Source organism: Miscanthus floridulus, chromosome 7 (genome assembly GCF_019320115.1).
Source record: "Miscanthus floridulus cultivar M001 chromosome 7, ASM1932011v1, whole genome shotgun sequence".
Taxonomy (NCBI): Eukaryota; Viridiplantae; Streptophyta; class Magnoliopsida; order Poales; family Poaceae; genus Miscanthus; species Miscanthus floridulus.
Window position 1 is genome coordinate 121,311,316 of NC_089586.1, and position 60,948 is coordinate 121,372,263.

General features: G+C 48.0%; 2 protein-coding genes and 1 pseudogene across 3 annotated transcripts; 1 reads left to right on the forward strand and 2 right to left on the reverse strand.

The window, feature by feature from the left end:
- Positions 1-28,316: 28,316 nt before the first annotated feature.
- On the forward strand, positions 28,317-29,764 carry LOC136464524 (uncharacterized). The gene has a single exon (XM_066463473.1). The coding sequence runs from the start codon at positions 28,393-28,395 to the stop codon at positions 29,398-29,400; it is 1,008 nt and encodes a 335-aa protein (XP_066319570.1). The 5' UTR covers positions 28,317-28,392; the 3' UTR covers positions 29,401-29,764.
- Positions 29,765-33,981: 4,217 nt separating this feature from the next.
- On the reverse strand, positions 33,982-38,609 carry LOC136464525 (inactive TPR repeat-containing thioredoxin TTL3-like). Of its 2 annotated transcripts, none has more exons than XM_066463474.1 (6): positions 37,527-38,609; positions 35,653-35,848; positions 35,367-35,545; positions 34,943-35,276; positions 34,656-34,811; positions 33,982-34,281 (listed from the first exon to the last, which is right to left on the reverse strand). In XM_066463474.1, the coding sequence occupies exons 1-5, from the start codon at positions 38,444-38,446 to the stop codon at positions 34,662-34,664; spliced, it is 1,779 nt and encodes a 592-aa protein (XP_066319571.1). In that variant the 5' UTR covers positions 38,447-38,609; the 3' UTR covers positions 33,982-34,281; positions 34,656-34,661. The 2 variants fall into 2 exon arrangements, with proteins under 2 accessions (XP_066319571.1, XP_066319572.1); XM_066463475.1 differs by having other exon boundaries at positions 34,651-34,811.
- An 18,377-nt stretch (positions 38,610-56,986) lies between these two features.
- On the reverse strand, positions 56,987-60,566 carry LOC136466155 (uncharacterized; annotated as a pseudogene).
- Between the last annotated feature and the right edge of the window lie 382 nt (positions 60,567-60,948).

Here is a 60,948-nt window from a genome sequence, read left to right on the forward strand (position 1 = left end):
GTCTCCTAGTGGGAAATCTGTCACCACGGTAATCTTGTGGCTTTCAAAATAGTGATGAAGCTTGCGTGAAGTGATTAGTAGGGCGTAGAGTAGTTTTTGCACATGCGGGTACTAGATTTTTTTATTCTGATAGTACTTCGCTGATGTAGTATACTAGGCGTTGTACTTTATACACGCGCCCTTCTTCTTCCCTTTCCACTACTATCACCGTGCTGACTACAGTTGTCGGGTACCATGAAACGGGGTACCCCGAGCGTGCACCAAAAGAAGCACTAAAATCCCATCAACGGCAAAGTTAGAGGGTAAGCCATGAGCTCATAACCAGCCCCGTCTGAGCCCACCCAGCTCTCCGCATCGCCTCAGGCCTCTCACGGGAGGTCTCGGCATCCTGACACAATTTCTGCCTCGTGCGAGGCCTCTCACGGAAGGCCTCGGCAAGGAGCCCAATCTTTGTCTCGCGTGAGGCCTCATTCTCCATATCGCTCGATAAATTCACTAGTTGGTTGAGGACCTCCTGGTCCGAAACACCGACAGTTGGCGCGCTAGGTAGGGGAATCTGCGTGTCAACTTCATCATCCCAACAGGTTCTGGATGGCAGACCCAATACGACCACTGCGTCTCGGCATGGTAGTGTGGTTTGGGAGCCTAAAGTTCATGTCTCTAGGGCACGAGTACGACATGATACTTCTCACACCCCGAGCCCCGCCTACCGATGATGATGTCATGCATCAGTAGCCCAGGCGTAGGCGACGCCCGAGCGGCCATTCTCACCGCGCTCGCCAGGCACGACGTGAGCAAGATCATCCCGATGCCACGTAAACCTAGGGTGACTCGCCGCTCTCCGCCGGCACCCCATGACCAGCTATTGGCCCAGGGTCCTTGGTTGGGGATCTGTCTAGCCTAAGCATGGACAAGGGAAAAACACTGGTGGCACCTGACAATGCCCCGACATCAAGCTCTGCTCCACCAATCCTTGAGGAGCTAACTCCGGTAGAACAAAGCCCGGCGACGGCACTATCTCCATACCCCTTCGGGTTGAGAAATGCCACTGCATCTTATGCTTACGCCTATGCTTTCGCTCACGCGGATCTCTCGGAGCGCCGCCAGTGCTTCGCTCTCAACTTTGATACCACCGCGTCGACCCACACCCACGCCGACTCCTCAGAGGGGGACAAGGCATGGGCTAGAGCAGATTTCTCTGACCTCCACGACCACGAGACCATGCGCCGCTTCTTGACCGCTAGCGACTATTGCTTTGGCTACTCTGATTTCGACGGTGAAAGTACTTACGATCCCACTCGTGAGTGCTTCCACGTTGGGCTTGGGATGCCAAGCACGGGCGACGAGGATGAGGGGGCAGATAACCGCACTCCGCTTCATTAGGGAACGGGCGATGCTATGCCTTCACGTATTGTCCCACCGGCGGCATGGAACGAGAACCTTGCCCTCAGACAATTCCGGCGCCCAAACCTAGAACAACTCTGCGAGCTTCAAGCTAAGGTCGAGCAAGATCGACTCCTTCTGCAATAGCTCCGAAGCACTCTCGAGCAGGAGTAGCAAGGCCGTGGTGACGGCAGAGGAGCCCGGTGACGGGCTCGTGACGTGCACCATCGCATCAACGACGACGAGGGGGACAATCGTCCCCCAATCTTCAATTGCGCTAGCCAGAATGTCACGACTACGGCAATGCTAGTGCACACAATGCCCGAGCCCTCCACCATGGAAGGACGACGGGTTCACAGCGAGCTCCAGGATCTCCTCGAGACCACCGCGGTGTAGCAGGCCGAGAGTTCCGCCTCCCGACAGCACGATGCCATCTCGGACCTCCCCTCAGCACCGCATCGGTAGGATAGGGAGGCCTTAGTTCATCCCGAACCCGTTCGGGTGCCAGCAATCGGTAGGGTCCCCCTAGTCCATGACCACCTCGATAATCGATGCGAGGCGCAGGGTGACCATGAGGTGGTCGGCCGATGACGACACCACGATAGTGAGGGGCTCACCCGAGGCTACCATCCACATCGGGGCAGCCGCTACGACAGCGGAGAGGACCGCAGTCCTTCTCCTGAACCACCTGGCCCTTGAGTCTTCAATAGAGCCATCTGCAATGCTTAGTTTCCAGCCTGGTTTTGCCAGCCAACCAACCTCACCAAGTATAGCGGTGAGACCAACCTCGAGCTCTGGCTCACCAATTACCACCTGGCTTGTCAGCTAGGCGGTGCCGACGATGACCGGCTCATCATTCGCAACCTTCCATTGCTCTTATCAGACTCAGTGCGAGCCTGGCTCGAGCACCTTCCTCCCTCTCAGATCCATGATTGGCATGACTTGGTTCGGATCTTCATCAGGAATTTCCAGGGCACATACGTGTGCCCTAGAAACTCCTGGGACCTTAAGAGTTGTCGCCAAAAACCAGATGAGTCTCTCTGAGACTGCATCCGATGCTTCTCAAAACAATGCACCGAGTTGCTCAGTGTCGGCAACTCAGAGATTGTCCAGGCTTTTCTCTCTAGCACCACCTGCTAAGACTTGGTCTGAGAATTAGGTCGGAACATGCCGTGTTTGGCCGCCGCGCTCCTCGACATCGCCACCAACTTCACCTTAGGCGAGGAGGCTGTAGGGGCCATCTTCCCCACGGATGATGCCAAGGGGAAGTGTAGGGATGAGAGCCCCAAGGCCTTAGTTCCCCGCCTCCCCAAAAGGAAGAAGAAGGATCGCTAGGGGAAGCGGGCTGTCCTCGAGACCGATATGGTTGCAGTCGCAGAACGCAAGAATCTCTGAGGCCCCAGGGGCCCCAGACCCTTCGACGGCATGCTTAAGAAACCCTGCCCTTACCACCAAGGCCTAGTCAAGCACGCCCTCAAGGATTGCTCCATGCTATGGTGTTACTATGCCAGGCTCGGGCCCCCCGATGACTATGCCAAGCAGAAGGGTGCCGGCGACCGGGATGATGACAAGGACGACAGGTTCCCCGAGGTACACAACGCCTTCATGATCTTCAGTGGACCCTCGGCGTGCCTTATGGCACGGCAGCGAAAGAGGGAACGCCGAGAGGTCTTCTCGGTCAAGGTGGCCACTCCCCAGTACCTCGACTGGTCTTAGGAGGCAATCACCTTTGATCGAGACTACCACCCCAACCATGTTCTGAATCCCAGGCAGTACCCACTTGTTGTTGCCCTGATCATCGGCAACACCTAACTCTCCAAGGTGTTGATGGATGGAGGCAGCGGCCTCAATATCCTATACGCCAACACCCTGGAGCTCTTGGAGATCGATCGATCGAGGCTCCGAGGCGACGCTGCACCCTTCCACGGCATCGTGCCAGGGAAACGCACGCGACCCCTCAGGTGCATTGACCTTCCCGTCTGCTTCGGCACCCCCTCCAACTACCGCAAGGAAGTCCTTACCTTCGAGGTGGTCGAGTTTGGAGGAACCTACCACGCCATCCTGGGGCGGCCGTGCCATGCCAAGTTCATGGCAGTTCCCAACTATACCTACCTCAAGCTCAAGATGCCAGGCCCCAGCGGTATTATCACGATTGAGTCCACGTACGAACATACATACGACTGTGACATCGAGTGCATCGAGTACACTGAGGCTCTCGCTAAGGCCGAGACCCCCATCACCAACCTCAACCAATTCAGTGGAGAGGCGCCTGACTCCAAGCGTCGCACAGGGACATTTGAGCTCGCGGAGACCATCAAGCTCGTCCCAATCGACCTTGCCTGCCCCGATGACTGGGCGTTGAGGATCAGCGCCACCCTCAACATCAAATAGGAAGCCATGCTCATCGACTTCCTCCGTGCGAATGCCAACATATTCGCATGGAGTCCCTCGGACATGCCGAGCATACCGAGGGAGATCGCCGAGCACACCTTGGACATCCGGGCCAGCTCTAGATCAGTGAAGCAACGCCTACGCCGCTTCAACGATGAAAAACGTAGGGCCATCGGTGAGGAGGTGCAGAAACTCTTGGTGGCCGGGTTCATCAAGGAAGTGTCCCACCCAGAGTGGTTGGCTAACCCTGTGTTAGTTAGGAAGAAAAATGGGAAATGGAGGATGTGTGTAGATTACACCGGTTTGAACAAAGCCTGTCCAAAAGTCCCCTTCCCATTACCCCGAATCGATTAGATCGTTGACTCCACTGCTAGGTGCGAGACCTTGTCTTTCCTTGATGTGTATTCTAGTTACCATCAAATCAAGATGAAAGAGTCTGACCAACTCACGACTTCTTTCATCACCCCATTCGGCATGTACTGCTACGTGACTATGCCTTTCGGCCTTAGAAACGTAGGGGCCACATACCAGCGGTGCATGACCCAGGTCTTTGGCGACCACATTGGGCGGACCGTCGAGGCCTATGTGGACAACATCATGGTCAAGACCAAAAAGGTCGAGGATCTCGTCGATGACTTAAGGATAGCCTTCAAATGCCTTAGAGAGAAGGGCATCAAGCTCAATCCCGAGAAGTGTGTGTTCGGGGTCCCCCAAGGCATGCTCTTGGGATTCATAGTCTCGAAGCACGGCATCAAAGCTAACCTAGAGAAGGTCTTGGCCATAACCAGCATAGGACCAATCAGAGACCTCAAGGGAGTACAGAGGGTCATGGGATGCCTTGCGGCCCTGAGCCGCTTCATCTCATGCCTCGGCAAAAAAGGCTTGCCTCTATACCGACTCTTGAGAAAATTTGAGCATTTTTCTTGGACCCCCAAGGCCGAAGAAGCCCTCGACAGACTCAAAGCGCTGCTCACAAATCCTCCCATCCTAGTACCCCTAGACAGGGATGAGGCCTTCTTACTCTACGTCACCGCAATGACCCAAGTGGTTAGCGCTGCCATAGTAGTAGAAAGGCAGGAAGAGCGGCATGCTCTACCCACCTAACGACCTATTTACTTCGTCAGTGAAGTGCTCTCCGAGACCAAAACGCATTACCCCCCACATCCAGAAACTGGTCTACGCCATAGTCCTGGCCCGGTGCAAGCTGCGTCACTACTTTGAGTCTCACCTAGTGACCGTGGTATTGTCTTTCCCCTTGGGAGAGATAGTCCATAACCGAGAGGCCTTAGGCAGGATAGCCAAGTGGGCCATCGAGCTTATGGGGGAAACTTTGACTTTTGCGCCTCGGAAAGCGATTAAGTCTCAGGTTTTGGCTAATTTTGTGGCTGAGTGGACCGACACCCAATTACCACCTGCCCAAGTCCAGACAGAATGCTAGACCATGTACTTCAATGGGTCTCTGATGAAGACCAGGGCAGGCGTGGGACTCCTCTTCGTCTTGCCCCTCGGAGTACACATGCGCTATATGGTGCGGCTCCACTTCATTGCCTCCAACAACGTGGCCGAGTACAAGGCCCTCATCAACAGCTTGCAAGTCGCCATTGAACTTGGGGTATGATGTCTCGACGTCCGGGGCGACTCGCAGCTCGCTGTCGATCAAGTCATGAAGGAGTCTAATTGCCTCGACCCCAAAATGGAGGCTTACTACAAGTTGGTACGCCACCTAGAAGACAAGTTCGATGGTCTTGAACTAAACCACATCGTGTGGAAGTACAATGAGGCCACCAACGAACTGGCAAAGATGGCCTTGGCATGAGCTCCAGTCCCCCCGAATGTATTTGCCAGGGACCCTTCACAAACCTTCCATTGACTACACCTTAGTAACGGAGGAGGGCCCACCTGTGGAAACCACGGTGGGGCTCGATGCCCCCTCTACTACCGAGACCCCCTCAATCGAGCCTGAGGTCATGGAAGTCAACACCGAGCCTCCGCAGACTGACCAGGACGCGGATTGGTGAATCCCATTCCTTGATTGGCTTGATCGGGGGGAGCTTCCTAGTGACAGGACCAAAGCCCAACGGCTTGCATGCTGAGCCAAGACTTACGTCCTCTGCAATGATGAATTGTACAGGCGAAGTCTCTCCAGTGTCCTCCAATGATGCATCACTATCGAGGTGGGCCGAGCCCTACTTTGGGACTTGCACGTAGGAGCCTGCGTGCATCATGCGGCACCTCAGATGCTCGTAGGAAATGCTTTCCGCCAAGGGTTCTACTAGCCGACGGCGGTCACCGATGCCACCAAGTTAGTACACTCCTATGAAGGATGCCAGTACTACACTCGGTAGACGCATCTCCCAACCTTGGCCCTCCAAACCATCCCCATCACATGGCCATTTGCCGTGTGGGGGCTCGACATGGTCGGGCCTCTGCAAAAGGCCCCTAGAGGCTACACCCATCTACTAGTATCAATCGATAAGTTCTCCAAATGGATCGAGGCTCGTTCGATCAATCGAATTAAATCTAAGCAGACAGTGCTGTTCTTCACTGACATTATCCATAGGTTTGGGGTTCCTAACACCATCATCACTGACAATGGGACATAGTTCACCGGCAAAAAGTTCCTGACGTTTTGTGACGACCACCACTTCTGTGTGGCCTAGTCGGCCGTAGGACACCCAAGGACCAATGGCCAAGTAGAACATGCCAACAGCATGATCCTACAAGGCCTCAAGCCAAGAATTTACAACCGGTTGAAAAAGTTTGGCAAGAAATGGCTCGCCGAACTTCCATCGGTCATCTAGAGCCTAAGGAACACTCCAAGCCAAGCCATGGGGTTCACACCTTTCTTCCTGGTCTATGGGGCCAAGGCCATCCTCCCCACTGACCTGGAATATGGTTCCCCAAGGCTACAAGCCTATAACGAACAAAGTAACCGCACCACCCGAGAGGACGCCCTCGATCAACTGGAGGAAGCCCAAGACATCGTTCTACTACACTCGGCTAAATACCAGCAGACCCTACGGCGCTATCAGGCCCAGCGCGTCTGAGGCCAAGACTTCAAGGTAGGCGACCTGGTGTTGAGGCTAGCACAGAGCAACAAGGGCCGCCACAAGCTGACCCCACCATGGGAAGGACCATACATCATCGCCCAAGTACTGAAGCCCGGGACCTACAAGCTGGCCAACGAGAAGGGTGAAATCTTCACCAACGCTTGGAACATAGAACAGCTACGTCGCTTTTATCTTTAAATTTCCAAGTATTGTATATATTGTTTCTCGGAATACAATTAAAAAGCATTCTTTAGTTGGTCTAATTTTTCGAGAACCCCCCCCCCCCCCCCCCGAGCCCATCGTGGGTCTCGGCAATATAATAACACGGTAAGAGAGACTTGGCTCTACCTCGGTAGAACCAAGCCTCCCTCGGGGGATAGATGGGGGACTCCCCCTAAGTCCCATGCACCATTCTTCAATCGTTTTTTGAAAAAACTCCTACGCCAAGTCTCTAGCACGCTCTGACGAATCGGTTGTAAAAACCCCTCGGACCAAAGTCTGTTTCCTAAGCAAGAGGCCGGTAGAGTCACGAGACGGCCTATGCCTCTGGGCTACGGCACTCCCTCACTACCTCTCACCCAAGGGACGGCTTAGGCTCCAAGGAGGCATTTTGCAAAAGAAATCTGATTAGAAGCAACAGAGGGCAGAGGCTCGGAAACACGAGAAAAACAACTAACAAACACAAATACTTCAAAAAGAAAGGCCTCAACGGCCACAAGCGTTACGATACAAAGATAATTCCTACTCTATTTTTACATGGCCCCTTGGGCCCAGGTCAAGGCTCAGGGCCTCCAGCATCAGCAGATGGTAGGAGAGGGACCACCTCCTCTTCGCAGAGCATCGCCAGCACCATGCTAGGGCCTTCCGCTACCTCCATTAGCTTCGTGATCGCCGTGTCGGCCTCCTCATCATCATCAGGCAGGACATAGCCATCACTGATGGCCAGGAGGTCGACGCCAACGTAGTGAGAGGAGATGACAGCCAACGCACGCTTGACACCCGTGTGTAGTGCTCCTTAGAGCCGCTCGAGCAACTGGCTACTCGGTGCGATCAAACGGCTCCCAAGGGAGCTGCCTAACTAAACCCCTTCGACCTCCAAAGCCTCGTAGGCAGAAAGGGCGGCACGTTTCACTGCCTCGTGCTCCCTGATCTCGGTCTCGAGCATCGTCTGCACCGTGCTGGAAGCCTCGGCTACCCGAGTAACCTCCACCTCTAACTCTACACCACAGAAAACAGAATGAGGTTGAGCGAGGGAAAAAAACAACCTAAATTAGGGGCGGAAGCCCATGGAACTCACCCCTGGCCTTCTGCTCCTAGCATCGGGTCTCGACCTGACAGGCCTTGGCTTTCTCCTTCTAGCGTAGGGCCTCAGCCTGGGAAGCCTCGGCCTTCTCCTTCAAGCGCTAGTACTCGACCCGAGAAGCCTTGGCCACCCTAGAAGCTTCACTCCCCAGCTCTGCATCACACAAGGAAGTTAAGGAGCAAACACAAAGAAAAGAAAACAAAACGAGGGGACTAAACCTCACCCTCGGCTGTCCCCCTCCAAACCACAGCCTTAGTTTGCGAGGCCTCAGCTGTAGCAAGGGCCTCATCCAAGGCACCTTTCATCAGCTAGTGCGCATTCTATTCCACCCCTAGCTGCCCTGCAAGAGCGGTGGCCGAGGCTGTAGCTTCAACGGCTCGAGCCCTGAAGGCATCCCGATCACTGGCCGTGCGGGCGAGCTCCTCCTCCAACTCCTTGACCCACACCGCCAGAGGGGCAAGTTACTCCTAGGCCATGGCCATCTCGACCTTCACGTCAGCACAACGAAGGCAGAGGTCCTCCATCTCCGCGCTCCGCGCCGCTAGAAGCTCGTTGGCACCCGCAAGCAGGCCCTTTTGCCGCTGGAGCTGGTCCCAGGCGTCCCTCTCCCACTAGAGAAAGACCGACTTCCCAAGGGACCAGTTCTTGAGCTCTTGGGGAAGCAGAATAGGGGTCATTGATTGCAACAAAACTCAGAAAAAGACAACGTCGCGCGAGAAAAGAAAACGCGAACCTGGGCGACTCCGGGCAATTCGTCGGCCACCACGGACAGCGCCGTCCATAGTGACTGCTCCGCCAGCTGGCGGTATTGCTTAAAGGTGCCCTAGCACCCACCCTCGGCTGCGTCCTTGAGGGTGAACAGAGGCTCCCCTTTAGGGTCGTCCCGGCTCTGCCACAGCACCCGCGGGTGATCCCACCCGCGAGGCTTGGGTCACACCCGCACGAGGGCCGAGCTTCCCTCGCCTAAGATCGGAGCCAGCTGTTCCATGGTGCCAGTCTCCTCGTCGTCGACCACCTCCCATGCCCAGGAAGTATTATCAGAGGAGATCAGATAGACCTCCGCCTCTCGGGCGCTCTCTCGTAACAACAGTGGGCCCTGAACTAGGGGCGCCACCAAGGCCTCCGCCGCCTTCATCTCTACCTCCTAGGCACACGGCCTCGCTACCATCACATTGGCCTTAGTAATCTCGAGGGCTCCGGCCTCCGTAATTATGGCCTCAACGGTCTCGGGGGCTCCGGCCTCCGCTATCGTGGCCTCGGTGGTCGTAGAAACACCGACCGCCACCTCTATGGTCTCAGCGGTCTTGGGCGCCTCAGCCTCGGAGACCCCGAGGGCCTCAGCAGCCAAGGGCACCCTGGCCCCATCTGACTCGTGAGCCTCGCCCTCACGAGGCAGAAGCACTCCCTCCCCTGTCTGTGTCGGGGTCGCCTCGGTAGCCCCTCCTTGGGTGGCCGGCTCCTTCGGGTCAGCCCTCGCCGACGCCGCACCGTGTTGTATAGCGGCTTGTGCCTCTGCCACCCAGTGGGCGGAGGAGCCGAGGATCGCCTTGAGTGCCTTAAGGGGCGCCAAGGGAAGCTCATCCGCAGGCCACTTCCGACTAAGGAAAAATCACCTACAGGGTCAGCACGAGACCAAAGAGCGAACGGAAGGCACTGCGACCCCACCAAAAATACACCTACCTCAAACGGGGCAGCAACCGCTTCACCACGGTGACCCTTGTCCACAAAGGCGGTGGCGGCGGTAGAGGCATCACCTCCATGTCCATCGGCGTCGGCCGGTCCTCAAAGGACCCCGGCGCCCCATCGGTCCTCTGTGGGGGCGGTGGCGTTGCCTCCACCGCCACCTATTCTGCCGTAGCCGCCGAGCCCACCGGGCTGACGACGTGTTTGCCCAATGCCCATGCCTCGGGCGTGTCAGCCTCGGCCCTAGAGCGAGCAATTGCCGATCCCAGGTGAGCTCCTCCTCCTCCTCTCGGGAGCACCGGGATGCTTGCCAACGCCCTGGGCACCACCTCCACTACATCAGGGAGATGGTCCAAGGGACCTTGCCCCACCTCACCCTCGTCATCTCTGTCCGAGGCCTCCATCGACACCGACGGTGATGGGGATTCCTCCAACGGGAGACCATCCTTCCTTTGTTGACGGCGGTGCTTATCCAGCTCCTCGCGTGCGAGGATTTTCTTGGTGCGCTTCACCGCCTTGGCGTCTTTCCATTTCTTTTGCGTGTCGGCGTGCACCCGGTTGATTGCCCACCACCTCACGTCCTCAGGAACGGGTGGCAGAGAGGCATGCACGTCCCTCATCCCCTACAAGAACAACAAACATGCATAAGGGAACAAGGGGTAAGGGGAAATTGAGGAGGCTCGGGGGCTATAGCGGCACATGACTTACCAGCGAGAGGAACCCCCGCGACGGTCGCATTGTGATGGGGGTCAAGTTGCTGCCCCTCAGCTTTGCCTCTACCATCTCCCCCACCTGATGAACAATTTCCTCATCGGAAAGGGTGGAGGAGGACATCCGGATGCCCTCAATGGGCTCACCCGGCTTCATCTCGAATAGTCGCCACCGCTGAGCCATCAGTGGCAGCACCCTCTAGCGGTGGAAGGCAGCCATGACCATGGCCGTGGTAAGGCCACAGTCCTGTAGCCTCTCTAGCCCCTCCAGAAGTGGCTTCAGCTTGGGCTGGTCGTCCCTTAGGATGTCGTACTTCCACCTCTTCAGGCAACTCCCCACAATCCGTCCAGTGTAGGGGGGAAGTCCTCCGTCATCATTATGAAGGTAGAACTAGCTCGTGTACCATCGGCAGTTGGATGACGTGAGATGGGCCAAGATGTAGAGGTGCTGGCAGTCCTAGCGCACTTGGAGAGTGCAGTCGCCAGCCCTCGTCGCTTTCCTCGTGCCCGACATGCCCGTCGACTTAGTGGTGTGCCCCACCCAGAAGAGATGGAGCCACAACTCCCAATGGGGAGCAATCCCCAAGTACCCCTCATAGACGGCAACAAAGATGGCCACCTATGCAATGGAGTTTGGGTTGAAGTTGTGGAGCTCCATGCCATAATAGTGCGGGAGCGCCCGCATGAACCGATCCGCCGGGACACCGAGGCCGCGCTCATGAAAAGAGATGAAGCTCATGACGTAACCATCATGGGGCCTCGGCTCTGGCTCGCCCAACGGAGTGATCCACTCTGGCCTATTGCAGTCCATCACCGGATGAAGGAGTCCACCATCGACGAGCGACTAAAGCATCTCCTCGGTGATGTTCGACGGATTCCAGGGGTCTGCTTCGATAACAATGATGTCGCCGGCCATGGATGCGAAGGAGGGATCGAATGCAGCGGTGAGCTCTCTCTCTCTCTCTCTCTCACTCTTTCGCTCTTTCTCGCTTTCTCCCTAGCTCGCTCTTCTCCCTTCTTCTTCCTGGCACCCACTACTTTAGCGATGGCTCGAGGGAGGCAGAGCTAACACAGGCAAGGTAAGGTGAGGAGGAGCGAGACTCTTTGAGTATTTATGCAGGGTGAAGGCGAAATGGCCGGGTGATGAAATTGGGGAAGTTTCCCCTCAATCCAGTGTGGTTAACCATGATCTGATTTTACCGCCCACGCGCCCACTTCTTTCTCATTAATTGCAGGAACAGTTACGTCCTATCCACCACATCACGCTCGGCCACTATGGCAGCAGGCGTCATTTCACCTCCCTAGGAAACCACCTCAAAAGGTGCACCACCTATTGCCGAGCCAACGGGGAAGATATTCCCCCTGGCCTATTCCTTTCAGATGAAGGAACCAGGCTCTGAGCCTATTACGGTCCAGGGGTTCGAAGGATGGGCCCCAAGAGGTTTCGATAACCGCCCTAGGACAACAGAGTCAGGGACGACCGTGGGCGAGCCTATATGGGGCTGAGGCCCAAGCAAGCGAAACACTTGGGACGCCCTAAGTCGTGTCTGAGACCAGTAGGAAGGTCTCTAAATGGGATCCCACCATAGGGAGGCACCAAGCCACCGAGGCCCATTGAATGGCCTTGGCACCCACTAGAGAAACCCTCTAGTACTCTTGGAGTGTGTATCTGGACCGCTAGCCATCCCCTAGTGAACGGGGCACGGGCCTCCACTCGGACTTACCCAATAACAGCTCACCAGAAGTGCCAATGCTCATGCCCACCAAGGGTAGCCTAGCACATTCCACCCCTCCTTCCGAGCAAAAAGGAAGCGTGAGGGTCATACAAAAAAGTCAGGGGAACCCCCGATGGACCTCTTGCCCCATGCAGAGGCTAGGGGGCTCTTCCTGCAATCTTGCTGAGACCTAGCAACCCTGGTTCGCACTCGAGAGGGCTCGGCAAAACAACCCCTCCTTCTGAGTGAAAAGGAAGCATGAGGGTCATACAAAAAGCCAGGGGAGCTCCTGATGGCCCTCTACTCTGTGCGAAGGCTAGGAAGCCCTTCCTGCAACCTCGCCGAGACCTCATGACCAAGGCTCACGCCCAAAGGGGCCTCGGCAAACAAACCCTCAAGCGCAAGGGGCGTATAAAAAGCCAGGGGAGCTCCCGATGGCCCTCTCACCCCGTGCAGAGGCTAGGAGGCTCTTCCTGCAACCTTGTCGAGACCCAGCAGCTCTGGCTCGCACCTGAATGGGCTCGGCAAACAAACCCTCTGTCCGAACAAAAAGGATATGTGAGGGTCGAATAAAAAAGCCAGGGGACCTCACCTTCTTGCTCTAGGCGGAGGCTCGGGGGCTCCTCCTGCACCCTAGACAAAGACAAATGATCTAAGTCCACGCTAGAAGTTTCGTTACAAATACAATAAAGGGCACCAAGCCGGTTATGGTTTAGGGGTTCGAAGGCTGGGCCCCCAGAGGTTTCGACAGCCACCCCAGGGCAATAGAGTCAGGGATGACTTTGGGTCAAGCCTATGAATGGCCGAGACCCATGCGAGCAATCGCTCGGGGCATCCTAAGTCGTGTCCAAGACCGACAGGGAAGTCTCCGAATGGGATCCCACCATAGGGAGGCACCGAGCCACCAAGGCCCAGCGAACGGCCTCGGCACCCACTAGAGAAACTCTCTGGTACTCTTGGAGTGTGTCTCTGGACCACTAGCCGTCCCCTAGTGAATGGGGCATGGGCCTCCACTCAGACTCACCCGATAATAGCTCACCAGAAGTGCCAACACTCGTGCCCATCGAGGGTAGCCTGGCACATTCCACCCCTCCTTCTGAGCGAAAAGGAAGCGTGAGGGTCATACCAAAAGCCAAGGGAACCCCTAACGGACCTCTCGCTCTATGCAGAGGCTAGAGGGCTCTTCCTGCAACCTTGCCGAGACCCCCGTGACCCGAACTCACACTTGTGGGCTCGGCAAATACGATAAAAACTCCTCACTCAAACATGAAAATGAAAAAAGCCCCTAGAGGAGTAACTCCACTCCTCCAGGGCCTTAGGGGCTACACTTAGTGGGTGCACTCGCGTGCACCCACCGAAACCTCAAGAAACAAAATGCAATCCCTATGGGAGCGACTGCAAACCAAGTCTCGATAAACCCTCAAGGAGAATGCACTCACCCTCCCTAAGGCTCGGGGGCTACTGTCGGGTACCATGAAACGGGGTACACTGAGCGTGCACTAAAAGAAGCACTAAAATCCCATCAACGACAAAGTTAGAGGGTAAGCCATGAGCTCATAACCAGCCCCGTCCGAGCCCACCCAGCTCTCCACATCGCCTTAGACCTCTCACAGGAGGACTTGGGCTATTTCTAGGGGGACAGGCACTCATGAAGAACAATGCCCTGTAACACACACATTTCCCTGCTGCCTGAGAGCAATGTCTCAAGCAGCCCACATCACACCTCGCCGAGACCTGGGATCGGCTCCCTCACTCACCTAGCTTGTAACCCCCTACTACAAGCATTTCGATGCAAGGAATACAAGATCGATCTCCCAAACTGGACATAGGGCTCAAATTGCCTGAACTAGTATAAACCTTGTATCTCTTCGCATCACCATCTAGAATCGGAAACACGAAGGATAAATTCACTAGTTGGTTGAGGACCTCCTGGTCCGAAACACCGACAACAGTAGAAGTTGCTACAATGTATAGCATCATGTCTTCGTCTTTCTTTGGAGGTGTGAGGACTGGTGAGGAGGTGAGGTATGCCTTAAGTTTCTTGAAAGCTTCATTGGCTTCTTCCGTTCACTCGAACTTGTCTATCTTCTTTAGTAGTTTAAAGAAAGGCAACCCTTTTTCGTTGAGCCTTGATATGAAATGGTTGAGTGCCGCCATGTAGCCTGTTAGTTTTTGTACATCTTTGACGCTTCGAGGAGGGCCCATCTCTGTTATGGCTCGAATTTGCTTGGCGCTTGCTTCTATTCCGCGATGACTGACCAAGAATCCGAGTAGTTGTCCTGAAGGAACTCCGAATACACACTTGTTTGGGTTCAATTTCCACCTCCACCTTTTTAGATTCTCAAAGGTTTATTTTAAGTCTTCAATCAGTGTATCCGGGTTCTTTGTTTTTACAACCACATCATCCACATATGCTTCTATGTTTTCGCCGATCTGATCACCAAGGCATGTTTGGATGGCTCTTTGGTAAGTGGCTCCAACATTCTTAAGTCCAAATGACATGGTCCTGTAGCAGTAGGCGTCAAACGAAGTGATGAAAGATGTCTTGCTTTGGTCATGTTCTTTTAATGTGATCTAGTGATATCCGGAATAGCAATCAAGAAAGGATAATAGGGTAGATCCTGCTGTTGAATCAACTATCTGATCAATGCGTGGTAGCCCAAATGGATCCTTTGGGCAGTGTTTGTTGAGATCTGTGTAGTCAACACACATGCGCCACTCGTTCATGTTCTTTTTCTGTACCAGAACAAGATTTGCTAGCCAATCTAGATGATAAATTTCCCTGATAAATCCAGCTGCCATTAGTTTTGTAATTTCCTTTTTAATTGCTGCCTTCTTGTCGAGAGAGAATCATCATAGTCGCTGCTTCATAGGCTTGGAGCCTTCATTGACATCAATTCCATGCTCAGCCAACTCTCTTGGGACCCCTGGCATGTCGGCTGGCTTCCAAGCGAAGATATCCCTATTGTCCTGAAGAAAGTTGGTGAGCGCGAGTTTCTATTTTGCTGATAGGTGGGCACTGATGGTTGCCATTTTTGAGGGATCACCGGTGCCTAAGTCGATCTGCTTGATGTCAGCTTCTTTTGGTGGTGCTAGGATGCTTGGTTTTTTAGCCGGTATCTCTAGTTCTTCTTAGCTTATTTCTGTGGCAATAGTAGCTCTTTCTTTTCTTCCATTGTTTGCCTATGCTTTTGCTACAATTTGGATTGCTTGAACATCACAGTCAAACGCGCGCTTTAAATCACTTCGAAGAGAAAGAACGTCGTTAGGCCCTGGCATCTTAAGCAATAGGTACGGATAATGCGGTATTGTCATGAATTTTGCTAGTGTCGGGCACCCGAGGATTGCGCGATATGATGAATCAAAGTCTGCGACTTCAAACTTGATGAATTCTGTGCGGTAGTTCGAAGAAGTCCCAAAAGTAACCGGTAGAGTGATTTGTCCAAGTGGCATCGCTGCCTTGCCGGGTACTATGCTAGAAAAAGGTGTGCTTGTTGGTGTGATCATCCCGATGAGTTGTAGTCCCATCTTTCTTAGGGTTTCTAAAAAATAATGTTGAGTCTGGCTCCTCCGTCGATTAGTACTTTCGTAACAGTCATACCGGCAATGGTTGGATCTAGAACCAGTGGGTAATGGCCTGCGTTTCCTACGCTGGTCCATTGGTCTTCTCTTAAAAATTGGATTGGATACTCTGACCAATTGAGATATCTTGGTGTAGCAGGTTCTGCTGCCATGATGGTTCGTAATGCTAGTTTTTCTTGATGTTTGCTTCTAGAGTCTGGAACCCCAGCAAAGATTACTGCCACTGTCCCTCTGGATTTTTGGAATCCCTTGTCTTCATGGTTGTCTCCTTTTTTCTGATTGTCTTCCTTATTGTTTCCCTTGCTATCTTTTCTAGCGTATCTTTCGTTGAAGGTGTAGCAATTTCCGATGGTGTGTTTTTCGTTGGGGTGCAAGGGGCAACGTATGTTCTCAATGTCATCATATCTTCTAGGCTTGGTAAATTTCTTTGATTTGTTAGCCATTGCTACTGTGTTATCTGGACCTCGCTTTCTCTCCTGATGTCTGTTGCTTCGAGGATTTTGCCTATCCGGGTTGTCTCTGTTGTTTCTATCCGGGAATCTTTATCTCGTTTTTTCCTCTACGGTAATCATCTTTTCCACTGTCCATCTAAATTCTTCATTATTTCTTGGGTTTTCTTTGCTGAAATCTTGAAATTGCCACCTGGCTATGATTCCACGTGAGAAAGCTTCGATTACTTCTCTTTGGGTGATGTCATGTACTTGAGCTCGTAGTTCACCAAATCATCGATAGTAATTTCTTAGACTTTCCCCTCCCTTCTGCTTGAGTCCTTTTAATTCTGCGTGGGTGATTGGATGTGTAATAATTCCCACGAAATTTTCACAAAAAGCTCTTTGCAAGTCTTCCCAATTTCTGATTGATCCTAGATTCAATTTGTTAAACTATTGAAGTGGCATGGTTTCCAGGGCCATGGGAAAGAATAAGGTTTTGATGTCGTCGTCCCCACCGGCCAATTCAATCGATTGCGAGTAAATCCTGAGCCACTGTTTTGGTTTGGTCTTGCCATCATACTTGGAGTGGTTGGACGGCTTGAACTTGTGAGGTAGTCGTATTGAAGCAAGTCTGTTTGCAAAATAGGAGAATCTATCATGTGTTCTGGCTTTTGTATACTCTGATTCTACGCCCCCTTCTTGCCAACTGTCGTCTTAGTGAGAGTAGTTCTATGTGGTTGTCCGAGTAGGCATTTTGCTTCTGGCCTTTCTTGGTTGTTTGACTCAGTTGTTTTGACTATAATTTCTTTGGCTCTATCCGTTGTGACTTCCACTTGGTCCAAGTCTTTTGAAAGTGGACTTCCTTTGATTTTGATCTTCCTGTTCATGAGATGTTGCTCTTCCGTTGCGCGTCCTAAGGATGGTTGATTGGAGGAAGTCCCGGAGCTGTTCTTGTTTTTCATTGGGATGTGAAGTTGCTCTGAGTTCTTCTAACGCTTCTCGGATCTTATCGTAGGGTGTATTCGCTGCTCATCCTTCTTCGACTTCTCACTCTGATTTTCTTCTATTGTACTCAGCTAGATCTAATTCATATTTGATCCAAGTGTCCTTTCGCTACTTAGCACGGCGTTGACATCCTTGTTTCAATTTATTCTTTCTTTCTCTCGCTTGCCTTTGACTTTCAGTCTCACCATCGTGCCCCTAGATAAATGGTGATATGTTGGATTCGGATTCATCTGAAGACCTTATGTCAGGTGCTTCTGGGGGGATCAATGGTGATCGAGGACGGTGAATCATCAATACTTCTCTAGCGTGAGTTGTTCTGTCATCGTTGTTGATTTCCATACAGCTAGAGTTGTTGATAACTTCAGTAGAGGTTTCAAGGTCATAGATCAAATCTCCTTGGTAGGGTAGAATTGTTGTTGTCATATCGTCGACTAGTTGGGTGTCGTCATCCTTAGGAACGGTACCTAGCCAGTGAACGATGTAGTCTTGAGATGTTATAGTTAAAACAAGACCTTCCAGGGCTCCTTTCAGTGGCATTCTAAGCACAGGATAGGTGGATCCTTCATGCCATGTTTGATAAGGTGTTGCCATATTGTGGAGTCTAAACGGAAGAGGACCCGACTTCTTTGAAGTACTTTCAGTGAACTCCGAGTAGTATTCTTGATATGTTGATGTCATGTTCTAGAGCTTTATCAGAAAAGAACTCGGTTTTTCGAAAGAACTCGGATAAGACTTCATCTCGAAAGTGGAACTTGAGTTTGGATCAGATGCGTGAAGTCATGGAATCCGAGTTGGATTGAAAATCGTGAGTTGCACGAATCTTCCAACAAGCTGATCTGTTGTTGTCGTCAAACTAAAAGAGTCCTGATGATGATCTGAATCTTTGAGGAGATGGCCTTAGAGCTTGCCATCATCGCCTACCTTGCAGATCCATGAACCGAAGATGAAGGTCAATCCCTTCGAGAATATCATGTTGTCGAGGTCCATCAAGCTCTCGGATGCAAAGTCGTCGAAAGCCCCTACCTGGCGCGCCAGCTGTCGATGTCTGACCACTGATAGCCTACTACGGGGGTACCCAGGGCAGTATGTTCGGGCTTCAGCGTATGCAGAACTCGATGGTTAACGCAAGAGACAGTCGATTTATCCTGGTTCGGGCCCTTGATCATAGATCGAGTAATAGCCCTACGTCTAGTCGGCGTTAGCCTTTTGTGTTGAATTATTTGTCAAGTATTGTGTTGTACAATTATTCTCTTGAACTCCCCACTCCAAGGAGCCCTGCCCTCCTTTATATAGTCAGGAGGCTAGAGTCCTAGTCGGTTTACAATGAGAGTTCCTAGTAGGACTACAGAGTAATACTGCTACTAAGATTACAGGAGAAGAATCCTAATTAGACTAGGTCTTCTCCCTTCCTTGCAGGGTATCCCATGGGTCCCGCATCGACAAGAGCATTTAACTACTCTAATGCTTAGTCTATTCTAAAGCTACAAAAATTATAATGAGCACATAATAATACAATGAAGCTACCATAAAATTTTCAGGACTAAAGCTATCACCAATTTACCACAAAAATTCCCACAATATTTAACCTAATAATATTAAGCACTCTCAAATGATTTAATAGCCCCTGGTATCAACATATATATATGAACTAAATACACTAATAGATAGAGCACAATTTTAGGAACCTAATAAAATTTGTTTCATAAATTTTGGACACCTACATGATTTTATATGATTTACCAAAGATTAGCTCAAAATATAAATTAGAAAGCTATTTCTAATTCCTTATGAAAAAGAAAAATGAATTCTCCTGCGTGGCCCACACGACATAGAGCGCACGCGAGTGCGCGGCGGCCCGCAGTGCGGCCCACGCAAAGACGGCCCACGGCGGGGGAATCTCCCACACTGGCGATTTTGCAAAATAGACCTCACACTTCTCATGAATTACAACTAAGTACTAACACTATTTTTTCCTCTCTCAGAACTTCTCACTTAACCCTCTAGCTTTTCTAGAATTACCATGCGCGCACCTCCAGCAACTCAGTGCACGGTGGCGCAGCAAGCGGCGGCACTGAGCGCCTACGCCCGCCACCTAGGACCTGTGCTGGACCACCTAACGGGTCGATCACCATATCCGATCTTTGTGGCCACGCTAAGTGGCGGTGAGGGGTGGTGGGATGCGCTAGAGCGAGCTACAGCGATGCGCCACCATCCGTGATCGTGACACAGCTGCCCCGGTGATCTAGACACCTAAGAACCTAACTGGCTAACAAGAGAGAGCATCAGTAGACTATCGTGGACCTAGCCGAGGTGACGGTTGGGGTGAGGGATGGCAGAGGGAGGCTGGCCATGTGTGATCGAGACGTGTGGCGGTGCACCGTGGTGGCACGGTTGCGTCAGCAATGACGAGGAGGTGGTAGCGGTTCCGCTGGCGTGCGCAAGGTGGAGAGGGAGATAAGACGAAGCTAGTGGGGCAGGTGAATTGGTTCAGAATGGTTGGTCCGAGGGCTGCCCACATCCACAGCTGGATACGGCCTTATAGGCATGGCTGTGGGGAAATTCCAAAATTAGAGCTTGGTCATGTGCGCATCAAGGCTAGGTGGGGGTCAGATGGCTTAATGGAGAATCTAGGGATGTGATGAATCGAGCGATGGTGACTCAACCATGCTGAATTAAGCGAGCAGGGTCAGCCGATCGCGGTGGCAGAGAGGGAGGGGCAGGTCTAGCTCGGCTCATCCTCGCCTTGGCAGCAAGCTACCTGCTGGACCCAAGACAGCGTCTGCACACCCACTACGCGACAATGTAGCTAGACCACGTGCATGCATGCGGAGGCAGGTGGGGCATGGCAATGACGCGAGGCAGACGAGACAACCCACGTGCGTGCAAGGACAAGGTGAGTGTTAGCGCAGCATAGCATTACAATGGTGTCGATAGCGGCAACACGAGGCAGGGCAGCAGAGCAGACGCGATGGCGAGGTGATAGCGCCGGTAGCGACTCCGTCGTGGCACAGGGCGGGGCAGGCGACAACAACGGCGGCCGGGCTATAGCCAGGCCAGAGAAAGCCATGGCCGGCCACGTGCGGCAGCGCACGCATACGCAACCAGTGCGGTGACGCCAAGCGCCCGAGCCTGGTGATCGCGTCCACCCGGCAAGCTAGCCTGAGAACGTGCCATACACGGATTTAAAGCGCCTAGAAAAACTAAACGGTTGCTTCTTGACCTAAACCATCTTCACCATGCTTAAGATGGCATATGAGACTACCAAATCGTGCTATAACACTACACCATCCCTTAACCCAATCTCTCAAAATAATTTGCTAAACATAGCAATGTCTAGCTGTTGACAACTTAAAATTTTCTTAAAGTTTTGAGCTGAACTTGATTTCAATTTGTAATTTCTAGGCTAGTAGAAATATTAGCTAGTAATATCATTTTTGACAGCAAGTATTTCACTGTCATCTACAAAGTTTTTACTTTAAACTTTATTTAACACATGTTCTATAGTATTTTTGCTTAATAAAAATTAGCTTTCAACCCTACTCGATATACATGAGCTAATGAATCAACTTTTGTTTAGCATTTTTATTGATCATTTTAAGTTACAAGAATTTATCTACACAATCTATCACATGCATTAACACATAAATATGATGCTCATGACATGTTTTAGTAAATGATTTAGGGTGTAACATCGAGGGTGTTAGAGGAGCCACAACTCCAGCGGCGGAGCCTAGCCTCATGGAGGCGGGCGAGGGTCCCGGGCCAAAGGAAGCGAAGGTGGTCACTGCTGATGGCAGCGAACGGGGAGCGGAGCTTGCGAGGTGAAGTGGGGGATTTTTTTAGAGGCGGCGTCCGAGCGGACGGACGCCCACAAAGCAACGTTACCGCTTTATCATTGACAACACCGTCCTTGATTTTCACCCTAGTTGAAGAATTATTAAGCACATTGATGATACATGGATGGCGAAAATGCGAGGTTTATCACATAAATTGGGTGTAGACATATATACTACCTCCATCTATAAAATAATGCAATTCTCGAATTTTGAGGAGTCAAATAGTCTGAACTTTGAATAAATTTATTTAAAAAAGTATAAACATTTTTTATACAAAATAAGTACCATTAGATTAGTTTTAGAATATATTTTTATAATAAATCTGTCTAGAGACGGAGTAAGTGCTAATACTATTTACTATAAATTTAGTCAAACTTAGCTCAATTGACTGGCACGGATAACATAATTGCATTTTTTGTGAATCGAGGGAGTAATCTAGATATTTGTTTTTGTTTTTCCTTATCGGTAGGAGTGGGCACAAAACTTGATACTTGAATCAGTAGCATCTTTCGGGTGAGTTTGAGTAGCATTTCTGGTAACTCAAAATTCTCAAAACCCTCATTTTTCGGATAACCCGAATATCCAAGCTTGAGAGGTATAGAATGGAACTTTTTTTCTTTTTGATAATTTTTTTGAGAAATTTTTTCTTTTTTATAATAATCGAACATACAAATGACAACAACCAAACCTAGAGGCCTTCTTTCGGAACATTTGAAATAAAAAGGCCCATAGCCCCAGTAAAGAGAGAAGCCCATTTTTTGTTCTTTTTAGCGGATACAGGCTTACCCAAAATTCCAGATGGACCTCATGCTTAGAATGGATGAGATCAGGCCCAGTTCCGTGTAACAAATTCTAACGTAGGCCCAGAAGCTCAGGTGCGTTCCTCCGCCAATCGAAGAACGGCTCATCAGCCGAGACGCCAGTTCTTGCGCGCTTCTCTCTCCCGTCATGGATGAGAAAGAGCATGGCGCTAAAGAACAAAAGAAGTGGTTCGGACGACACTCCATTGAACGATCGGGACTGAAGAGAAATCGATCTGCTTTTACAAAATTTGCCTACGATGTTTTTTGTTTTTTTTGTTTTTGCTAGGCCCCAAACACTCAAACAGCAACAAGGCAATGCAAAGCATCGCGCAAGCAAATGGCTAGCGTGCCGGACTACGGAGCAAAGCGCCCCCCCGCAGCGCATGCAATGTAACGAGTCTCCATGGCTTCGGGACTGGGAATCTTTGTGAGTGGACGGTAGGGGCCAGGCCAGGGCCATCCGCCGGGGCGGGAGCTCTCAAGTGCATCGTCCCTTTCATAATGGCGAGCGCCCGGCTCCTCTTTACACGTCGTCGCGCTCTCTCGCTCGCTCTCCCGTCAAATCAAGCTAGCGCAACGACCCATCCCTCATCATTGGCACGCGGCTAAACAAAAACCAGCAATTGCAATTTGCCGCGAGCGACGCGAGGCGCCATTAGCGGTGATGATTTGGTGGCGCTAATCGTACGAGAACGGCCATCATTAGGAGCGTTGATGGAGGGATTATAGTACAGTAGGAGTAGTTAACAAACGCGCCGCAAATATGATACACCCGCAGGGTGGCTCTGGTTTGGACGGATATTGTGTATGTATGCATGCATATATTATGTGTCATGTGTGCGTCTTTGCCTTTAATGAAAATGCGGTTAGTTTGGCTTTGAAGCTTCGTGGGCAAGTGGCTGTGAGATGAGGCAATCATAATGTATCTCTCTGCGGGCGGGATAGAATTGATCTGATAAGAATAACTGCGTCGCCGCATGGCCATTATGCGGTTTGGCGCCGCGCCGGCCACACTACTCCCTCTTTGCCTCCCTTTGCCGTGCCCTGGCCACTCGGAGATGCCGTGACTGGGCGGCGTGAGTTATGGGCGTGTACGCGTTTCATTGAACACCACCGGCAAGCAAGTAGCGCAACTGTACGTGCATATTGCCTACAGCGTCGCATGTCCACGCATGGTTACTTCAGATTCAGGTATCGACAAAGATGGTCGTCCTTGCTGCCAGGACCTAGGTACCGTCCCATCTGGAGTCTATGTCATCCATCCCCAACACGGTGCGTTTTTTTTTTCGCCTCAGGCCTGGTTTAGATTGTAAGTTTTTTCACTCTCTTTATCACATCAAATTTTTGGACACATACATGGAGTATTAAATGTAGATAAAAAAATAACTAATTACACAGTTTGATTGTAAATTACGAGACAAATCTTTTGAGTCTAGTTAGGCCATGATTGGACAATAATTATCAAATACAAACGAAAATGCTACAGTGCCAAATACTGATTCCTAACCCCAATCGAAGCAAGGCCTCACTTGTACGAGCGATCGTTTATACTAGTGTCTATGTCATCGAAATGGCTTTAAGGTTTGTGATCGAGACGGTAGCCACGCCAGTAGAGCAGCCATTGAGCACGAATCACAAAGCCGTCCCATCTGGAGTGGTTCTGTATCTCTCTGTTTTCTTCCTTTTTTCTAGTGTCTCCTACTAATGTAGAGGCTTGGGCTTGTCCCGGATCCGGAGAAGACGATCACATGCAGAGCCAGCGCTGTACAAATCCCATTGAACAAATCTAGGCAAGATCATGCGCGGCAGAAGCATGGAATTTACTAGGCTAGGTGCGTGCATGCCAGCCTTGCCTTGGCTCCGCACGTACAGTACGTCTTCCAGATGGTACACCAACCCCGTGCGCATTTGGCTTTTTTCTTCTTCTTCTTCTCCAGTTGCTGCCTGCAGTTATATCTGGGTATCGGGCCAGCCCGGCCCGGCACGGCACGGTCACGGGCCGGCACGGCACGATGGCTATCGGGCCAAGGAGGCACGCCGTGCCCTGCGGACCGTGCCTCATCGGCCTGCGGGCCTAGCCTTCGGCCCAGGCACGGGCCTGTGAGCCATTTTTCGTGTCGTGCTGGCCCGTGAGGCACGGCAAAAATAGCAGGCCATGCCAGCCCACAGTCCGTTAAATCTAAAACACCTCCAAATAAACATCTCAATCCATTTTTTTCAACCATGAACACATAAGTATGAATTTTGACCAACACAATTTTTTCACACTTAGCCATTTAGGACACTTAGGCAATAAACAGCAGCAACAGCAAGATGAAGACAACAGATTTAAATATCAAAAAGAGCTGTTTTGTGCAATGCTGCCTCATTAAAAACCTACCTAGGTAAAACTCACCCTTGTGAGAAACCCTAGGCAGAAAAAAAGAGTGCAGCCAGCTCCAAATGTCTTAATCTTATATAGTTATTACAGACCATTGTTCAAATGTTCAAATGAAAACTAAGCAAGTGAGTGAGGGACACATCCACTCTCAACTCACACAAAAGTACTCCAACACTCCCAGCCAACCAATGCCACTCTCAGCCACCAGATGCATCATTTTCACCTTCTGGTTCATCCAGGAACAGATTCTCGAATGCATCTTCAATTTCCTTGGTATCAGCAGCTTCATGTTGTTCCCTCTTCTCTCCTAGCTCCCAGTCCTTCAACAAGGTCAGCATCTCCGGCGCCGTTCTTCTAGGATCCTCCCTGCTAAGCTGAAACAAGACTCTGAAGAACAAGTGAAAACAGGAACTGACATGATATCTCTGGCCATAATAGCCAGGATGGGATAGGTTAGTTTATGGTCCTTCCACCACAGAAGAATGTCAAAACCATCCTCATAAGCAGTTATGCAATCGCTGTCCAAATAGCTTGAAAGTTCAGAAGCAGTAGAGTGAGAAGAAGAACTGGCAGTGCCACTGGAAGGACCAGGCAGACCTGATCCTCCAAAAATTACCCCCAAGCCTATTTTCTCTTACCAGTGGGTGGGGTAGGACCAGCAACCCTTTGTGACCTGGTTGCACCAAACTTTCTCAAATATTTCTCAAACATTTTATGCAACTCAGTTTTAAAATCAGCATAGTAAGTAGTGTAATCAGTACCAGTATATTCAGTAAGTAAATGGAGGACCCTTTGCATACCTCTGAGCTTAGCTCTAAGGTCAAGAATGAATGCAAATGAGTATAAGAGAGGAATGTCTTTCCAATACTTAAGAAATTTATGCTGCATAGGGTACACAAAGGGTCTAAGATTAACATCCCTTTCACATGCATGCAAATGGGTTGCAATCTCCAGAACATGGTGCAGCACAAGAGGACTGGTAGGATAATAAACACCAGACAGTGTAACAGTAGAGTCATAAAATACTTCCAAGAACTCCAATATTTTTTCAGCCACGTGCCAATGGGCTGGAGACAACAGTGCAGAACCATAATTTGAATTTATGAACACAGAAAATACTTCACTGTAAGGAACCAAGTGTTTTAGCTTGAGATAAGTAGCATTCCATCTAACATCCATGTCTAAGCCAAATTTTCTAGGTCTTATACCTTTAGCTTCACAGTAGTTTCTAAACATAGCAATTCTTTGATTAGAGGAGTTCAAGAAATTAATTGCAGTTCTAAAATCCTCTATATAAGGTTTGATTCTTTTTAGTCTAGATTTGACTATTAGATTAATAATGTAACAAGCACAGCGTTGATGCACAAGACTATAACCAGGTGTAGGATCATCAGGTGCAGGATCACAACCAAGATAACTAGCAAACATGGGTGTTAAAGTTTCCATAGCCTTAGCATTAGAAGATGCATTATCTAAAGTGATAGAAAAGATTTTATCAACCAAGCCATACTCTTAGTCCTCAACAACAGATGCAATGGAAGCAGAAATGTTTTCACCAGAATGCTTAACTTGAATCAACCTAAGACCAACAATCTTCTTTTGCAATTCCCAATCAGCATTCACATAGTGAGCAACAACAGATATGTAATCCTCTTTAGCATTACCAGACCATATGTCAGAAGTCAAAGCAACAGATGCAGAAGCATGCACATAGTTCCTAATCATAGCACGACGTTCAGCAAATAACTTATCCAGATCTCTAGTGGTGGTTCTTCTAGATGATCTAACAAATCTTGGGTTATGAGAATTTTTAATATATTCCTCAAATGCATCAGTGTCACCAAAACCAAGAGGAAGATCAAGCCTAGCAATCAATCTACACAGTTCAGTTCTAGCAACAGCAGGATCATAGTTCTAATTATGCAAAGACCCATCAGCATTAAAAGCTAGTCGAGACTAAACCCTAGAAGCATTATCAAGTTTCTGTTTGCAAGATTTTTGGTGTCTAAGAATGTGACCAGTACTAGCAGCAGATCTAGCACTCAACACAGTTCTACACATCTTACATATAGCTCTAACACGCACATCGACACCATTAATCTCCTCATAAACCTCCTCAAAGTCACCCCAGCACTTAGACTTGCACTTACCAAGTCCAGAAATAGCACCAGAGGAAGGAGTACGAGTACCATTACCATCAGCATTACCATTAACACCAGTGCTGTTGGAGTGGGTGTTGGAGTCCACCGTCCCTGTCCCCGTTGCCCCTGCATCGACGGCATCGACGTCGATCGCCGGCTGTGTCCCACGGGTGGCGTCATCAAACACCACAAAGGGGTCACGCCCGTCGTCGTTGTGCTCCGGGGATAGCCCAGTCGCGACCAAGTCATCGTCGCCAGTCACAGGGAACATGGCATCGTCGCCATGGGGCCCTCGGCCGCGGATGGCTGAACTCTAGCACCGTTCCTCAACGGTGCGCGGCTACGGCTTGGCCGCGGTGCCATTGCCCGTCGTCCGTCTACGCCAAGGCTAGTTAACGACGAGGCATCGACAACAGACCTGCAAAGAAAAAGAACACGAAAAGAAGAAAAGGATGAGAAAATGATCCCAAAAACAGAATCAAAACACTGAGAAACGTATAGATCTAGGGGCTAGGGTTAGGGTTACGAATGGGGATGGACTTGCCTGCGCAATCGGAGCCCGGCGCCAGAGAAGACGAGGGCCACACAAGGGCAAGACGGGATTAAGAAGGACGGCGAGCGACGGCGGAAGAGAGACGGGGAGGCGGACTCACATGTTCATCGATAAACAGAGGAGAAGGAGTAAAAAGAAAGACGGAGAGGGACTGAGGAGCAGGGAACTCAGGGAGAGGTGATGGAGCGGCGGCGATATCACTGGATCCAAGGACGACGGTCGCACCGGCGGCGAAGATGGATCGACGAGAGGAGGCGAGTGGCGACGAGCGAGAGCGACGAGCGACCGAGCGGGTGTCGAGTGCGGCGGCGGTTGGGAGGGGAATGGGGTTAGGGTTAGGGTGGGGGTGGGGGCCGGGGGTCGCAGTTTATATATGGGGAGGAGGGGAGAGTTCTTGGGCCGGCGGCCGGCGGCCGGCGGCCTGCTTGCCGTTGGGCCGCTACGGGCCTGCCGTTATTTTGCGGGCCGTGCCGTGCCGGCCTGTGGGCCTAGGGTGCGGCCCAAGCACGGCCTGCACCCCCGTGCCGTGCCAGCCCGGGCCCATTGACCTTCGGGCCGGGCCTAAATAGCGGGCTCCGTGCCGGGCTCACGGGCTCGGGCTTTGTGCCCAGATATACCTGCAGTCTGCAGAGTAGATCAAGTCAATCATGTCAACTGTTAAGATCTGGTCTAACTACCCTCTAATAATCAGCACCTCTTCTTATTACGATGGCCATGTATATAATAATACTGCTATAAGCGGAGCTCCTGAAATTACATATACTAGTAGAACAAAGCGTACTTGGCTCATTGGCTCATTTCATAATGACGCACTTGGCAATTGGCATTGAGCAATTCTCCCCTATATGCTATGCAACAATACAAAAATACTATTTTGATTGGATTGGCCCAAGCTAGTAGTGATGGATGATCATATGAACTACCTAGCTTTTATTTTTTTAGGGGGAAAAAACAATATATCTAGCTTCAAAGAGAAACCAGTAGTGTAGATTATATAATCTTAAAAAAAGTATTTTTCATAAAAAAAAGAGCAAGGACCGCATAAAGGACCCTCATCTCACAACACCGTGATTAACTACCTCAATTAGTTTTCCCAAATCCGAATAATTTAGCCTCTAAACACTACACCAACACATGAACCGAACACCACGCTGATATCGATGTCACTGCAAGCGTGTCCAAGCAGCATACCGCAGCATGGCAACTAACACACGTATTATTTTTGTCGACACGTCAGCATCACGACGAGATTATGCAGCTGTGAGTGCATGTTGGCATAAGCTTTTCCTCCATGATGACGCTTAGTTTTTAAGCGCTGGCTGCCACCAACTGAAAGCTGGAGGCCGGCCGCCTGCTTTTTAACAAACACCTAGTATAAACAGATCATCATCACTCTCTCCTCTCTCTCTCTCACACACACAGCACCATGCTTCACAGGAGGAGCCGCACGCTGGGAGGGAGCGCCGATCGAGCTGCTGCGCGCCGAGCTGTCGCGACGATGAAGGGCGGGAGGGGCAGCAACGGCGCGGTCACGGACCTGCTCGTCTGCTTCCCGTCGCGGGCGCACCTCGCGCTCATGCCGCCCAAGGCCATCTGCAGCCCGTCGCGGCCGTCCGCGTCCGAGCCGGTGGTCAAGCGCCGCCACAGCACCAGCCGGGCGGGGCCGATGCCGCCCAGCGGGCTCTACAAGTCGGCCACGGCCAGGAACCCGAGCCGCCGCGGCGCGGCGGATGTCCCCGTGGATGACGAGCCGACGTCGCCCAAGGTGACGTGCGTGGGGCAGATCAAGGCCCGCCCGGCCAAGCCCAAGGGCCCCGTCGGCGGAGGCGGTGGCGGTGGCGGTGGGAAGAAGACCAAGAAGGCCACGTGGCTGCAGGCGCTAGGGATCAAGAAGGACGCCATGGCGCTCTTGGACGCCCTGCACGGCGCTTTCAGGTTCAACGTCGCCGGCTGCTTCGGCAGCTTCCCCGGCGCCGTGGGAGTGGGGTACACTTCCGGGGAGGATGACGACGACGAGGAAGACGATGCGCCGCGCACCGAGAAGGAAACAGAGCACGGCGCGGCATTGGCCCGGTGGTTCATGGTGTTGGAGGAAGGCAAGAAGGTGTCTACCAAGAAGCTGCAGGGACAAGAGCCGGAGCAGAGCCAGGAGGAGGACAAGGAGGAAGACGTGGCCCCGCCGGCGAACGCGCTGATGCTGATGCGGTGCCGGTCGGCGCCGGCAAAGGGGTTAGCGAGGAGGCTAGAGGCAGAGGAGTCCGAGGATGTGAAGAGCGCCGCCAAGAAGACTCCAGAGGAAGAGAAGGAGAAGGAGAGCCTGGTGCTCATGACATACTCGCCGGACTTCTTCAAGGTGTCCCTTGACATTGCCAAGGAGACTTGGATCGTCGGCGGTGATGACGCAGTCCTGCGCTGCCGGAGCTGGAAGCGATGATCGCAGTGATCATTTCATCAAGGAATGTATGTGCCTTTTGTTTACCTTTTTACTCCTTCGCTTGTTTTTTTCTTCTTCTGCTCCTTTTTTCCGCCCCTCTTGAGAATTACTACTACTCTCTGCATAAGGCTCGTGTGAAGGGTATGATCAGCACACAGCAGAATTGGTTTAGCCAAGGCCACTATATTGGCCTCTCTGCAAAACATTTCTGCTCTGTAAATAGTGCTGTAACGTCCCTTGTTAAATGTTACCCAGGTATACTTGGCCGGTGATATGCCAGACTAAATAGTACTGGCCTGTATGATGAACTTGACAGCTCATCCTTTCGTGCTAGTAAAGTTTCTCTTTGGCATTCAGATAAAATTCTCTAGATGCTTTACTCTGTCTTAATGATGGACCAGAATCTCCATGATGAACTTTTCAGAATATCTCGTTTTTCTTCCTGGAAACCGAATGCTTTGTTGGCATGGTTCATTGGCTTGCTTCTATTCAGCCATCATACAGTGTTTTTCTCTCACAATAAAACAGCATCAGCCGGCTTATAAGCCACAGAAACGATCAAGCGAACAGGGTGAGCTGGCTGTGAGGAGCGGCAAGATCAGGCCCTTTTACGGACAGAGCCTACTGAGATGTCGGTCTGTCGGATTTAGCTGGAGCTTTCATTTTTTGGACAAACCAACTACTACCCAACAAGGCCATGCTCCATGTTCCAACAAGAAGTGTACTTGCCGTTGCCCACCGGCAATCACTGTCTCAGCTATCATCTGATGGGCCTAACAGAGAGAATAAACAGGTTGATTAAAGGAGGATTTAAGTCTGAGATCCATGTTGATGAAAGTGATAGCTTACTCGCAAAGCTTGCATTACTAGTTTACTACTAGTCCTAGCTAGGGCCCGTGGATTGTCAATCTTCAATTCTTCAGGCACTGCAGTTGAGTCACTTGGAATCACCGAAGCAAGCTGCATATGTCAGAACGCTTGACTGACAACTGGCAACCAAGGTGTAAGAGCTTTTCAGCATATTTGATTTACCATGATAGTAGCATGACAGATCTAGAATTTTGTTAAGGGGGTATGCCACACCTAAATTCTATATATACTAATTCGATAAAAATACATTTAACAATATGGTAAACATATATAAAATTTGCTCCACAATTTGGTATAAAATACAATCTGACATGATACTTACATTCAGTAATTAAGGCTAAGCAGTGCATTATTACAACACAAACAGTTTAAAAATACCATATCGATAGTTGAAAATACACAAGCACTCCGTAATTCACTTGATATATAATTGAGCTTGAGATTCCAAAAGAGAGTCTTGTTTATGCTAGAGAAATGCTAAGTGACACTCGAGTGTTCCTCTCCCTCCCATTCTTCTCCATCTCTGGCCTCTCCCCCTCTTCTTTCCCAACTTCGGCGGGCTTAGATGGAACTCGGGGGAGTCAAGCTGGCTAGGTGGTTGGGACTTGGGACGGCCGGAGGACGGCGTAGGAGGTGGCCAGGCTAGGTCGGGGCAGGAGCGCCCATGGCCATGATGGCAGGGGGGAGGCTGCCGCGGGTGCGGTAGGGTCTCGTTGGAGCTTTGCGGCCGCAGCGGAGCTCCGGCGGGACTCTACCACGGCGTGGCGGGGCGGTAGGCGGCGGCGGCGGCGGCGCGTCGAGCTTGAGGAAGAAGAAGCTGTGAAAAAAAAATCAAGTGCTTTCGGTCTCCAAAACACTCGAGTGCCTAGTAGACAAACTCTTATGCTAATGTGAGGGTAGCCCATTCACTAATTCAGGTCAGGAGAATCTAACCATGATCATCCAAATCACTACGCACATACACATATCGGGCTAGTAACAATGAGTGGAGGACCAACCTATATGCGTGCGGTGGCTGCAAATTCAGAATCCTTCATTTAGAAAACTTGTGTGCCAGTCAATGCATGATCATCCACAATTCTACATGGCAACCTGAACATCACTCGTCAGAAATGAATTGGTACTAGCAAACTAGAGGAGAGAATGGAAGCAACAAAGGACAGATTTTGAACAAAAAAAGACAATACCTACGACGAGGCTGCGATGTCAATGTCATGTCCCTATGGCTCGGTGGCTGTGGCATGGGGCACCACGGCACGGCAGCTGGAAGGCGAAGGCAGAGGAAACCCTACCTTGCATGCAACGGGTCGCCGTTCGGCAGGAGCCAAGACTGCCAGCCAACGGCCACCACCAGTTTGCCGTCGGTCCTATACGACGTGCGGCGGAGCCGCCGATCACTGGCGAGGGGCTACGATTCGATCACGATCAGGATTTGGAAGTCAGGACTCCGACTGTCAGCGTCAATCCAGGTCCAGGGTGGATGAGCCCGTGCGGCGCGGATGGAAGACAAGACGACCAGCGACGGTAAGGTAAACATGGGCTGTGTTGGGCCCAATCTATATGGTATGCCATGGTCACCCGACATACCCTGCAGATTCATCCTTGCTCTTTTTTTCTACACGAGAAGATAGAAGGTTAGTATATGCTGAACTAACGATAATTCGGATTAGTACTGAATGCACCCGCTCCCACATTAAGGCCATGTTAGCTGGTCTTATGGTCGTACTATTTCAGCGAATGAATAGTGCTTTTCTCTTACAACAAATAAGCGAAGAGTACTTTTCAGCCATGTCTTTTCAGCAAAGTGAACATGGCCTCAAGTTGAAAGTTTACTACTACATGAATCCATCCTTGCTCTTACCTCTAATCTATATCCATATACTCTTATAAAGCTAAACCCCACTAGATGATTTTTCTCTTCGTGCAAGGTGTTCACGTCATTTCCCACTAAGTAATCCATTAGATGTTCTATCTCTTCATATAAGGTGTCAACATCATTCCCCACTAAGTCTATGTCACTCCTTATTAATTAAGAAAAAGTTAGATCCCACTAGATGATTTTTCTCTTCATGCAAGGTGTACACATCATTTCCCACTACGTGACCCACTAGATGTTCTCTCTCTTCATGCAAGGTGTCCACATTATTCCCCACTAAGTCCATGTCATCTCTTATTAATTAAAAAAATATCCACGTCATGTGCAATATTTTGTTTCATCACATATTCCTCTATAATTAATTAAATATTCTATTAGTTTTTCTTCTATTAGCTTATCGATTTTTACCAAATCTGATACAATAAAATAATATGCAAGTCAAATTCATATATATACAGAATACCATATAGTAATGCTACATATGTAATTGATTTATTTTTAAGAAAATCCCACAGCAACGCGCGAGGTAGTCTTCTAGTTTCTTGTATGTATATGCCACGTAAAAATATGCAATATAAAAATCAATTGTGTTGTATATATAGAATGATATGATTGACGTATGTGCTTATCTATATGTTTTCCTTATGGTTTTGAGTTAGTAAGACTTGTTTTCCAGCCATAAGTTTTGCTTCATATGACATTGCACTATAGTCTATATGGCATTATGATGGGCTAAATTGTGATTGAACAATGTGATGTATTCATTTGAATGATTTTGGATGAATGAAAGCTCGTGTATCGACGAGTATAGATTCTTGTCACTGAATGTTTTACTATATTCATGTACAATGGTAAGAATCATTTTATTTGTTGTTGTATCTCTTGTTTCATTGGAAATTGAATCAATTATGAGCTTAACTTTTTGCTAGTGTTTGTGATTCAACATGAAAGAATAGCCTTTCTTCTTTGCTAATAGGATTTGTGAAGGAAATTTTGTGACATAAAGAATTCTCTTTCACATGAAACTTTCTAAAAGTTTGCTAATAACGTCGCGTGGATAATGGAGATAATATAATTGACTTATTATGGTGAAGGATGAGGAAAATTATTTTTACTTCATTTATATTTTTCTATTGCTAACATGTTTGATGATTCAGTTTGTTTTATAAGTGTAACAAGCATAGCCCCATGCATGTATAATGGGGCATTAAAATTTATGCCAGCTAAAGGAATTCAAATGGCTCTTTTTAGTGTTTTTAGTGGATTGTTATTTCTTTTTTTTCTTGAACACGCAGGAGAGTTGTGTATCATTATATCAGGAAGAATTATCAGTGTGTGAAAGTAGTGTTATGGTTTTTTACATTTGCTATCGATTGCAATAATTAATTTGACGAATATGAGCTAATTTTTCAATGCCTTATTAACACCTTTGCATGTGTACTTGTTTTATGTGATGGAACAGAAAAATAGTTCCATCCATACCTGTTTGGGTTTAGTTGTTTGGGCTATCGTGCACAGTTTTTGTGTCGATTTTTCTCTAACAAAGCATGCAATTGTGAGATTTTTGGGTTGAGTTTCCCTTATAGACCGGGCGAATTCCTTTTCTTTTTAAGTGAAGAGCAGGAACTCACTGCACTCTAAGAGGTTTCTTAAAAAAAAAGGTATCAGTCAAAGATTTGCATCTGAAATTGTCAGATGAAAACAAAAGGAGAACGGCTGCAGTTGCAGCAAAAGAGGGCCTTTCTCAAGCAACAATCATATAATTTAGATTGGAGATGATCATTAATTTTTAGAGCAGAGCCTTCAGCCTCCTGTTGTTCAGTTTCAGAGCCAAATTAACTGAATCTTCACATATCTCTGGGATCCGTGACCGGTATCCCCCACAACCAAATACATCAGCTTTCTTTCGCAAGGAACCAAACACATTCAGCTAACTACACATCACACTGGAGCAAGTATTATGTACAGTTCCGTTTCTTTGATTCTCTTTGCAAATTGGTGTATGGTGAACAAAAAAGCATACAGATTTGGTATAACAAACTGTGCAACGGCGCGTGCAGAATTGTTTTGTCGAAAACCTTGTCCTCTTCAGAAGTTGCGGTTGATTTCTCTGGTAGCCGACAGAATAAAGAAACCTGCAAAGAAGAACAGGTTATCCTATGATCAACATGCCAAACTTTTGCTTTAAAGAACATGGTGCACAGTCAAGGAATCTGCCGGATTTTCTAATCACTCCTTATTTGTTTGTTTATCTACGCGTGACCATCTACCACCTATTAACCAGTTAAAATTTAGATAGATAAAGAGCACTGAAGTTTGTTAGGACCGACACTTGAATCATTAGTCCAAGGAATATGAGTGCGCACTTCAATTTTAATTGTAGTTTTCTGTAACAGTGTATAAACAATCCAACACTCCTATTCAGCAGGCGGTTTTAAATATTTTCCCTGTTTTAATAAAGAATACGAACTGCAAGAAGAACTGGAGAAGGGACATGTAGTTACATTACATGACGTCAGTGCTGAGATCTGGCTGCTGCGCCCCCATTCCTTTGGCCCTTGAGCTTGGCTTCAACCTCAGAGAGAGCCTTCTTCACGTCCTCATTCTCCGGCAATTCTTGGATCAGGACCTGGTAGTCTCTCAGGGACGCTTCCCACCTCTCCAGCTGAACACACACAGCGACACCAAAAAAGACAACGGCAAAAATAAGATCACCCGCTTGCGCTTTTTGCAGTGAAAATTTTTCCGCACGGGGAGACTGCATTTGCAGAACAGCAGCCATGTCCTACAGTGCACCTTGACGTTACAGTCCGCCCTCCTGAGCCGCGCCTTGCTGTACGAGGGGCGCACGACGAGCGCACCGCTGCAGTCCTCGACGGCCTTCTCGTGCCGCCCGAGCTTGGCGTGGCACGCCGCGCGGTTGCAGAGCAGCACGGCGTTGCCGGGCTCCCTGTCGAGGCCCTCGCCGTACGCGGCGCACGCCTCCACGAACTTGGCGGCCTTGAAGAGGTCGTTGCCACGCAGCCGCGCCGCGGCCGCCGCCTTGGCCCTCCTCTGCACGACCGTCACCTCCCGGTTGCTCGGGTCCAGCTGAAACGCCGTCTGCGCCGTCGCCACCGCGTCCTCGAACCTATCGTGACGTGGTCACGAGAACTCGAACGTCAGCCACACCACTTCTTTTGGGGAATGCGTTTCTGTGGAGGAGCGGGAATGAACAGACCTTCCAGCAGCCATGTCGACCTGAGCTCGCACGATGAGGAAGTAGGCGTGTCCGAAGGTGCCGAAGAACTTGGTCGACTCGTCGACACCGAACCTTGGCGCGGCGGCGCTGCTGAGAAGCGAGTCCGCGTCGTCGTGCCGCTGCAGCCTCAGCAACGCCTCGGCTTGCAACGCCATCACCTAGCAGAGTTGACCGCGAGAAACACGCTTGTCAGAATGCTAGCCGCACGTGCAGTGCCGGGTTCGTGGAGCTGTGTGGGCACATGTCGTGGCGGACGAGCGCTGACCTGTGGAGCACAGTCGGCGCCGTCGGACACGGCGGCCTGCGCTTCCTGGAGCACCGTGATCCAGTTCTTGAGCCTGCGCGCGTCGCTGCTCTTGGCGATGCGGCTCTTCACCGACTGCGCACGGGCAACGTCTGCGCCCGCGGATTCGTTGGAAGATTGCTTGAGGTGGTAGATGGCTTTGTCAGGTTCTCCTAATCTGAGTAACACGTAAACAAGTTGATGGGTATCATAAACCATTCGATATTCAACTATTCTTTTCCATCTATAAAAGTACTTACGCTATACAATATATATATATATATATATATATATATATATATATATATATATATATATATATATATATATATATATATATATAGGGAGAGGCTATTCAGCAGCCGGCTACAAAATAAGTTATTCTGTAGCCACCTCTATTTACCATAATTTTATATACTAATTTACCATAATGTCAATACATATTTACGATAGTTGGGTTACTATAACACATGGGAATATTTACCATAACGTTATAGTAAACCATTTAGTAAGGAGTTACTGTAGATCTCGTAAATTAACATAGTAATTATCGTAACTCAAAGTGGCTACAGAATAAGTTATTCTGCAGCCAGCTATAGGATAGTAGTTCTATATATATATATATATATATATATATATATATATATATATATATATATATATATATATATATATATATATATATATAACCGATTGCCACAATTCTATATTAAAGTAGTACAATGGTTGGCATCTGATTCGGTGATTTCCTAATAATGGCATCCTAAAAATTTGCTGTGTAGAGTAGAGTGTAGGAAAATGACGGCAAAGACTTGTTCTCTGACAGTTTTGAATTAGTGCAATCATGAACTTGAAAAGGAGGGGTAAGCATGCTTGCCGAGGAAGTGATTAGCTATTCAAAGCACCAATCATCAATGTTTATCTTACAAATTGCTAGCGTAAATTAAGGCAGAAGGTTGTGCACTTGTGCTTGACCTGCTAATCCAATGATCTAATGTACGTTCCAAACGAGCACATGATGAATAAAGTAATGCCATGATCTAATCATCAAGGGGGTTGTAGTAATTGCAGTTGTGAAAAAGGTGGAGCCGTGGAGGCGACCAAGAAAGGATAAATCTGTTCCTACGCACCATCTTCATCATCCTAAAACCAAAGTGCACGGTGACGTAGAAGTAGATACTCCACTATCAATTTCATTTTAGTAGCTAAGAATTATTTGATTGCTAGTTGTTATAGCATGCCATGATTCACATGAGTATTTTTTATAAGGTGCATAAAATTAAATATTTTTAGCAACTTTTAATCTAATGGTGCTAATATTTTGTTTTTGTAGTCATGACTCATGAACAATATACTTTGAACAAAATTAACGGTCAACGTTCAATTTCAGATGAAGGACAAGATCAAACTATGCTGTACAAAAAAATAAATTATATGAATACCATATAAATGGCCCGTGATGGAACGTTTGAACGTGCACGGTTGAGTTCAACTACCATTGCACACCAAAGAAAATGAAACAAAAAAGTAAAAAATGCAAATCACCTACTCCACAGAGACTAAGATCACAAAGTCTAGTACTTTATAAAATCAGATTCCTTTGTTCAATATTGTAGCAGCATTAAATATTTTTGATGAAATAGCAGCATTAAACATTGCTAATTAAAAGCGCAACTGGCACTAATATCAAATCGTATGTAGTATAATTAACAGATAAAAATAGACATGATGCATGCACTGTCACGATACAATTGCTGAGGAAGAGTTGAAACAGAATTGGACCAATGACACGACGGAGGGGAATGACGAAATGTGCAATGCCTTCGATTTGAAAATCGACGAGATGTCCCACGTACCTGAGGTACAAGCAGCCAAGCCGGTGGTGAGCGCGATCGTACGAAGGGTCGATCCGCACGGCCTCCTTGCAGTCGCCGACGGCCTCGATGAGCCGTCCGAGCGCGGCGAGCGCGGCTGCCTTGTTGCTCCAGTACGCCGGCAGCCTCGGGTCCATCATGATGGCCTGGTCGTAGAGCGCCACCGCCTCCGCGTAATGCCCCTGCCGGTACTCCTCGTTGCCCATCTCCTTGAGCTTCTCGGGATCCGTGCGGTGCGACAGCGCCCGGCACAGCTCACCGGCCCCCGCCGCCGGCCTGGGCTCCTTGACGATGTTCCCCATGCCGGAGAACGCGTACCCGTTGGGCGCCTTCCGCTCGTTCGCCGCCTTGGCGCCGCTCTCCACGGAGTTGCGCGCCGGCGCGCCGCCACCCGCGTTGAGGTTGCCGAGGTTGCGGTGCAGCATCATGTTGCCGGACGTGGCGCGCACGAGCTGTGTGGTGCCCTTGACCCTCTGGTGGTCGAGGATCATCTTGTCCAGCTCCGCGGCCATGCCCGTGTACTCCGCAGCCGGCTCCACGGCGGGCCTCGGTCCGCCGCCGGCGCCGTTCGCCACCTTGGTGACCGGCCTACTCCTGTCGTTCGCCGCCGGTGCCGCGGCGCGGGCGACGGCGCCGTTCTGCGCCGCCAGCACGGGCATGGCGTTGGGGCGGCGCACGAGGGAGGAGTCGTGGTGCACGCCGGGCTTCCGATGATGCGCCGGGTTCGCCGGCGCCGGCGCCGCGGCCTCGGCGTCGGAGGCGGCGGGCGAGGAGGCCCCGTTGATCCGGTGGAGGGAGGTCATGGATGCGGAGCGGCGGCGGCGGAACATGCCGCTGTAGATGCCGAACATGGCGCAGCCTGTCGGCGGCGGCGGGTCGCGCGGCTCCGTCATGGCGACCATGACCGTGGCGACGTTCGCGGCCGCGCGGGCCCGCGAAGTGCTGCGTCGTGCGTCGTGCGCGCGGGGAAGGCAAGGCGGGGGATGGTGGGGCAGTGCCAAAGATGGAGAGGCAGGCAGAGCCAGGAGGTGTGCTGGCCGTTGGCTCCTGGTTGGCAACCAACGACGACGGATTCCGGACTTGGGGTGGGAACGTGGGGAGCACGCGGATTTTAAACTGCATGTGTTACGAGAAGAAATCCCCCCGTGTGTGTTTTTGGAGCTGGGACTGTAGGCCCTCCTGGGCAAGTTCTCAGTTTCTTCTTTCATTTTCAATTGCTTTTTCTCTCCATCCATCCATCTTTTTTGTTTCAGAAATGCTATACTACACCCGTGTGTTTTGGAAGCTTTGGGCACACGAATTTTTTTGGCCGCCAGATCTCCATTGTACCGCTCCCGAGGCCCTCCGCCACCGCCCCCGAGGCCGTAGCCGGACCTCCCCCGCCGCCCTCCGCCGTGGCCCCCAGGTCGAACCTCCGCCGCCGCCTCTCTGCAGTGCCCGATCTGTGCCCGCGCCACCGCCACGCCCGGCATCTTCCCAACTCCGGCGAGCTTTCTTCCTCAACTCCGACGCTATCAACCAATTTTTGTCTTTGTCCTTTCATAGAAAAAAATTTATTTCTTGTGATTTGTGGTCTGTAATTTGTGATTTGTTTGGACATAGCCGCAGATCCTTGTTACTTGTGATTTGTACTGACATAGCCGCGGCCAAGGGCGGGGCGGTGAGCGGTGACGGGTTCGAGTTCTGCGGTGTGTTTGGAGGTAGAAGAAGGCTGGAGGCTGGAGGTAGAAGAAGGCTGGAGACCGTTGGATCTTTATCCTATGGTTGAAAAAAAATCATATATTGAAATTGCATAAAACACATGAAAGTCAGGTATGGAGATGTGTAGTAGTCTCCATTGATTGCCGTGGAGTCACGGAGACAAGGACCACGCATGGGTTAGTTTGTGCATTCATGATGTGAATGGCTTGGTTAGGTCAAACGTCTAGATTTTGGTAGTTATGGTGGCATCTGCATCTGGTTTAGTTTGGACCGTGTTTGCAACGTTGTTTTTGTGTTTAAACGGAGGCACGCGCGCAATGAGGAAGTTGGTTTATAGCAAAAATAATTAAACAGAGCACTAGAGAAAGCAGGACAAAGCAGATGGTGCGCATAGTAGAGAGAATAATTGAGGGCTTGAGTACGTGTGAGCATGCCCAATTTGACCAAGGATACATGAGCCACACCTGCTCTAGGCAGCTAGGGAGGCAAAAAAAAAAGTCAGAAGCTTTTATTTTTCTCTCTATCGCTCTCTCGTTTAGTTTTCCTTGTTCTGAGTCCACCACGAATCAATTAAGGGTCATTCCCTTTTCTTTTGAAAAAGGTGTAGCCAGCTACATTCTTCCTTATTAATTAGACTCATCATCAGCCATGATCAAATTGTCAAGGAAATATTTCGACTTCGTTTTTTTATATAAAAAAAGAAAGGGAGATGCTATATTCCAAGCGCCTGAAATTCTATTAATTTTCAAGCAACGGATGTAACATTAGAAATAAATCAACATTTGCGACGTTAGAGAACAACGTCTGCAGCATGTTCACAATAGGTCTAGCTTTCGGAAAAAATCTCACCGCAACATCGGTGTTATGTTACCTGTCGCATTGTTTACAACATTGGATAACTACATCTGCAACATCCAATTGCAACAACATTAATGACCAATTCGGCCGGTATTAAAACCGACTGATAAGCCAGCTGATGTTGTTTTGTTGTGAGTGAAAAATACTGTAGATTGTAGCTGATAAGCCGACTCATAAGTTCAAGCGAACAGGTGATAAATATGTTGCCTGAGCGCGTGTTTAGTTTCAGGAAGTTGGAATTTGGGGTTAATGTAGCACTTTCGTTTTTATTTGGCAATTAGTGTTCAATCATGGACTAATTAGGTTCAAAACGTTCGTCTCGCAATTTTCCACCAAACTGTGCAATTAGTTTTTTTCGTCTATATTTAATGCTCCATGCACAGGCCGTAAACATTCAATGTGATAGGTACTGCAGCACTTTTTGGAAATTTAGGGTGGAACTAAACAAGGCGTGAAACAATCAAAATTTTCAGGCACTTGGGATGCAGGAAGACTGAAGAAGAGATATTCCGATAAACCTGCTAACAATAGCTGGTTGAACTGTAGCGGCCGTCTACTCCCGTTTCCTCATCACTAATTATGGCCCTTAGCTTGTGAGGATTTGCTCGCTATCACCACAGGTCCACAGCGCAATGTTTTCCTGTATTGGATGGCTGCCGCCTGCCTGGAGCCCTGGAACCGAACAGAGCAATGGCTTGACAGCATGGCTTGTACGTACCAGTATCTCTACTCTAAAGGACCAATTAAAATTATACTATGCCTTCCAAAAAAAGGTCTTTCGCTGAGAGACTATAACCATTGTGCACCAATAAAATTATACCCAGAATTACCGTATCATTAAAATCTGTGGCTTCTAATCCTTTCTCACAGGCTTCAACGCACGCCTCACACATCCCGTAGACTACAGTAAAATAGAAACCAATGGAAGTCAATCAAGACAAATAGGAAGAAGGGATCCGTGACTCCGAACAAGGCAATTTCTAGAATTGTCATTATAATAGAAAAACCCATGCCGAGCCCGGCCCCATCTGACGCGCCCCTTCCAAAACTCTCCGTGTCGTTCTGATATTGCGTCAATAAGGAATAACGACAGACCTGTCAACATACCCACTCGCATGTTTCCGTCAAGAACACGTGGAACCTGGTTTGGTGACCCCACGCGTCAGTAGGAGTAGTGGAGCGTTTGCAGCGTGGCTAAACCTGGAAAGATCTACCCCTCTCTTCTCATAAAATAGCAACGGCGGCACCCTGGACAAGGAAGCAAAATTGGTCACTTACAGTCCGGGCTCACAGAGAGGAGATCGATGAAGATGTTTAGCACATTTAGTATCAAAGAGAGGAGTTAGACCACTGTGTTACAAAGAGATGAGTTAGACCACTGTGTTATAAAAGTAACACACTACACGCCCCGACCGAGTTTACAAAATAAACAAACCGACTTGACACGTGATTACGAAAATAAAAGGCCATTATGAAATAAAACACGCAAGCTAGAGACAGTTAGTTTCATTCTAATTTTTAGATATATAGCTTTTGCTATGCACCTAAATATACATTATGTCTATATACATAGTTAAAACTACTTTCTCCATTCCAAATTATAAGTTGCTTTGATTTTTTTGGTACATCCATTTTGTTATGCATCTAGATATAATAATATGTCTAGATACATAGCAAAATGGATGAACATAAAAAGTCAAAGCGACTTATAATTTAGAACGGAGAGAGTTTGTATCTAGAAAAACTGAAACGACTTATAATTTAAAACAGATGGAGTACTTGAAACTTACTTGATAAATCAGTTGATTATACCAAGAAGAAATGTTTTTTCTTTTGTCCAATAATTTTCATTAGTTAGCTTTCTAATACTGAAAATCATCTGAAGAAAGAAAAACAGGATGGGAGAGAGGGAGAAACCGAGGAACAACCAGATAAATATCCATCGCGGTTGCGCATATATATTTACGACTATATCTACTATTTAATTTTAAAAAAGATCAAATACAACTTACTTGATAAATCAATTGATTATGCCAAGAAGAAATGTTTTTTCTTTTGTCCAATAATTTTCATTAGTTAGCTTTATAATACCTGAAAATCATCTGAAGAAAGAAAAACAGGATGGGAGAGAGGGAGAAACCGAGGAACAACCAGATAAATATCCATCGCGGTTGCGCACATATATTTACGACTATATCTACTATTTAATTTTAAAAAGATCAAATGCAATTTTTTTCTTTCATTTATCAAAAGTAAATTATAGAGTTACTTTAAGAAGCTTGGTACGACGTCTTTGATTATTTGGGATGAAGTTTGCATGAAGTAGCCATGAAGATCTTCGAGACATGTTTAAGGACTTAGGCATATTGTAAATTATATGGTTAATGCGAGAAATAACTTTATTATGCCTTGTTATATGTAAATGTTTCCTGGATTGCATATATAATTGTGTGAAAGTTGAACTCTGAAAAAAAAATTGTTGTTTGATTGTTTCCGTGTATATCCTGAGTAAAGCTATAGTGTTAGTATGAGCACCGTACTAAAGGGAAAGAGCACAGGCTGGGGGGCACTGCCTCACTGTTGCCTCGCTTTCCTTGACGCGTGCTGCCGTTGAGGTTGCTGAAATCCCCGGCGGCTGGAAGCGGAAGGTTTCCTGGCTGACTCGCGTAGGATCGGACGCGCCCGCGTGGGGAAGGGAGTGCCGGGGTTGGACGCGACCGCACGACACATTCCTGGTAGGGCATATGCCATATGCAGTTCTTCAGTACCCCCCCACCCCCCCACCACCACCCCACACCCCACATACCATTGTTTCTCTGTTCATGCACCCACACCCGACCGGCAACTCCCGAAAATGTGTTGGACTGGACGTGCTAAACACATGCGTGATCATCCTCCGGACCGACCCCGAGTTGGCAAAGCGTACGTCTGCCGGCCAGTCTCCCGTCGTTGGTGAAGGTGGGGCACGCAAACGTGCGCTCTCTCGTCAACCCCTTGCCTGCTTTAATTTTCCGAATCAGGCCGCATGATGCACGTCTAAATTATACTTTCCGCGTATTAGCTCGTCTGGATCGTCTGCATGCATGCGCTCCGACGCGGGCCGTCGCTATCCCTGACGCGCGCGTTCAGGACAACCGACATTGTTGCCTTCATCAGCAACTTCTAGCGAGTGGTTCTGGTTCATGATGATGAACTCCCTCGCCAGTTGAGAACAGTGGATAGGAGACGCTTCCTGATTATGGAGTGATGGATGACATGCATGCAATGAATCCAAACAGCGACGTCTGATCAAACGGATCATCGGAATCCACCACACGTGTGTATATGTATATATATATATATATATATATATACGCAGGCATGCCCCGAGAAAACAGGTCAAGCATGTCTTACCGATTTCCTCACCTTTGGATAGCCGAGTTCACCTCAGCTTGAAAGGCTATTGCACACCTACAACAGGATACAGAAGCAGTGACTTTAACCTTGGGTATTCCCAACCCACATCCAAAAAAAAAAGTCCAATGTTGGACAGCAGAGAGGCGCCCAAGACATGGCTTGGAGGATATATATTCTGATAAATGTGTGTGCTTTGTGGCCAGCAGGCAGATACGATAGACCACCTTCTTCTTGGGTGCGTCTACAGTGGACAGCTGTGGTCGGCGGTGCTCAGGAGGTTGAACTTGGAGCTCATCGTCGAAATTCGGCAGGAAAACATCTTTACCTGGTGGCTTCTTCAACGGAAGGCAGTTCCACATATAGTAAGATCGGGCTTTGACGCCCTGTTCTTCCCTGTCGGTTGGTCAATCTGAAAAGAGCGAATTGCAAGAACACTTGGAGGGCCAAGCTTGCAGCCAAGGATGGCAACGGGGACCCGATACCCGACGGGTATTTGATCCATTAGGGGACGGGGATGGGATCATATCTTTACCCGCGGGCATATAAATGGGCAAGAATCCATACCCGACGGGCATAGCGGGTACGGGAACGTTCCCTGTTTACCCGTACCCGTTACCCGTTGGGGAACCCGACTATTTGAGCTGTCATGCGAGTATTAGGCCCAAAGAAGCTCAACATAGATATTTTGGTCCAAATCTGAACAGTCATATATATAATTTGTGTGTTCTAGGAACCCTCGTTCAATTTTTCCTCACCATCTCCGCCAGCAGCACAAGCACGCCTGTCTCACGAGCGCTCGTGCCCCTCGCTTCCTCAGTTCGGTCTCTCTGCCACCTTTGCTCGTCCTCCTCGCAACCTCGCTCCTTCTCCTCGGCATCTCCGAGACTCCGACACTTATACCCGGGTGAAGAAGAAACGTCTCCGATTGCAAAGCTGCGACCCCAAGTGTCCTTGTTTATTGGGTATGCAGTACCCGTCGGGTATCTGTTACCCGACCGATACCCGACGGGTACGGGGATGGGCAATAATCTATACCCGAGACAGTTAATGGGGATGGGGACGGGATAAATTCTCCGTAGCGGGGAAGAGAACGTTCCGACGATACCCGACGGGTATATACCCGTTGCCATCCTTACTTGCAGCCAATGCAGCTGCTGTCCAAGATCAAAGAGGAAGCAAGGGAGTGGACGCTCGCCGGGTACAGGAAGCTAACCGTGCTGCTGGTGCTGCTGTAGCTGTATCGAGCTTTGCCTCATAGTCGCAAAATCCGATTTGTAATATAGCTACTAAGCAAACTGTGTGTGGTAATCCTCATTACCAGCCTGGTTGCCAAGTGTAAAGTGTTGGTCTGTACTCCTACTGCTTATTCTGCTTCCTCTTAACGAAATATGTGCTAACGCACGGTCACCAAAAAAATCCATAGTTGCAAATTGTTGCTACATAACACCATGTAAATCACCAACTCCTCACTTCCTTTATCTATCCTCAGCCGTAGAACGTCAGAACTGTTGCGGACCTGTTCACCCGGAGTCCTATGGCGGACCTGGCCGGCTGGCCATCGCCCGCCCCTTGCCGCCGACTGTCGGACCGCCTCCCATCGCACCATGTTGCCGCTCCTGTAGCCTAGGTGCTGAGCCGTGGGCCGTAGCATGTCACCCGTGATTTTTTTAACACTTTTTGTCAACTAATTTTAAATCTAACATTGTTTAATTTTTTTTTAAACTAACACTTTTGGCCGCGTCTATTGCCATGGCGCGGCCAAAAGCATGTGTCACGCCATGCATGGTGGCACGACGAGAGGGGTGACGTGGCGACGACCGGGCTGCTGACCGGTGACGTGACAGGGTCTGCCGTGCCACGGATCTTGGCGCGGCACTGACGCGCCACGGCGCATGGCGTGGCAGGACTTGGACGCAGACAAAAGACCAGCCACTGGAGCTGCTGTCGGTGAGGATCGGCAGTGACGCGACCATGGACCCTGGCTTCGCATCGCAGCTGAACGGCACCTGCAGCTCCGACCCATACGCCTTCGCCTTCCTCGACCCCTCGCCGGTGGGATTCCACAACGCCTTCTACCATGTGCTCTACTCCGACATGAGGTCGCGCAGTACGGTCGACTATTACGTGTCCAACCAGGGTGCCGTCTTTGATGATTTCGCAGCGGCGATGACCAAGCTCGGGAGGATCGGGGTCAACATGTCGGTCACCGACGGCGAGATATGTCGGGACTATCGGTTCCCGAACTAGTTGCTAGTTAATCTCGTCGACAGTGCTGCCGCGACGCATTGAAACGAATATGAAGCAAATAAATGGAGTTCGTGCGCAAGTTGACAAGTTTCGGACATAAGTTCGACATTTGTTCGACATAACCAACTAAGTTTCGGACATAACATTTGTTCGACATAAGTTTCGAACGGCAATATTTGTTCGACATAAGTTCGACATAACCAACTAAGTCTCAGGAGTGTAAGGATCCCTCGGACGCCTCTGTCTCTTCGGATTTGTAGGCAACACATTAGGAGTGTAGCCAACGTCGGTGTGGTCACGTTGCCGGTGCGTACGGCTCGTACCCTGCAAGTATATGATATGCACGATTACTTATAATATTTATGATCGTTAGTTCATGGAGCCTACATATTTAAAGAAACTACCTTTGTTAGTACCTGTGAGACTCCTTGGATATCAAGCGGGGCACCACCTAGCTGAGACATGCCGATCTCGTCCTGCGGCCAATCGTCCCACTGGTGGTGCTGTCTGCGGAAGCCCGGGGGTCGTCGTCGTCGTCGTCCTCGGTTGCAGGGTCCTTCCCAGCGCTATGATGCGATGGTGTACGCACTGCGGAAGTGGCACCTGTCATCGGCTGAGAAGAGCCGGCTGATGTCCTCAAAGAGCCAGAAGACGTGCCACCCGACCACGCCGGGACTGACGGTTCCACCCAATGAGTGTCCATGCAGCTCAGCTTCTGAGCTAGCTTCTTGCAGCTCCGCTTCACCTTCTGTATAAATAGACATTAAAGTTAGTGTATTTTCCAAACACATATACATTAAAGAAACATTTTCAGAACGGATAAGTTTATGTTTACCTCCACAAATGCCTCGAGAACGTCTGACCCCTGCCCTCTAGACTCGTGAAGCCGAAACGCTACTTTGTTGGACATCCTTGATAATTGTGTAGCCTGGGTACATAAACACGGTTGGACAGTTTTAGTAAACATACTTAATACCAAATGGATAACAAATTGTACCATTCGAGTATCTTACCACGTATCTTTAAAGTGGGGCTCTCTGTAGTTGCGTGTCGTCCCTAGTGGCAATGCTGTACACATCTTTCTTTGAGTCCTTGTCAATCGCCTCCTTAGTGTACGGGGGCTTGATATGTGTCCTCGTAGACCTGTGAAGCCACTGTAGGTACTCGTCGAAGGTGTGCTGGTCGTGTGGGAGGCCCGCATGGATTGTATGTCGGTCCCTGTTCTGCCACAACGGGATGTACGCGTTGTGTGTCACGCGCCAATCCTTGGTCTTATACCTCTTCCTGCAGTCATACCTGCAACAAAACGATTGATAGCTGTACCACACACATCTCTGAATTGTAGCTTTGTTATTAATCGATGACGCATCCGTGCAATTCTTGGTTGGTGGAGTAAAGCGGTGGTGGGTAGCCTGTCATTCTTCTAAACTGCCTGCAAACCCTGATGGGCAAGTGAATCTCGACCACGTGGAAGAAAATAAGAGGGACGTTGCAGCGATACTCGTTTGACTCATCCCTAGTGACAGGACTCAGATAGTACTCAAGCTTTGGAGTATCCCAAGGACACCAATGCACCTAAACATTTCGTAATTGAGTTATGTTATGATATAGTGTACATCGAACAAGACACATGTATGATAGTAAAGAGAGAGTAACCTGGTGCTGTGTTAGGACGTCGAGACCGTCCGTGTACTCCCTATACTTGCGCCTCGCATTCCCTCTAACTAACTCTGCTTCCGTCTAGATATACAGAGCTGTAAGGAGTGTGTCCTGCCCGTTCCAATGCTGCATTGAACATGATAATGAATTAGTCATTAATAATTTAATCATATGTACCTGCCTCAAAGAATATATTGAACCAAAGTACTTACCGGTAAACCAGTAGCAAGAGGCCTCCCAACGGGCCATTGTTCCCAACACCAAACCTAGAGTAGGTAGGAGCAACCCTCAAGGTTCGCATGCCCTGAGGTGCGACGACAGGCAACGTATAATTGTTGATACGTCCATGCCAGGACTGTGCTGCCCTAGCTGTACGCCGCTATGTTTTCCCACGACTGGCGTAGTATATCAAGGAAGATCCAGCTGATGGTGTTGCCCGAGGTGTCTAGGAAGAGGAAAGCACTAAGGAAGTGCTAGAGCCACACTCTAGCAAACCTATCGATTTGAGCCTCATCAGGCTATAGATCCAAGTAATCAAAGCGCTCTGTGATCCACGACGACGAAACACTAGAACTTTTCCTAAAATTCACCAAAGAAAATGAGACCCGATGGCTGTAGAAAAGCAATGCAAATATTAAATAGGCTTGAATTGCTCACTTATTTTTCTTGGCAACCTCATCGTCTGGTGGAAGAAAGTCAGTGAACTGAGCCACCAGCTCCCTCCAGTGATCGTTGTCAACTATACCTGTCACTGGAAGTCCCTCCAACCGAAGGCCAAAGATAGCCTTCATGTCCTGCATGGTCAAGGTCATCTCACCGCAAGGTAGGTAGAACATGTGGGTCTCAGACCTCTACCTGTTATAAGAATAGAACGACTGCTAGTTGCCTCAAATTTATTATAAGAATGTTTACGTACAATGAAGACACTCGCACCTGTCTATAACTATAGTAAATAGTGTTGGGTCAAGGGACGGAAGACCGTAGTTGACAACACAGACAAGCTCGAGGAAGCCAGCACGCCGTATGTACGGCATGTAACGCTCGTCTCACTGGTGCGCCCTGGTATACGTGCGGGGCCTCAAAGGAGACAAGGCCACCTCTACGCTGGTGTCACTCAAGATGTGTGCTCGGTGCGACTCGTCATACTCCACCTCAAGAAGGGGTATAACGAGTGCTGCATGGGAGGGGTCATCCTGTTACAAATTGATAAACAAAGGGTTAGAGTATTCAAATTAACGATATTAAAATTAACATTATATAGAATTGCAAAATTTGAACTACTTGTTATGCAATAGGAACACAATATGAAAGGACATATATATATTCAAAGTAACATTAACAGACATATTAAACAACTTCACTGGGAAAATAAGCAACTTCTATGTATGGACCTGTTGTCCACCAGTGTTTCTTATTAAATTATTACAATAGCTTGTCTACATATGCTAGAGCAGCTCATTATAATTTTAACCTAGGGATGAGTAGCCCAGTATAAGATAAATTGATTGAGAACTATCATGTGTGTCATACTTAGTCCTATACTCTATACTAATATTTCTAAAAATACTGGTTGCCTACTTTTTTCACACAATGCTATGGACTCATAGCTTTAAGCACAAGACTAGAATGTTGTTGAGATTACTGTGAGAAATATGAGATAGCTTGGATAGTCACAATTTTACATCCTTGGTCACTAAGTTTTACGATTTGTGTATGCTGATAGCGGTACGATATCGACAATGTTGTGCATGATTTTGGAGGTTCTAGTGCTTTCAATATGTGCTTGAGTAAAATGATCATTTGGATTAATGTTTCCATGTAAGAAAACAAGCATATAACAATTTAAATCATAAAAACTCAACCAACCAAATTTGTCGCTATATATATGTATGTCTAGTGCACAAAAAACACATAAATAAATTTATATTTCACGTGTCTTTTAATTAGGCATTTATTTTCGCTATAATTAATAATACACTATAAGAAAATTAATAATTAAAGTATATAAATAATAATACAATGTAAGATAAATTAATGGCTACAGTATATAAATAATAATGTAATGTAAGATAAATTCACCTCAGCGACGGTTGAACTGCGGTGAGGGCGTCCATGGCGCGGCGGGCAACCGTCGTGCGTGGTCAAAGGGCGTGGCGGGGGTGGCACGCCGACGTGTGGGCGCGGCGGGCGGTCGGCGGGGTGGCGCACCTTCGTTCGTGGCGCGTGCGGGCACGCCGGTGTGCTTGGCGCTGCAGGCGCCGCGGTCGGCGTGCAGGCGCCGCGGCAGCAAGCGTGGCGAGCGACGTGCAGGCGCGGCGGCGGCGGTGTTGTGGGCGTGGAGGGCAGGCTGAGCGCAGGCGGCTCAGGGGCAGGCGCGAGGGAGGGCGGCTCGCGGGAGATATTTATCTGGTCCTGCCACGCCATGCGCCGTGGCACGTCAGTGCCACGTCAAGATCGGTGGCGCGGAAGATCCTGCCACGTCACCGGTCAGCGGCCCGGTCGTCGCCACGTCACCCCTCTCGCCGTGCCACCATGCATGGCGCGGCACAGGCTTTTCGCCACGCCATGGCAATAGACGCGGCCAAAAGTGTTAGTTTTGGGGAAAAAATTAAACAGTGTTAGATTTAAATTTAGTTTATAAAAAGTGTTAAAAAAATCTCACTCATGCTATCGTGCAGCTGGCCGTGCGCCACCGGCCATGGGCAGAGCCTCCACGCTCTATTTCTTCAACCAACTATGGGTGTAGTGGGGAGGTATTTATACTCCGCCCACTCACCCTCAATGGTCATCTTCCTCATTCATCACTCCAACCTGACCAACAACACTTTCTCCTCCATTTATGCCCCAACCACGCTTTTGTCCAAAATCTAAGTGATTCCTTGAGGTGTTGGCTCTAAGAGACCGTGAGAAACCTACAAAAGATCAAGATCCTTCATTAGCCCTAGCCACCTAGTTTGTTTGTTGCTCTTGGAGGTTTGCTCCTAGACGACTAGAGGTTGCCTAGGAGCTTCCAATCGTTGCGGTTAAGCACCGAGGTGTTTGTATTGACATTTGTGACTTGGTAGAAACCTCTAACCTACTACCTTGATGGTGGTTGGAGAAGAGGAGTCGGTTGAAAGAGTCTCCATATAGCCTTGTGGTTTCCTCAACAACGTAGACGTAGGCAAGCCTTTGTGGCGAGCTGAACCACGGGATAAATCCTTGTGTCACATGTGTTGTGCTTGTTGTTGCATATTACTTGTGTTTGAATTTCATTTCTAGGGTTTGCACCCAATCTACTCTCTCCATGAGCACTAGGTGCAACCACTGCTTGGACTAGGTCAACGCACTCGCCAGGAAGGTTGTTATCACAATCAACCTAAGTTTCATATACTAAATTCGGTTGTGTTTCAATTTGTGCTCTGACGCACAGAGGTCCCACACATCTATCCAGAGGCTTCGCGACGCGAAGGCTCCGTAGGGATATGCGGAGGCTCCATGGTCTGACAGTTTGATTGAGTTTGTGAGATTTATGTAAAACAGGCGCATATTCAAACCCACCCCCTCTCTAGGCTCTTGCTAGATCCTATCATTCACAAATAGAGAACACATCATGACGGGTATTAAGGTGGAGTGGCATTGGTAGTATGATTGAGATAAACAACTCACTGGCATTATAGTTGTGATTGCATAATATGGTTAACAAGGTTTGAGGCGGCAATGGATGTTGGTAGAATGGAGTCGGCCAGTGGCTTCTTAAGGTAGAAGTTGTCCAACAGACATGAGCGGGATTATGATCCTCGGATGATGGTTTAGGGTGAAAATGGCAACTATGAATTTACAAGAGAAAATAAACAAATGATAAAAAAAATTAAATTCATAAGACGGCTAAGGAAATGAATAGGAGTAATTTGTAAGAGACTTGACAGTTGTTTTATCGATGAATGGAGCTCACTAAGAGAAAATTAGGCCACCTTAATTTAGCCTTAGTAGAAATTTGCATGGTCATGGGATGGAAGAGAAGAAAATGACTGAGTCAAGAAATTGATTGATACTAGCTGTATAGAGTTTGTGACCATAGATGTAGCGAAGGGAGTCGGAGAAGAAAATTGTAATAAAAACAAACAAAAATTTTCTTAAAAATGCAAGAAAAAATAAATTAATGAAAAAAACTAGATATCCTTTTAGATTACAGTACAACGCAGACGCTCACAATGTACGCACACCCGCCCCTATAAACGCACGTATGTAAACCCTACCCCTATAACACTTTCAAAGACCGTGCCAACAAATCCTTGAGATAAGATTGATGAAGTCACCACAGACGTCTTGCTATCGACGTGAACGTCGCCCACTAGGCTACAGGTCATTTCGTAAAAAAAAACTAGATACCTATGCTATTGCAATGTAACCCAGACCTCAGGTGCTTATAAGGCTCTTATAAATACTAGGCTATAGACCCTTTCAAAGAAGAAAAAAACCTAGATACCTACGCCATTTACAATATAATTCGTTTACAAGATAAAATATTTAAACTTTTAGGGCTCCTGTTACGCCGAGCATCTTACCGGTGGGGATTAAGTGGAGTCTCTGCTGAATTGGTCAACAATGTTCACATAATTTTGTTATATTCTTAGTTTTGTCTGGTGTCATGCTCTGTCCTAAATTATAGGTCATTTTGACTTTTCTAATTACATTATTTTTGCTATACACCTAAATATACAATATGTCTATGTATATAATAAAAATTATGTATCTAAAAAAGCCAAAACGACCTATAAATTCGAACGGAGAGAATAATATAAGTGCAGCCTCATGTTTCTTTTCTTCTAATAAAAAGCGAGCCAATAGAGATATGAAGGCAAAATTTCGGTCCATCGTTGGGCCTGCGGCTTGAGTATTCACGCGGGGGCCTGCAGCTTGAGTATTCACGCGGGTGGGCTGGATGGCTCAAGCCCTGGCTATTCCATATTTTTATGGGCTCTATAAACGAGCCAATAGGAGATAGAAAAAAAATAGTTCAACTGATGGTAAAAGCTTGCCCTTAAAAAAACTGATGGTAAAAGCTAAATTATAGTAACATCATCTGTTCATATAATCCTAGAACAATCGGATCATTCAGCTTCTGTTGGAAACATTTTTTTTCATTGACTACTGATGACTCGCTTCTGTTGAAACTTTTTTTTTTACTTATTTTGCCGACTGCTGCCTCGTTTAGTCGTGTACTTCCTCTGCCCCTTAATATCCGTCGTTCTACGGTCTGTTCGTTTGGCTGTGGCTTGTTGTAAACAATCGTAAATTTCTAACCGAAATAGTATTTTTCTCTCACACAAACCAGCTTCACGAACCAGCAACGATACGAACTAACGGCATACCTAAACACCCCTATAAAATAAGGAGTACAGTACATTCACCTGCTGCGAATCGACAAGTCATTAATGCTCATTCTTGATTAGAAGCAGGCATGCCACACAAACATTGTTTACAGTAAGCAAAACACAGTTGTCACACCAACTTTTTCTACAGTTACACATGCACTGCATTATTTTGGACTTAAATAAACCAAACATTACACCAAATCGTGGGCGGCAAACAAAACTTGGCACCAAAAAATATCAGTGCGCTCCATTTTTACATAGAAGAGGCAAACTAAAATTTGAAACTAGTGCTCCCAGCGCCATTTCTCTAACTCCTATGCCAATAAAGCCTGGTAACCCTTCGTTCCACTCATTTGAACCATTCCTCATGCATCCTCCATGACAATAGACTTGAACACAGTACCAGAGGGAGGGGAGGAGTTGCCAGATCTCAACAAGAAGACTGATGAACATGAAGAGGATCATGATCCCTTCGAAGATGTAGTGGATGCAATTGAAGTTGCGGGATCTGGTCGCTTTGGTCTCCATCCTGATCAAATTCATGAACAAGCAGAAATTCATCAAGGTAAGCACGTTTGCTTGTATCCAAATCTAAGTGTACTGTTTCAAGCTCTCTCTCTCACACACACACCCTCTCCCTCTCCTAAAATTAGTGTGCTGGTTTATTTCTGTCCTAAAAATCATAAGCAACATTAGGGAATTTAGTCATTAATATCTTTTGTCGCATGAAACTCTTTTCTGTACCACTTGTTCTATGTAACCTCTCTATCATAAAATAGCATGGGCATGTTTACTTCCTCTTGAAAGGGACCGTGACGCCTAAGAGGAGGATGAATTAGGTAATTTAAAACTCTAACTCTAAACTATTGCCTCTTTTTTTACCCTTAGCAAAACCTATGTAAAAGATAAACTATCTAAATATGCAACTACGGTTTTACAAGTATGTTGCTATCTCTACCGCAAAAGAAGTTACGCAACCTAGGTTCCAAACCTATCAACTACCCTATCACTAAGCTAGGAAAGTAAAGCACACACCAAGATTGCAATGTAAATGCGAAATTTAAAGAGTAAGGTAGATGAAAGCATCTATGCCTCTAGTTGGGTTTCGATGATTAATAACAATACGAGATTACTATGACTAACGTGTGTTTTGCAGAGGCAATTAAGTTAGGTCATGGTAATGGAAATTAATTGGGCAATCATGGTTGTTGTGCCCCTATGATGGAAATCGTTTGGTTTTTAAAGGATGGACGATAAGGTTAAGGATGGACTAGTTCTAAGCGTCGTTTGGTGTTGAAGAGACACTTAGAGTAGTTTAGGACTTCGTTTTTCCTTTGGCCATACTATTAAGGGGGTATGGACTGGTAGCTTGACCTAGGTGAGTCTAGTGGGTTAGGTGTGGTGCACACTTGTCAAATCTAGCAATAGGTAGCTCCGGAGTAGCCCTAAGATCAATTGGAGCAAACTTCATTCACATATGATTTCGAGTTGGAAGTGAATGGAGGGTCAAATGACTGACCGGACGCTGGTCTGGTTGTGACCGGACGCTAAAGGGTAAGTTCGGCCAGTTCATTTGATCAACTGAAGCCGTCTGGTTGCGATCGGACATTGAGTGAAAAGTGACTGGATGCAGTGGTTGCGACCGGACGTTGAGTGAAAAGAGACCAGACGCTGGGTGCCTGCGTCCGATCAACTTCAGAGAGGTTCTAGAGAGGGATATTCCTGATCGAGCGTGTCCGATCAGTCTTGATCAGATGCTGGTCAGGATCCAGTAACTGACCAGACACTGAACTACGAAGTGACCAAACTCTGGGTGCCAGCGTCTGGTCAACATTAGTAAGGTTCCAGAGAGCATTTTTCATGATCGGACGCGTCTGGTCCATGCTAACCGGGCGTAGGTCAGAGTCTGGTCAGAACTTAACGGCTCTTTCTGACACAGTGGCGGGGATAACTGACCGGAGCGTCTGGTCACCTTGACCGGAGCATCCGGTCACCCCATAGAGTGATGACTCAGCCTCCAAACGTTATGTTTTGAATGAGGGGGTATAAATACTTACTCCACTCGTCCAAGAGAGGTCTTTTGCCCATTTGTTCAACTAAGAAACACCTTGGAGAGTGCAAAGGAGAGCAAGAGCCTAGTGAGGTGATTGAGATTTGAGGATCCAAGATTAAGGCCTTATTAGTGCAAGGAGAGTAGCAAGTGTGCTTCCACCCTTCTCATTAGGCTTGTCATGGTCAAGTGAGAGTTTGTGCTTGTTACTCTTGGTGATCGCCATCACCTAGATGGCTTCGTGGTGATTGGGAGTTTGGTGATCATCTGACGGAGCTTGTGGATGACCCAACTCAAGTTGTGAGATGTTGTGGGCGATTTACCGCGACGGAGTGTCAAAGAATCAGCTCGTAGAGAGCACTTGATCCTCGCACGGATCAAGGGGAGCTACACCCTTGCGTGGGTGCTCCAACGAGGACTAGTGGGGAGTGGCGACTCCCCGATACCTTGGCAAAACATCGCCTTATTCTTTCTCCTCTCTTTACTTTAATCATTTACATTTGAGCAATTCATTTCTTGTCTTTACATTCTTAGAATTGCCATGTTAGAGTAGGATTAGAACCTAGGGTGCAAAACTTTTATGTAGTAGAACAATAGGAACACATTCTAGGCACAAGGGATGAAGTGGGCTAAGTGTAGAGTTTAATTATTGCAAAGAATTTTAGAATTAGCCCAATTCATCCCTCTCTTTTGGGCATCTTGATCCTTTCAGTAGAGATATGCAAACTACCATCGATGACTCTAGTATTTTTACTGAGGTATCGAGAAGCACGCAAGCTTCCCCTAGTCCTTGTTAGAGCCCCTCGCAAGGGCCAAGCTCTTGGTCGGGTAACTCCATGGATAGCCCTAGGCCTTCCCCACGTGCAAGTGGGTCTCCGGTGTGCCTTCCGATAAGCCTCTTCCGGACCGCTCCCCGCCGTCTTCACTATCAAGCTTTCGGTCGAACCGCCGCGAGCCTTGTTTCCTTTGGTACACGGTGGCGGCCACACCATAAACACAGTTGGTGTGATCTCGCAAGACTATAAGCCTCTCCGATGTATAACAATGGTGTGCGCAAGCACCGTATGGTAAGAGGTGTGCAAACCTCACTAAACACTAGGCCTAAACCTAGAGCAAGCGCATAAGCGGTGGTCTAATCAACCTAAGTACTTCGCAAAGCACCTACGCTAATCATCTAATGAATCACTAAGTACTATGCAAGTGGAGATCACTAAAATGGTGTATCAACACCCTTGGTATGTTTCCTCAACTCTCCATATCTCAAATGTCCGGTTGGGGGTCTATTTATAAGCCCCACCGAGAAAGTAGCCGTTGGGAGCGACACCCAGCTTTCTGCTACTGACCGGACACGTCTGGTCGTCCCGACCATTGAGCGCACGCGTAGAGATCGAACGCACTACCGAGTCCGGTCATCATCGATCGGACGCGTTCGGTCGCGCTGGCACCGCTCTAGAACCTTTCTAGACTTGATCAGACGCCACTGCCTGGCGCGTCCGGTCGTCCACAGCCGCTGCGTCCAGTCAAGCTGAATTATTGCCACAACGATGAATAGTGAAGTCCGTGCGCCCGGTCACTACCTTGATCAGCGTCCGGTCGCTGCTGCTGACGCCTGTTGTTGCCGAGCAACTGATTGAACACGTCCGGTCACTCATAGGGCCGCGTCTGGTCACCTCTATGGAGCTCGTTTCTTCGCGATCTTGCGTCCAGCTTGGTTCCTATCTTCATGCTTGGACTTTTTTTGATATCTTGGGTCTTCTCTTGTGCTTCTAGGATCTTGTTTAAGGTGTTGATCATCGGATCATCATGTCGCATTCATCCAAGTCACGTCTTGCACCCTATTGAACTATAAAGCAATTACTTGTAAATTCATTAGTCCAATTTAGTTGTGTTGACCATCAAATACCAAAATCTAAAGTAAATGGGCCTAGGGTCCATTTTTCTTACACCTCTCTACTAAAATGACAGGCAACATCTGCGAATTTTTTGTTTTTATTTATCTATCACCTGAAACTCTTGCAGCAGGGATTCTCTTTATCAGATGTGGGGGTGACAATGTATTTCATAATCATCAGCTGCTTTTGTACAGGTGAAAATGTTGGCCATCCATTTGATTTGAATGATCCACTAGTAGAACAACAAGGAAACTTGCATGCAGGTGATTATTTCCCTTAGTTTCAAGTCATGTTTACAAGAATAATTGTCCCTGTGAAAAGTTTGATAATTTATTTAATGACAATCAGCACACACCATCTACATTTTTTTGTAGGAAATGACAACACTACCTTACAAGCAGAACATGATACCTGAGGCCATCTCATACAAGACTTCGGCGTGTACACAGATGCTGTTAACATCATATTTGATGAAGAGGAGTTGTCCGACTCGGATGACGACGAAGATTAGCAAACCCAACAAGAAGCAACAAATATGGTTAGGATTTTGATGGAAAGAGAACGACAAGACATTTATGAAGATTTGCTTCGATTAAGCAATAATGGCAAATTAAAAAGAGATAACACAACACTTATTGTGGCAAAGTACAATGTCCACATGCGTACAATACAACGGGTATGCTAGAGAGCAAAAAAATGTTTAGAACAAGGCATACCAGTAGATGTCAAATCTTTGCGACCTAAGAATTGTGGTCGTAAAAAAATTCAAGTGTACCTCACAAGGGTTGTTGATATTCCCTTAAACAGAAGGGATACCATAAGGTCACTAGCAACTGCTCTTAATATCAATAAAAGCTCTCTACATAGGTTATTCAAAGAAGGCTTGCTATGATGACACTCTAACTCATTGAAGCCTTATTTGAAGGAAGAAAACAAACAGGCAAGGCTGCGGTGGGTTCTCTCTATACTAGAAGAAAGTACTCTACTAGACAATCCCAAGTTCAAGGAAATGAAAAATATTATTCACTCATATGAGAAGTGATTCAATGGGACAAAGAAGAATATGACTATGTACATGCATCCAGATGAAGAAGACCCACATAGGACAGTGCAAAATAAGAATACCATTCACAAAGTCATGTTTTATTCTGCTATTGGAAAGCCCGGGTTTGATGCTGAAGGGAGATGCTATTTTGATGGGAAGCTAGGCATATGGGCTTTTGTGCGAACGGTACTAATCTCTATCTGAATAATACTTGCAATCCCTTTTATGTTATTTGAAATAACATTCTTTTTAATTACAGGAACCAACAAAAAGGAGAAGTGGCAACAGACTAAGGGCACACCTATAACAAAGACCATGAAGGTTGATAGACAAAATGAGAACTTATATGATCGACAAACTCATACCAGCAATACAAGCTCTTTGGCCTAGAGAAGCAAGGCATGACACAATATGGATACAACAGGACAATGCTCCTTCTCATGTACAAGTAGATGATGTAGTTTTTGCTGCAGCAGTAGCCCGAACAGGCCTCGATATACGCCTAATGAACCAATCTCCTAATTCTCCTAATATGAACTGCCTTGACCTTGGTTTCTTTGCTTCTCTTCAGTCGCTAACAGATAGAACGACATCTAGAAATATGGACGAGATCATCCAGAACGTGTACATTGAATATCAAAACTACAACCCCATCCTTCTCAATAGGGTATTTCTCACACTACAAACATGCATGATTGAAGTTATGAATGATAATGGAGGCAATAGGTACAAGATCCCTCACATGAGCAAAGAGAGGCTAGAGGCACAAGGCATGCTCCCTACAGCTCTAAGTTGTGATAGCCAGCTAGTTCAAAGGGCTTTTGAGTTGTTGAACACTTAATAGTTCTGCTCATGTAAACATCGCTTGTGATGCTTTTGTGATGCTTTTGCGTTGTATAAATTCTCTGTATATATATGATCATGTATAAATTCTCTGTATATATGAGACCATGTATAAAGTCTCTATATCATGTGGCAGTGACAAACTAGTAATTCCTTAGTGTGTCATTTAACATTGCAACTCACAAAGTAAATCATAACATAGATACATGCAAGCACCTCAAATCAAAATGAACCAAACCAGTCCAACATAAACCATTGGTGCAAACAACCAAAATACCATCAAGTACCATGAGTGCAAACAACCAACAACCCATCAGTACCACCAGCACTAGGGTAGAGTTACAATCAAAATATTACCAATACCTTGACTACGATCTTGCGTGTTGTAGCCCAATGGTTCTAACGTTTGGAACTCTTGAAAACATCTTCATACGTAGAAATGAAGGTAGTGAACAGGCCTGTTACCTGTTCATTTAAGTCATCATTTTCCAACTGTGAATGGCCTCGCAAGTCCACACCATCCTGAAACCAACATCCCTCATCATCAGTTTCTAGATCAGAGAAGCTAGCTTTATGTGCTATGTTCGCTTGGCTGATAAGCCATGGCTGAAAGTACTGTTGGCTGATTTATTATGAGAGAAAAATATTATTCGTTAGCTGAAAAAGTACGACTTATAAGCCAAGCGAACATGGTAGTGGTCCACCTCCTCCTTGCTAGTATCCATCTGCACCTTGGCACACGACATGTCCAGCTTGTTGCTCTCCATCTCCACATTGGTACTCTCCTACTCCAACTTTACACTGCCCATCTGCACCGTTCCACACAGCATGTCAAACTTATCACTCTCCACCTCTAACTTCACACTGTCCACCTCCAGCTTGGCACTCTCCTTGAACTTGACCGTGTCCATCTGGACCTTGCCAGACAACATCTCCAACTTGTCGCTCTCCATCTCCACCTTGCCACTCTCCTTCTCAAACTTGACATTGTCCATCTGCAGCTTGTTGCTCTCCATGTTTACCTTGGAAATCTCCTTCTCCTGCTCCAGCTCAAAAATAAGCTCGCCCCACCGGTGAAGCAAACGATAGAATTTATACACAAAATCAGTGGCAGAGCTTGGAGCAAAACATAGTGGGGGAGGGCAATTTACCATTGAATCTGAAGTCCAATATTTTTAATTTTAACTAAATACATAATAAATCATTAATATTTATGATGCAAAATAGGTATCATTAGATTACTTCTAAAGTAAAAAAAAATAGAGGATTCAATGAGAACACAAAAGTAGTCGTAGCTGCAGGGTTGTACCTCTATCTTATACGTGCAGAGGCGAAGGAAGACTGGGAGCACACCTGCCGTGCAGTGGCTGACCATCTAGCTGCGAGCTACAGACCTATCGACTTAGTAGGTGTGGAGTCACGGAAAGCAACTAGCCAAGGACAGGGATGAGCCGAGACTTCCCAGCGTCAGGCAAGACACAACAGGCTAAATACTAGCATTTAGGCTGGGGGAAGCCTAGCTTGACCCCAACGTAGTTCCGCCGGTGCACAAAATCAGCAAGTTACCATAAAATCAGCAATGGTAAGATGGCTTACCTGAAACGCCCACGACCTTGGTTGCCACACGGCCTAGCAATTTTTGCTCACTGTAACAATGTCCTGTGGCTGCGTCTTAGGCACGTACTCATCCTCATCGCCAAGCAAAGATGAACCCTTAACACCTTCTTCTTCATCCGAATCAGGTATCAACTCTAATAGATCTGCACCCCCTTCCTATGTATCTTGAGCAAAATCCTGTCCTTCGATGACGACGCAGTTAAGCTTACGGTCCCACCAAGTTCCACGACGACGATCCCGACCGTGCATCTGCTTTGCAGGCCACATCCTATGGCTTGAAGGGATTCCCAAGTCACGCTTCATTCGCAATTGGCGAATGAACCGGTTAGGCCCATGTGCCCCATTGCTGCCTGCCATTCAAGGATTGCCTGACAAAAGAACACTGCAATAAGAGTAAAACACTTGATTCTCATGCAAATGATGAACTGATATGATAGAAAAAAGAAGGGACTATAAAATTTGAGAAACATAAGCCATTCTTCTTAATGAAAAAAGCACTAGCACAACAACAAGATTTTTGAGCATAATAGTAGCTGAGCCATATTTTTCGTAAATGTCTAGGCCATCAACAGAGTGGATCAGATGTGCCTAACTTAATTTTCTGAGCACTATAACGGATTATTCTTGTACAATCCAGTCCAAGGGCTCAGCATGCTCTTCACACATTGGTGCATGATGTAGTTAATGCCTTTTTTTATTTGCTTACAGTGCTCATGGAAAGATTGAAGTTTTTTCAGAA

Coding starts and splice junctions, on each gene's coding strand:
- LOC136464525 (XM_066463474.1), bottom strand. CDS start 38,446: ATGGTCGCCATGACGGAGCCGCGCGACCCGCCGCCGCCGACAGGCTGC. Junction 35,546..35,652: donor GCGCCGACTGTGCTCCACAG/GTCAGCGCTCGT, acceptor CAACTCTGCTAG/GTGATGGCGTTGCAAGCCGA. Junction 35,277..35,366: donor GTCGACATGGCTGCTGGAAG/GTCTGTTCATTC, acceptor ACGTCACGATAG/GTTCGAGGACGCGGTGGCGA.
- LOC136464524 (XM_066463473.1), top strand. CDS start 28,393: ATGCTTCACAGGAGGAGCCGCACGCTGGGAGGGAGCGCCGATCGAGCT.